Source organism: Papio anubis, chromosome 9 (assembly GCF_008728515.1).
Source record: "Papio anubis isolate 15944 chromosome 9, Panubis1.0, whole genome shotgun sequence".
In the NCBI taxonomy this organism is placed as follows: Eukaryota; Metazoa; Chordata; class Mammalia; order Primates; family Cercopithecidae; genus Papio; species Papio anubis.
The window spans coordinates 52,406,331-52,478,419 of NC_044984.1; the positions used below are offsets into that span (position 1 = coordinate 52,406,331).

Here is a 72,089-nt window from a genome sequence, read left to right on the forward strand (position 1 = left end):
AAATGGCAGATGAACTGGGCATGGAGGAAATCGCCAGCTTTCATAAGGTCAAGCTGAGGAAAATGGGGATGCAGAACACCCTGCCAACCAACTCAAGAGACTGCTGAGCAGGAGAAGCGGTGAGAGACTTCCTAAGAGCCTGGAGGATTCCCTACCCCATCATCTTCCAGACTTCGTCTGTCATGTGGAGGAAGCTGATTATACGAGGATTTTTTTTTTTTGCCATGCCATGAAGTGTGTTTTATTTTCAATAATCATACAAATAATTTTCTATAATGAAAAATCATACAAAATAATTTTCTATAATGAAAATCATACAAATAATGTTCTGTAATGAAAATTAATACAAATAATTTTGTATTAATCATACAAATAATTTTCATTAAAGAACATTATTTGTACGATTACTGAAAATAAAAAACACCTCATGACATGGCAAAAAGAACCCAAAAACCCTCCTATAATCAGCTTTGATATAAACAGTTTTCTTTTAACTGAGGAGAAACAGCACCAGTATACAAAGAAGAAAAGCAGGGTATGCACTTTTTTCTTCTGGGGTCTACAAAATGAAAATAGTCATGAGCCTCCCTGGATAGCTTTTCTTGCTGAATGCAAACACCAGATACCCCAAGTGCAGTCTTTTCATTCAATCTGGATGTGCGTCTTGGTTTTTCACGGAAATTTCTTCCTTGTGGTAAAAGATGACCACCCATATTTAATGGGAGGACCCAAAAGCATTGAAAGATAATCTAAATTCCAGAGGTCTATCCAGAACTAACATGAAAAGCCCCTGTCTTGAATTCACTGCCCTTCAAGGCAAAACATCTTCCTTGAAGCACGTTTGAAGGATTTGCTTCCTCATCTCGCCTCCTCTCTGCACCTGCCAGTCCCCAAGGGCTTGGGTGACAGTACTTGGCCTACACACTTTTCTAGGCACAGCAAAACTGTCCCCTACACGGTTTTTATTTTGTTCACCAACACCTCTCCTCTCATTTTGGTTGTTTGAGCCATGGTGAGAATGCTGGGCTTACAGGAATATAATTTGATGATCAAGGGATTCACCCTCTGCCCAGGACTTTTTTTTTTTTTTGAGTTGAAGTCTTGCTTTGTTGCTCAGGCTGGAGTGCAGTGGCACGATCTTGGCTCACTGCAAAGTCCGCTTCCCTGGTTCAAGCGATTCTCCGGCCTCAGCCTCCTGAGTAGCTGGGATTATAGGCGCCCACCACCACGCCCAGCTAATTTTTTTTTTTTTTATTTTTAGTAAAGATGGTGTTTCACCATGTTGACCAGGCTGGTTTCGAACTCCTGACCTCAAGTGATCTACCCGCCTTGGACTTCCAGGGTAGGGGTTACAGGCGTGAGCCACCGCGCCCGGCCTGTCCAGGACTTTTTGAAGGGCTTTTGTTTGTTTTGCTTTTAGGTATGTATATTTGTTATTTTCTTAATAAAAACACCACTAGCGGCCAGGCGCGGTGGGTAACGCCTGCACTGCAGCCTGGGTGACAGAGACCCTGTCACAAAAAAAAAAAAAAAAAAAGCTGTCAGTGTTGCTCCTCTCTCTTCCTACATTTCCTCTTCCTAAGCAAAGTAACATGACAACTCTAGACAATTGGCAGGTATTTGTGTGTTCACTGGTGGGAGAGATTTCACTTTTCCGGGAGCGGGAATAAAGGAAAACGCTTGTCGAGTGCACCTGATTTAAATTAAGTCCTGGCCTCCATTAAAGTGGTGTTGGGAACCATCTGGTGGCCAGAAAGATTTTAACACAGGCCAGGGCTCCCTGCTGTCCTCTCGTGGCAAGAGGTGGTATGACGCCCTAGGTAGGAATCCTTTGCCCTGCCTTGTTCAGGATTACAGAAAAGATACAGATCAGGAAGGAAGGCAGTTAACAGTTAACGTTTACTTAATGCCCTAAAGCAGATGGGGCTCCGGGAGGAGCCAGGACAGCACCGACGCTGGCGTGGTATCTGCTGCCTGCTGCCCACAGGAGATTTACAAAAACCCCAAATATGACAATCCCAATTCATAATTTTGGGTGGAGTGGGGTGGTGGAGTTTTATGACATATTCTCAATTAAAAAAATCTTTATCCTGTTTTTGAATCATAGAATTTTAGAGCTGGAAAGGATCTTAGAAATGAGTCAATACGATTTTATTGAGTTTTTACTGTGTGCCTCTGTACTACGTGCTGTTAGGGACTTAAGGCTGAATTAGATATGAATAAGCCCTGTCCTCAAAGAGTTAAAAGTGTAGCGGAAAAGTCAGACAATAAAGCAAGGAAATGCCATGTAATGTGATAGGTGCAATAGCAATGGAAGAGCATACCATACTGTGAGGACAGAAGTCAGAATGGGCCCCTCTATCTGAGGTCAGTGAAGGCTTAAAAGAGAGGAGTTAGCACCTGACTTGTGTCTCAGAGAATAAGGAGTTTTCCAGATAGGTGGGTGAGGGTGGGGATCAGAGAGGGAGGCCCAGGCAGTTGGGAAGCACACGCAGACAGGTGGGACATTGCATTGGGCTGTAGCATATGGTGTGAGGTAGGTAGCAGATGCTGCATAAATCCTTGCTGAATGAATGCATCTATGAATGGTGACCGTGGGAATGGTGAGAGAGGAGGATGAAGAGCTTATGGGGGGCGGGGTGCAGGTCATAACACTAAGGAATTTGAACGTCATGCTAGAAGAGGTGAGAGAGGGTGTGAGTGGGAGTGCCTTTGAAGGGTTTAAGCAGAGGTGTGACAATGATCATATTTATGTTTTAAAAACGATTTTGGCATCAGTGAGAAGGAGGCAGAGAACTAATTAGTAGCCTACTGAAATAACCCAGTGAGTGATGACAAAGTCCTAAGTCAGTAAAATGGGAACATTGAGGAAAGAATGGATTTGAGTACTGTTGGGAATACAGAAATCAGTAGAGACAATGTAAGAGAGAGAAGGGTCTAGGATGGATGCCACCCAGAGTTTTGGCGTGGGGCCTGCCTGGAGCAGATTTTGAAGGGAAGGCAAAGAACATAGTGGTGGTGTTTGTGGCACCTCCAGGTCGATGTCAAGAGGGCATCTGAATACATGGGTCTGGGTTTAGGATCACAAAACTGAATGAAAGAAACCCGGAGAGTGTGTGGAGTGTGTGACCAGTGGGGAGAGCAGAGGATGAACTCTGGTGACCAAAGAATGGGTGGGGAGGGGCAGAAGAGGAGCTAGGAGAGGAGGAGAACCAAAGGGGAAACTGGCCGAGGCAGGTGTCCTTAAAGGGCTAGTCAACTCTGGGCTAGAGTCTGCCTAACAGGATCAGAAGCCTGGTCCAGACAGAATTGCTCTTGTGTTTTCTGCACCATGCGTTTGCTTATTTATTTGTTCAATGCTTGTCTTCACATTTTGTAAAAGGTTTTTCTTGTAAGAGCACCCCTCTCTGCCCTAAGGTTCTGCTGCATAGACAGGAGCTGGCCACAGTTAGAGTTAGAGTGGGCTCCTTCCCCCTGGGCCTTTCCCTTGCAACCTCTCTCCCGCTGTGATCTCACCAGCTTGGCTCACGAGTAGTTCTGTTCACTTTACCCCATCACAATCGTTCATTCTCCCTTTCTTAGTCTCCTTCTCCCAGGGATCCCCACTGCCTACAGAGTAGCTCTCAAGCCCGGCATTCAGCCCCTAAAATCTGATCCCAACTTCTTCTTGCAGCTTTAGCTCAGAATTCCTCCACTCACTTCCACCCAGCCAGAACCTCAGGCACACTGGAGCTCACTTCCCCTACCTCTGTGTCATCACCCAAATTCCTTCCATCCTTTAAGGTCAAGATCGAATAGTCCTTTCAACCTTCCCGGATTCTTTTAGCCCAAACCATTTAAAAAAATCACTTTTCTGAACTTCTACCGCACTTAACATATTCCCTATACTTTTGTAGTAATTTAGAATCCATTTTATTTCCTCTAACCCTCTTCAGGTAAAAGGGTCTTGTATTATGTTCCTTGTTTTCTCTCAAGAGCCTAACAAAATGTCCAGCACATATACAGGTACTCAATGAATATTAAAAAACAATTGGGTCAGGTGCAGTGGCTCACCTGTAATGTCAGCAGTTTGGGAGGCCAAGTGGGAGGATCCTTGAGGCCAGGAGTTTGAGACCAGCCTGGACAATATAGGGAGACCTGGTCTCCACAAAAGTTTAAAAAATTAGCTGGGTATAATGGCACGTGCCTGTAGTCCCAGCTACTCTGAAGGCTGAGGTGGGCGGATTACTTGAGCCCAGGAGGTTGACGTTGCTGTGAACTATAATTATTTCACTGGACTCTAGCCTGGGTAACAGAGCAAGACCCTGTCTCAAAAAATAAAAAAAAATTTGATTACTGAGAAATCCTTAGGAAATAATATAAATGGGGGAAGCAGCAATTAATGTTTTTCTAAACTAGAAATAAAGGGTTGAAGCAGAAACATAATATGAAGAGGCACTGGGAGGAATCGGGAAGTAGGAGGCAGAGTCTGAGGCAGAATTTGGGTACCTGCAGAACTGCAGAAAAGGACTAAGAGGTAGATTCTGCAGCTACCAAAGGGTGAGACACCCAGGATTGGGTCTGAAGATGGTTAATACGTGGGTCAAACCTAAAGCAACCCTCTGTTAAGAGCATGATGATATATAAGTTGTGGTAAGCAAATGTTAAGTACTTAACTATTTATGGAATTTACCTAGTTTGAGTGTAGTCTGTGTTCCCCATCTCCATCCACCCTAGTAATTGAAAGCCTTAGGTTATATAAATTTAACACCTACATGTCAAGCGTGATGATGGGTACTTCTCATCCATTCTTTCTGAACCTTAATCTTTCAAGATGGGTACTGTTATTATTCAGTTTCTACAGGTGGGAATATGAAGTTCAGTGAGCTTCGATATCTCACCCAGGGCCACAGAGCTAATAAGTGATAAAGTATTTCAACTGACTTCTCCCCCTTGTGGCTCCCACAGCTGAGGCAGGCTGGATGGGGATGGGGCTAGGAATGAAGTATGAGTGGGTTGACACCTGCGGATGCTGTGGGGAACTGTGATGAGGTGAGCAGGGGCTGATCCAGGCTTCGTGGGGCTGAAGCTTTTACAACTTGACGGGAGGGTGCTTTAATAAAAAACATGCTAAATTTGGTGCAAAAGTACCTATTTAGGTACTTATTTAGGATGAGACAATAAATCACAGAAAAATTATTGATGCTTTGGGGAACCAGAATCCTTTTCCTAATAGCCTTTCAGGCAATTTACCAAAATTGCTCATGCAGAAATGCTTTGTGATTGCAGCATGGCTTCCCCTCTCCACCTAGACCCCTTCACAACTCCCAGCAACTCTCAACACTTGTAGGGGCCTTGAAAGTGAGGGGCCCTGAAGCTGAAGTTTCATTAGCTTCACTGTGAGTCCACCCTTGGAGGTGACTGAGGAATGGGGCAGAGATCAGAGATGGGAGAGAAGGGTTGAGAGGAGGACGTGCATTGCACACACCACCTGATGATGAACAATGAAAGGGCTGTGGAGAGAGAGGGAGAAAAGAAGTGATGTCGGTTTTCAGACCTTATTAAAAAATGGCCCCACATCAAAACAGCCGCATGACAATGTAATGTTCCCCTTTCCACTGTGGCAAGCATCAGTAGGTGAGCAAGTATTGTGCTGAAGAGGCCTGCCATTTGTCTGTGGTGTCAGGGAGGCGTTGGCTTAATGTTAGGCACACCTGAAACTTTGAGTTTTAAAAATGAAACAGTCTATCAGCAACAAATTTTTTTATTTATTGTGACCACGCATAGCAGAAATAGTTGCATGTGTGTGCATGTGTGTGTGTGTGTGTGTGTGTGTGAGAGAGAGAGAGAGAGAAAGAGAGATCATCTCTACTGGTGAATATAAGTATTCTCAATATCTTTTTACATTTGACTATTTTTGTAAAAAATTAGGATACTTTAAGGAATTAGCTAGGAAGTCTATAAAAATTTCCTTTATAAAGAAGACAGTTAAAGAATGTCTAGGCCAAGAAGCTTGGGCCGTCTTCCTGTAATGCAACCTCCTTCCTTGATTGTCTGTGAGCTTCATCACAGGCAGCCCTGCAATGCTCTCCTGGAGACCTGTGTGTGGAACCAGGGGCTGTGGGTCTGGCACAGAAGGTGAGTCTCCTAGGAGCAAAAGGGATGAACGATAGTCCCCAGGATAAAAGAAGTAAGTGGGGTCAATTGCTGCTGCTAAGAAGAAAAAAAGAGGATGGAGGTAAGTAGAAGTATTTAATTAGCATTGGACACAGTTTAATTGCAATTCACAGAAATTTAGTAACAAATTTCTTTTGCACTTTAATACATTTTACGATTTTCTTTTTTGCACTAAGATTATTATGGAAGGGTTACTGCTAAACAGTTACAAGCAATTTAGAGTAAATTGTTCTTTAGATCCCTACCAGGCAGTCACTGAGGAACTTTATTTTTAACTAGGAGGAAAGGTGGAGAGATGGTGGTCACAGCCTGGCCTGAGGGGCAGGAGGAGTGGGTGTGACTGGGGCCCAAGTGCATTGAATCTTTAGGTGAGAGGCTTGGATGATAGTTCAATAATGAGTAATTAAAAGAAGACTTAGGAAGCTTTTGAGGACAAACACTGCCTCACGATGTTTGCTGAGGGATTCCCTGCATGGGGGCTAGTGATCGGCCTCACCCACCCTGTGCTTGGAAGAGAGCAAATGGCACAAACATGGGTAGAAAGATGTGATAGGCAGAAGAGTGGTCCCTTCCAAAGACGTCCAGCCCTAATCCCTGGAATCTGTGAATATGTTAAATCACATAGTAAAAGAGACTTTGCTGGCCGGGCATAGTGGCTCACGCCTGTAATCCCAGCACTTTGGAAGGCTGAGATCACTTGAGGTCAAATGTTTGAGATAAGCCTGGCCAACATGGTGAAACCCTGTCTCTACAAAAAATACAAAAATTAGCCGGGCGTGATGGTGCACATCTCTAATCCCAGCTACTCAGGAAATTGAAGCAGGAGAATCGCTTGAACGCGGGAGGCAGAGGTTGCAGTGAACTGAGATCACGTCACTGCACTCCAGCTTGGGTGACAGAGACAGACTCGGTCTCAAAAAAAAAAAAAAAAAAAAAAAAAAGAAAGACTTTGCAGAGGGATTTAAGATCATGAACTGAAAATAGGGAGATTATCCTAGATTATCCAGATGGTCGTAATGTGAATCATAAGAGCCTTTAAAAGTGGAGAGAAAGGCAGAAGAATGAGTTAGGGAGGTGAGACAGAAGACGAGGCAGGAGAGACTCGAAGTGTGAGAAGTACTTACAGTCTGGCTTTGAAGATGGAGGAAGGGGCCAGGGGCCAGCAACGTGGCAGCCTCGAGAAGCTAGGGACAGCCGACTACAGTGAGCAAGGACATGGGACCTCAGTCTGACAACCACGAGGAGGTGAATTCTGCCGGAAACCAGAAGGAGCAGGGAAGCGGATTCTCCCTTAGAACCTCAGGAAGGAAAAGCCACCCTGCTGACACCTTAAATTTAGCCTGATGAGACCATGAGACCACGTCAGACTTCTGACCTATAGAACTGTAAGATAATACATTTGTTTCAAGTTGCTAAATTTGTGGTACTTTGTGCAGCAATAGAAAACTAATACAAAAGGTAGAGCACTACTTAATTCCTTACATCCATGGTCCTTCACTCTTTGAGTGTCATAGGCCCCTTTGAGAACCTGGTGAAAGCCGGGGATCTTCTATCTAGAAAAATTCACATGCACACAAAACTTTGAATACAGCTTTGAGAGGTTCATGAATTCACCAGAGCACACCTCATGGACCCAGGGTAAAAATGTTTGCAGATGTTAAAAAGGCAAAAGGTATGTTCAGAAGAGACAAGCGGGTGAAATGAGGCTTCCTAGGGATAGCATTGTTCTCTCCCACCAAAGACTCTCATAGTACCCAGGAGAACACTTAGCTGGGTTGCAATGAACAGATTCAATTTTAATAAAATGAATTTCTAGACACTGAAGCTGAAAAGCAACCATCTCAGCCTGATCTTTTCCTGATGGACTCCTTGGAATGAGACCACACTGTTGAGTAGAACAGCCAGTCTTTATGAGATAGCTACTGATATCTACTGATTTGAGAATCACTCTGAAAAATTAAAATGTAAAAATTACTAAGAAGGGTATTGATTTTATTCCCCTGAAGAGTATGCAGAGAAAAAGAAATCATACATAGTATTCTTTAGTAAATTAAATTTACTATAAGTTTGTGACAAGAACTGTTTTGGGGATTATTGATGTTATATAGATTTCCTATTTGTTTAGAGCAGTGCTGTCCAGTAGAAATATAAAGTGAACCCCTTAGGTAATTCTAGTAACCACGTTAAGAAAAGTAAAAATAAGCAAGAGAAATTTGTTTGTTTTTTTTTTTTTTTTGAGACGGAGTCTCGCTCTGTAGCCCAGGCTGGAGTGCAGTGGCCGGTTCTCAGCTCACTGCAAGCTCCGCCTCCCGGGTTTACGCCATTCTCCTGCCTCAGCCTCCCGAGTAGCTGGGACTACAAGCGCCCGCCACCGCGCCCGGCTAGTTTTTTGTATTTTTTAGTAGAGACGGGGTTTCACCGTGTTCGCCAGGATGGTCTCGATCTCCTGACCTCGTGATCCGCCCATCTCGGCCTCCCAAAGTGCTGGGATTACAGGCTTGAGCCACCGCGCCCGGCGAGAAATTTGTTTATTTATTTTTTTGAGATGGAGTCTCACTCTTGTCACCCAGGCTGGAGTGCAGTGGCATGATCTTGGCTCACTGCAACCTCCACCTCCTGGGTTCAAGTGATTCTTGTGCCTCAGCCTCCCCAGTAGCTGGGATTACAGGCGTGTGCCACCATGCCCAGCTAATTTTTGTATTTTAGTAGAGATGGGGTTTTATCATGTTGGCCAGGCTGGTCAGTGAAGTAGATTCCATTTTTTCAAAGTAAATATTTGGTATCTAGTGCGTAATCTGCACTTACAGCACATTTCAGTTATGATTATTCATATTTTATGAGCTTAGTAGATTTTTGTTTTTTTTCTTTCTTCACACACTATTGCCACTAGTGTCACTGTGTATGTGATCAAAGGGAGCAGCAAATGACAAGCGTTCCTCTACATAAGTACTTTGGCCCCTGAGGCTATTTTCATATATATATATATATGTATATATGTGAGTGTGTATTATATACACATATGTATGTGTATATAATATATACATATATATGAAAATAGCCTCAGAGTGGTAACTTAGTGATGATTTCTGAGATTGTAGTGAGACTAGTGGCAATAGTGTGTGAAGAAAGAAAAAACCAAAAATCTAAAGATTATTTTTTAGCAGATTTTAACTTAAGCAGGTTGACCTAAAGCAATGTATTTGAATTTCTTTGTACATAATAGGCCTTTAATATGGATGTTTATTTTTTGACATTAAAAACAGAATTCTAGTATCGGAAAGGCTTTACAAATCATTTATTTTTTTAAGTAAGGAAGTACAGAATAGAAGATGGAAAAAAAAAGAAAGTATAAAGTTACCTTTCAGCCTTCCTTGTGTGGTGTTTTTTTGCATAGGAACCTGAAGTTCCTTCTCTCCTTCCATGACCACTACCACTACCAGTTACTGCTTACTGAGCTAATGATATCGACAGGAGACAGGAAATACTGGGTAGAAGAGGGCAGTTCCCTGGCAAAGGTCCCACCCTCAAGCCCAGATACCTGTCACCCTAAATGTGAGAACAGGCATTCCGTTTTTTTGTTTGTTTGCTTTAGAGCTTTGAGGCGGAGTCTCGCTCTGTCACCCAGGCTGGAGGCGGTGGCCAGATCTCGGCTCACTGCAAGCTCCGCCTCCCGGTTCACTTATTCTTCCTGCCTCAGCCTCTCCCGAGTAGCTGGGACTACAGGCCTCACCACCTCACCCGGCTAGTTTTTGTAATTTTTTTTTTTTTTGAGACGGAGTCTCGCTGTACCCAGGCTGGAGTGTGGCACGATCTCGCTCACTGCAAAGCTCACCCCAGGTTCAGGCCATTCTCCTGCCTCAGCCTCCGAGTAGTTGGGACTACAGGCTCGCCGCCCACGCCTCGGGCTAGTTTTTTGTATTTTTAGAGACGGGTTTCACCATGTTAGCCAGGATGGTCTCATCTCCTGGACCTCAGGATCCACCTCACCGCCTCCCTCCCAAAGTGCTGGGATTACAGGCTTGAGCCACCGCCTTTTGTAATTTTAGTAGAGATGGGGTTTCTCACCATGTTAGCCAGGATGGTCTCGGGATCTCCTGACCTCGTGATCCGGCCCCTGTCTCTCGCCTCCCAAAGTGCTGGGATTACAGGCTTGAGCCACTGCCTCGCCGCATTCTCCTGTTTTGCACTCCAAAAAATTTGCCTTTTGGCCTGCCATCCTCCTATCCTGGGGTAGACCTGGAGCCCCAAACCCCAGGCTCCAGAAGCTGACAAGGAGATAAGCAGATGAATGATGGAGAAGGAGAGAAGAGAAGGAGCATCTGAACGCCAAGAGGAGTTCGGCTGGGGACGAATGGAGAGGAGACTGACTGTTGGATGGCCAAACTCCGGGGGAAGATCATCTTCCCAGTCCATCCCCCTTTCAGTTCTCCATCCATCCCTCTGAGTGCCATCTCCACCATTCAATAAAACCCCTGCATTCATCCTTCAAGTCCATATGTGATCTGATACTTCCGGGATACTGGATAAGAGCTCAGGATACAGAAAGCAGCCACACTGGCCCTCTGCCCTTGCAAAAAGGCAGAGAGTCCACTGAGCTGGTTAACACTAGCAAGGCTAAAAGTGCACACTGAAACACATGCCCGTTGGGCTCAAAGAGTCACAGGCTCCCAACCCTGGATGCTGCCATGGGGCCTGAGCCCAGCACCCCGGCTCCTTAACCTGTGCATCTATGTGCTTCCCATCCTGTAAGGGGTTTGAGCAGCGGCAGCATCCGAACAGATGAGTCACACCCCTGTCACATGTCCTGCAAGGTGGGTCAGGGAACTGTCCTGTTTCACTACTAATATGTCAGACACTAAAACCATCTTTATTAATCCTGCAACAACTCTGCAAGGAAGATCTTTTAAATTTTTTAAATTTTTATTTCAATTGTTTTTGGGGTACAGATGGTTTTCGGTTATATGGGTAAGTTCTTTAGTGGTGATATCTGAGATTTTAGTGTACCCATCACTTGAGCAGTTGTACACCATACCCAATGTATAGTCTTTTATCTCTCACCCCTCCCAATCTCCCATAAGTCCCCAAAGTCTTCCCAGGAATTTTCTTTTCTTTTTTTTTTTTTTGAGACGGAGTCTCTCTGTGTCACCCAGGCTGGAATGCAGTGGCGTGATCTTAGATCACTGCAAGCTCCGCCTCGCGGGTTCATGCCATTCTCCTGCCTCAGCCTCCCAAGTAGCTGGGACTACAGGCACCCGCCACCTTGCCCAACTAATTTTTTTGTATTTTTAGTAGAGACGGGGTTTCACTGTGTTAGCCAAGATGGTCTCGATCTCCTGACCTTGTGATCCGCCCACCTCAGCTTCCCAAAGTGCTGGGATTACAAGCGTGAGCCACCGCACCCAGTCACCCATGAATTTTCTTATGCCTTTGCATCTTCACAGCCTAGCTCCTGCTTATGAGAACCTATGATATTAGGGTGTCCATTCCTGAGTTACTTCACTTAGAATAATGACCTCTAGCTCCATTCAAGTTGTGCGAAATACATTATTTCATTCCTGCAAGGTAAATCTTATTACCCCTATTTAACAGATGAAGACACAGACTTAGAGGGGCTATATAACATGACCAAGCTCATAAAACTCATCAAAGAAAACTCATCAAAGCAGAGCCAAAAGTCAAACTTACTGTTTTTATCCAAAGCCTCTGCTATTTCCAGTATACTATGCAGCCTCCATCAGGCTGGGGGAAGGAGAGGACCCAGATGGGCTTATTGAAGTACCAACGGGGTAATTGGTGAAGTGACCAAGAGTAGGAGAAGTGCAGGGTAAGAAAGAAAGAGCAAGGAAAGGAAGTCGAGGTGAGGCATAAGCAGGGAAAGCTGTTGGATGCAGGGTTGTAGTTAGTGGGGGTGGTTTCCTCCACCCTCCACAGGTTGATGGCTTGAAGGCCAGCTAGGCAGGCGGACTTTGAGGAAGAAGACATGAGTGAGGTGCTTGACTCCCTTAAAGAGGAGTTGTGGCTCCAGGCTGATTCTACAATATTGCACATTGACAGATGGGCCTTTTCCTGTGTGGGATTCTGAGGATGGTAAGAACAAAATGAGGGTTAAAGGCATGTGCCCACTCCAGCCACTCAAGAGCTTTGAGCTTCTTGAGATTTGCAATGTGCATTCAATCAGATCCAAGCAACCTTTGATGTTAGCTGTCTTCTCCTGGCACATAGTTCTTGATAATGTTTAGTTTCACATCCATAATGTTTAGTTTCACATCCATTTTTCTCTGTTCCTTGGTGCCAGAGTTTCAAAACAGTGAAATTTTTTTTTTACATGATGAAAATATGTGAATAAAACAGACACATTTTGCAAGAAAGACAAACACAACGCAATACCAGTCTCAAGACACTGACAAGCATAAGGGGTTTGTGGGTATCTATTTGGGTGGTTATCCCCAGGGCATAATATTTTCACTATATCCTGCTGCTGGGATGGCAGCCAGACTGACTACATGATAGGGGCCGGGTGCTTGCCTTCTTCTAGGTCCCATACTGTTTCAAAGTATAGCTGGAAAAAAAAAATCCAAATAGAGAATCAACATGGTTCTAAAGCCACGTAATGTAGACTCATGGATGCAAGCTGCTCATGATTCCACAGACTTTTACCTAGAATTCTTTTGGAAAATGCATCAATTTTAGGATACACAGATAGACATGATGATTCCAGTTGTATTTTTTTTTTTTAAATGAGTGTTACCAGTAGTTTAAAAAACACTGTGACCAGGCACAGTGGTGTGTGCCTGTAATCCCAGCAATTTGGGAAGCCGACGCGGGCAGATCACAAGAGGTTGGGAGTTTGAGACCAGCCTGGCTAATATGGCAAAACCCCGTCTCTAGTAAAAATACAAAAATTAGCTGGGTGTGGTGGCCGGTGCCTGTAACCCCAGCTACTCTGGAGGCTGAAGCAAGAGAATCGCTTGAACCCGGGAGGCGGAGGTTGCAGTGAGCTGAGATTGCGCCACTGCACTCCAGCCTGGGTGACAGAGTGAGACTCTGTCTCAAAAAAGAAACAAACAAACAAAGAAACAACAAAAAAACTCACTGTGGGCCGGGTGCAGTGTCTCACGCTTTGGGAGGCTGAGGCACACGGATTGCTTGAGCCAGCAGTTTGAGACCAGCCAGCAACATAGTAAGACACTGTATCTACAAATTTCTTTTTTTTAAAATCATTCAGGTGTGGTAGCTTATACCTGTAGTCCCACCTACTTGGGGGTGCTGAGATGGGAGGATCACTTGAGACATGGAGGTTGACATTGCAGCAAGCTATAATTGCACCACTGCACTCCAGCTTGGGCAACAGAGCAAGACCCTGTCTCAAAACAAACAAACAAACAAATCAAAAGTACAACACTGTGACCTTTGTCAGGTAGGCTGTGGAAAAGCAGGCATTCTCATAGATTGCTGGTATTGAATGCAAAATGACATAATCCCCATAGTTTGGCAACATCTATGAAAACTACATGTAAGTTTACCATTTGATCCAGTCATCTTCTTGTTTTATGGTTGCTTTTTGAGATGGAGTCTTACTCTGTTGCCCAGGCTGGAGTGCAGTGGTGTGATCTCAGCTCACTGTAACCTCTGCCTCCAGGGTTCAAGCCATTCTCCTGCCTCAGCCTCCTGAGTAGCTGGGATTACAGTCATGCGCCACCATGGCTGGTTAATTTTTGTATTTTCAGTAGGACCAAGTTTCATCATGTTGGCCAGGCTGGTCTCGAACTCCTGAACTCAAGTGATCTGCTTGCTTCAGCCTCCCAACGTGCTGGGAATTCAGGCATGAGCCACTGTGCTCAGCCTTAATTATCTCACTTCTAAGAATTTAACCTGAGGAAACATCTTCAACAATATAAAATGACACATGTGTAAGATTTTATATGCAGTATTATTTGTAATTGCGAAATGGAAATAACCTAAACGTGTATACACAAGGATACAGAGTGAATAAATTATATTACATTACATACACATAATAGCATATTAGGCAGCTTTTAAGGAGTGATTTTCAGGCTTTGCTGCTAAGTGAAAAAAGCAAAGAGCAAAAGAGAATAATAGTATGCCACTACCATAGAAAAGGAATAAGGGGAGAGAATGCACATGTATCTGCTTCCTTTTAACAAAAAGACATATTAGAAGGACAAAGCAGAAAGGACTGAAATTTGTTACTTGCAGGGGGAGAGTGGGAACAGAATGGGAGGAATATATAGAGAGAATGACACATCTCCATATCCACTAGTGTATTATTTTGACTTTTGGAATCATGTTAATGCTTTACGTGTTTATAAAATAATCAACAATTTTGGGGAAGAAGTCCTAAAATTGGATACAAATAGAAACAAAGAAACTGAATGTACATAAAAATGGAGAATCACACAGAAGGAAAAAGAAACCCAACCTACTCAAGTAACATTTGACAAAGTATCTTGACTATATATCCTGAGTTTAAAAACAAAAGAGCTGTGAGAAACTTTGAGCTCTACTTGACAGCTCTATTGTTGGTGGTGGCACAGGTGTAGCAATTCTGAAACTATTTTTTGTATATTATAGTATTGAGCAAATAATTGCATTGATAATTGTTGGGAGCCAGAGTTCTTGCTTTGAGGAGGGAGATTCAATATGGAATGGGGAAAGGTAAGGAAGAACCTTGTGGTGGTGCTGGATTGGCATACACTCATGTTTTTTTTTCTCCCTCTTTTTAAAACAAACAAAACAACATCCTAGCTATGTTTGCTGAAAGAGCAAGTTTCAATGAAGAGATTTGGTTTCCAAATCTTGTTTTCAAAAAATGACTGTCTGCTACAAGGAACCAGAGCTTCTTGAAGATGGGACTGTTTTCATGGCTAGAGGAGGGAAAATGTAACATGGGCCTGAAAAATTTGCTAGGCCAGAAAGTAAAGAAGTGCTAAAAATGCATGAAATTATGTCAAAATGACACAGAAGCCAGCTGATGGGCTTTCCCTGGCCAAACCTGGGATAATTTGAGCATAAAAATAAGTAGTGACATTAATGGATTACATCCCACTGAATAAAATAGAATCCATGAATTCATACTGACAGTAAAAAACAAGCAAGCAAGCAAATACAGATAGGGAAGGGAGAAGGAGGGCTCTTTACAGTAGGGTGTCAACTAATGTAGAAGTAATGATGAGTTAGAAAGTCACCATTTATGCAATTACTGTGGAGTACTGATAAGTAGCAAAAGCAAGGAAGGGGCCCCAGGTGGGGAAGAACAGTGAACAATTGTTCTGAGAGATGGCTAATCAAACAACCCAAGGGCACAACGACCTTGTGGCACAATGACCTGTTCGGCAAGTAGGCCCCTCCAGCATGGCCCTACAAAACTTCCTTCCAGCCCTTGCCTCTTTGCAGGAGCTTTGCACACGAGCTCCTTCTCTGCTGTGCTGCCTGTTGCATCCTTGCAACGCATTGTCATGTCTTAATCTGACTTTCTTTACCTACAACTGTCTTGGTAAATTCCTTTACAGCCTGCGCCACTAGCCCTAGAAAGTCACACCTGCAACAATTACCATAGTAATAATTTATTCAGGAAAGAATTGTCAGTGGATGCTGGAAGTTGGTAGAAAATTTATTGGAGAAGAGGATATTTACACAGTACCAAAGTATATTCCTACAGATTATTTATTAAATACAAGGAGAAAAAAGGAGGACAAATCTAGTGGAAACCACTTTAATCAAGTAATCAAGGTCAACAACATCCTCCCAAATAATACAAACTGACTGTAGGTGGGTCCTGATGTGATAAACATAAATTGCTTACGTAGTGTCTCTGCCAAAAATGTATAATTTTAATTGAATCACAGGGAAACAATGGGGATAAAACAATGGGCCTGTATTCTTCAAAAACATCACTGTCATGAAAGACAAAGCAAGGCCAAGAACTGTTCCAGATTAAAAGAGACTGAAGAGGCCGGGCGCGGTGGCTCATGCCTGTAATCCCAGCACTTTGGGAGGTCGAGGTGGGTGGATCACGAGGTCAGGAGATCAAGACCATCCTGGCTAACACGGTGAAACCCTGTCTCTACTAAAAAAAATACAAAAAATTAGCCAGGCGTGGTGGTGGGCGCCTGTAGTCCCAGCTACTCAGGAGGTTGAGGCAGGAGAATGGCGTGAACCTGGGAGGCAGAGCTTGCAGTGAGCCAAGATCTCACCACCGCACTCCAGCCTGAGCGACAGAGCGAGACTCTGTCTCAAAAAAAAAAAAAAGAGACTGAAGAGACATGACAACTACATGAAATATGTGATTCTAGATTGTAAAAAAACATTTCTATAAAGGATAATATTGGTATTTTATTATCAATATTTCAATATTGATAATATTGAAATTTGAAGATGGAATGTATATTAAACAACTTCCAAAGTTGTTTAAGCATTTATTATCATATGTAACAATAATCTAGAGATAAGGCATATCCTCAGTGACCTCATTACCTGGGGGTCCAGGTGTCTCCCATCTTTCTTCTGTGCCATCCTCAGCAGGTTGGCTTTTCCACTGAGGCTGGTTTCTCATATTCTCCTAAGTACATACATGCAGATGTGCTTAGGAGAGAAGAGTCATAATCTCTGTAATAAGCCTCAAAAGGTTCAGCAAAAACAAACTAAAATAAATACCTATAATTCACATATGTACTAAAATATCTTCCTGAAAAGTATATAAAACATAGTATATAAAATATACTATAAAATTTTCTGTGAAGTTTTTAGGCCAGATTCCATATTTGCCCGTCAAATGGACTGTCTTTAGTTCCTTAATTTGTAATAGGGGTAGCTGAAAAAGCAAAATGCAGCATAATGCATCTATTATGTCTTGTAGGCTAAAGGTGACAAGCTTCATCTCTCTTTTAAAGAAATCAGGTTATTTCCCGAGGTACTAACTTTTCCAGATTGCTCTAATCAAACTCATTTGGTTATAAGCCACTCAAGCTAGTTCAAACAAAAGGTGATAATTGCACTAAGGGGGACCAATTTTCCTGGCACTCGACAAATAGGAGACATACTGGGATTAGGCATCAACAGACGAGAGCTGGAGAGTGGCTCTGGATTTAAGCAGAAATGTGTGGGCCTCAGCTCCATGCTTTGGCATTAGTGTGAATGATGACACCTTGCATATTTCTGTGTCCAACTGGCAGGCCTAGGGATTGGCTGCCCTTGAGTTAGGTATCTGATTTGATCAGTTGTGATGCTCTTGGCTAAAAGTAACAAAAAGCCCAATCCGAAGTTGTTTAAGCATTTATTATCATATATAACAGTAATCTAGAGATAGGGCATGTGCTCAGTGACCTCATTACCTGCGGGCCCAGGTGTCTCCCATCTTTCTGCTCTGCCATCCTCAACAGGTTGGCTTTTCCACTGAGGCTGGTGTCTCTCATGATTCCAAGTTGGTTGTTATAGCTTCAGGCATTACAGGGGTTCACAACACTGGGACACAGAAAATGAACTGTCCTTCTCATGTGTTCCATTTTTTAAAAAATTTCTCAAAAAAACAAAAACAAAAAGAAACACAAAAAACGGGATACATCGGCAGAATGTGCAAGTTTGTTACATAGGTATACATACGTGTGCCATGGTGGTTTGCTGCACCTATTGACCCATTTTCTAAGTTCCCTCCCCTCACCGCTCACCCTGCAACAGGCCCTGGTGTGTGTTGTTCCCCTCTCTGTGTCCATGTGTTCTCAATGTTCAACTCCCACTTATGAGTGAGAACATACGGTGCTTGGTTTTCTGTTCCTATGTGTTCCATTTTTAGGGCAGGGAAAAATGTTCCCAGAAGGCCTCCAACAAACTTCCCCTTACATCTCATTGGCAGATTAAGCAAGGTAAATGACAACTATTGTGGCTGACTTGGACTAATCAAGGTTCATCCTCTTAGGCTGAGAAGGTGCTCAGCCTGTCATAATACATTTGGCTAAGATAAAGGAATTTTTCTATTAGGATGGAAAAGGAAAATGAGAGAATGGTATTGAATGCAGTGTTGCACTCCCTGGCCTGATCAGTCATGGTGATGATAAGTGGTTATTTGGTCTAGTAAATTATCTTTTTTTTTTTGAGACAGGGTCTGCTCTGTTGCCTAGGCTGGGGTGCGGTGGCATGATCTCAGCTCACTGTAACCTCTGCTTCCTGGGCTCAAGCGATTCTTCAGCCTCAGCCTCCTGCGTATTTGGGACTAAAGACGTGAACCACCATGCCCTGCTGTTTTTTGTAGTATTTGTAGAGATGGGGTTTCACCAGTTGCCCAGGCTAGTCTCGAACTCCTGAGCAGCTCAAAGTGATTCGCCTGTCAAAGTGCTGGAATTACAGGTCTGAGCCACCACATTTGTCTAAATTATCCTTTAGGGAAAGAAAATCTGTGCACAAAACAAGTTCTTTTAGAAGATGTGGGCAGGCAGGCAATTATTGGCATCTCAAATATACTAATATTTGCCACATCATAAAATGTAATGAAAGTAATTATCTGATGGGCATATTATTTTATCTATTTCAAAATACATAATAGCTTCTTGTTAAATTACACAAATATACAATCCTTTTGAAAAACTTAAGCTATAAACAAATAAAATAATTGCAGTTGTAAAGAGAAGTGAGAAGTATATTTACTACTATGGTATGATCTTTAGGTCTAGAAAAACCAAGGAGATCAAGATAATGAGAAGACAAGCCACATACTGGAAGAAAATATTTGCAAAAGACATATCTGAAAATGGACTATTATCCAAAGTAAACAAAGAACTCTTAAAATTCAATAATAAGAAAACAATTTGATTAAAAAATTTTTCTGAACAGACACTTGAACCTGAACAGACACCTCACTAAAGAAGATATACAGATGGCAAATAAATGGGTATAAAGATGGCCAACATCATATGTCATCGGGGAATTGCTAATTAAAACAATGAGATATCACTACACACTACACCAGCAGGATAGAGACAGCAAGGAAGTGCCACACTTATTAGAATGGGCAAAATCTAAAACATTGAAAATACCAAATGTGGGTGAGGATGTGGAGCAAGAAAAACTCTCATTTTTTGCTGGTGGGAATGCAAAATGGTGTAGTCACTTTGGAAGACAGTTGGGCAGTTTCTTACAAAACTAAACATATTCTTACTAACAATCCAGCAATCATGCTCCTTGGTATTTACCCAAATGAGCTGAAAACTTACATCTACACACAAATCTGGACATGGATATTTATAGCAGCATTATTTATAATTGCCAAAACTTGGAAGCAACCAAGATGCCCTTCAGTAGGTGAATGAATAATTAAACTGTGGTAGATCCAGACAGTGGAATGTATTCAGTGCTAAAAAGAAATGAGCTATCAAGATGTGAAAAGACACAGAGTAGGCTGGGTTCAGTGGCTCACGCCTATAATCCCAGGACTTTGGGAGGCTGAGATGGTAGAATTGCTTGAGCCTAGGAGTTCGAGACCAGCCTGGGCAACACAGTGAGATCCATGTCCACAAAAAAGAAAAAAAAAAAAAAAGAAAAGACATGGAGTAAACTTAAATGTGGCTGAGCATGGTGGCTCATGCCAGTAATCCCAGCACTTTGGGAGGCCAAGGTGAGAGGATGGCTTCAGTCCAGGATGTTGAGACCAGCTGGGCAACGTAATGAGACCTTGTCTCTACAAGAAAATAAAGTTAGCCATGGTGGTGGGTGCCTGTAGTCCCAGCTTCTCGGGAGGCCAAGGTGGGAGGATCCCTTGAGCCTAGCAGTTTGAGGCAGCAGTGAGCTACGATAGCGCTACTGCACCCCGGCCTGGGTAACAGAGTGAGGCCCTGTCCCAAACAAAAAAACAAATCAACCAACCAACTAACAACAACAACAGAAACTTGAATGCACATTACTAGGTAGAGGAAGTTAGCTGAAAAGGATGTATGCTGTGTAATTCCAACTATATGACATTCTGGTAAAGAAAAAACCATGACTATGAAATGAGCAGTGTTTGCCAGTAGTTATTGGGGAGGGAGGGATGAATAGGCAGCACAGAGGATTTTTATGACAGTGAAACTATCCTTTTTATTTATTTGTTTTGAGACAGAGTCTTGCTCTATCGTCCAGGCTGAAGTGCATTGGTGTGACCTCAGCTCACTGCAAATTCCACCTCCCGGGTTTAAGTGATTCTCATGCTTCAGCCTCCCTAGTAGCTGGGACTACAGGTGCCACCATGCCTGGCTAATGTTTTTGTATTTTTAGTAGAGACGGGGTTTTGCCATGTTGATCAAGCTGGTCTTGGACTCTTGGCCTCAGGTGATCCATCCACCTTGGCCTCCCAAAGTGCTAGGATTACAGGTATGAGCCACCAAGCCTGGCCTAGGACAGTGAAACTATTCTGTGTGATACTGTAATGATGGGCATGCTATTATACATTTGTCAAAACCCAAAGGATGTGCAACCCCAAGAGTGAACCCTAACGCAAATGATGGATAATGATATGTAGGTTCATCAATTGTAAAAAATGTACTTACCACTCTGGTGTGGGATGTTGATAGTGGAGGAGGCTATGCATGTGTGGGGACAGGAGGCAGATGGGAATTCTCTTTACTTTTCTGCTCAGTTTTGCTGTGAACCTAAAACTGCTCTAAAAAATAAAACCTATTAAAAAACAGAATAAGAAACAAAAACAAAACAAGACAAAAAATGAAGGAGAAATCTGAAAATGGCTTGAAGAAAACAATTCCATTTATATTAGCAGCACAAAAAGAAATAGGAATAAATTTAACAAAAGTAGTACAAAACTTGTACTCTGAAAACTAAAAAAGGAATTAAAAGATTATTGTTAAAAGAAATTAATGAAGACATAAATAAATGGCAAGACATCTAACATTCATGGATTGGAATGTTTAATGTTGCAAACACGGCAATACTCTCCAAATTGACTCACAGATTAAACACAATCTCTATAAAAACTATTATATTTGTTTTTATATTATATTAAACTATTATATTTATGGCTAATTGTTTTTTTAAATAATGGTGCCAACCCAATTAAATCAGAGAAAAAAGGAAATAGTCTTTTCAACAAATGGTGCTAGGACAACTGAATATCACAAAAGAATAAAGTTAGATCCCTACCTCATGCCATAGACAAAAATTAACTCATAATGATGGATCATAGACTTAAATGTAGAAATAGTACTATGAAAATCTTAGAATAAAATGTGGGAGTAAATCATTGTGATGCTGGGTTAGGCAAAGCCTTCTTAGACATCATGCCAGCACCACAAGTGACAAATGAACAAGCAGATAAATTGGACTTGATCAAAATTAAAACAAACTAACTAAAAACCTTTTGTGCTTCAAAGGACACCATCAAGAAAAGACGATAGGGGCCGGGCGCAGTGGCTCACGCCTGTAATCCTAGCACTTTGGGAGGCCGAGGTGGGTGGATCACGAGGTCAGGAGATCGAGACCATCCTGGCTAACACGGCAAAACCCTGTCTCTACTAAAAATACAAAAAAAAAAAATTAGCCAGGAGTGGTGGTGGGCACCTATAGTCCCAGCTACTCGGGAGGCTGAGGCAGGAGAATGGCGTGAACCCGGGAGGCAGAGATTGCAGTGAGCCGAGATTGTGCCACTGCACTCCAGCCTGGACAACAGAGTGAGATTCCATCTCATGAAAAAAAAAAAAAAAAGAAAAAGAAAAAAAGAAAAGACAATAGAATGGAAGAAAATATTTGCAAATTAAATATTGATGACACTTACGTCCAAAAAAAATAAATAACTCTTAAAACAACAAAAAGATAAATAACTCAATTGATAAATGGGTGAAGGATCTGAACAGACATTTCTTCAAAGAGAAGATATACAAATGGCCAAAACGCACATGAAAGATGCTCCATATTTGTACTAGTCCGTTTTCACAGTGCTATAAGGAAACTACCTGAGACTGGGTAGTTTATAAAGAAAAAGGTTTAATTGACTCACAGTTTTGCATGGCTGGGGAGGCCTCAGGAAACTCACAATCATGGTAGAAGGTGAATGGAGAAGCAAGCACCTTCTTCATATGGCAGCAGGAGAGAGACAGCAAGGAAGTGCTACACTTTAAAACCATCAGCTCTTGTGACAACTCACTCACTCTCAAGAGAAGAGCATTGGGGAAACCCCCGCCCATGATCCAAACACCTCCCACCAGGTGCCTCCCTTGACATGTGGGGATTATAATTTGAGATGAGATTTGGGTGGGGACACAGAGCCAAACCATATCAATATTATAGGCCATTAGGGAAATGCAAACTAAACCACAATGAGATCCCACTTCATTTCCACTAAGATGGCTATAATAAAGAAAATGGACAGTAATAAATGGTGGCAAGGATTCAGAGAAATTGGAAACCACCCAGCTGGTGGGAATATCTTTTTAGGGTAATGAAAATGTTTGAAAATTGATTGTTGCAGTGGTTGCATAGCTTAGTGAATATACTAAAAACCATTGAATTGTATAATTTAAATGAGTGAATTGAGTGCAGTCTGTTGCCATTTTAAAATTAATTAATTATTTAATTAATTTATTTTTGGGATGGAGTCTAGCACTGTCAGCCGGGCTGGAGTGCAATGGCACAATCTCAGCTCACTGCAACCTCCGCCTCCCGGGTTCAAGTGATTCTCCTGCCTTAGCCTCCTGAGTAACTGGAATTACAGGTGCCCACCACCAAGTCCGACTAATTTTTTGTATTTTCAGTAGAGACGGGGTTTCACTATTTTGGCCAGGCTGGTCTCGAACTCCTGACCTCGTGATCTGCCTGCCTTGGCCTCCCAAAGTGTTGGGATTACAGGCATGAGCTACCGCACCCGGTGCCATTTATATTTAAAGAGAGGATGGACATATATACATATATCTGAAATATTGCTTATACTTTAAAAAATGGAAGGACAAGCCATAAAAATAAATGGCCATTTATATAATAAGGAATGAGGGAGCATTTATGGAATGAAGTGGAAGCTAGATTTTTCTCAAATAGACCTTGTTTTATAGACTTTAGAACCACACAAATAATTTATATAATTATAAAACAAAATTAAAACAAAAAATGCAACCCCTAAAAATTGAAATAAAAATTAAGCACATCAGCCTGTGTACTGAGCTAGTGGCATAACCACACATGAGAAACTTTTCCAAGTAACATTATTATCATTATTAATTTTTTTTTTTTTGAGATGGAGTTTCGCTCTGTCACCCAGACTGGAGTGCAGTGGTGCAATCTTGGCTCACTGAAACCTCTGCCTCCTGGATTCAAGCAATTCTCTTGCTTCAGCCTCCCCAGTAGCTGGGATTACAGGTGTGTGCCACTATGCCCGGCTAAGTTTTGTATTTTTAGTAGAGATGGGGTTTCAGCATGTTGAACAAGCTGGTCTTGAACTCCTGACGTCAACTGATCCGCCCAGTTTGGCCTCCCAAAGTGCGGGGATTATAGGTGTGAGCCACTGCAACCGTCCTCCAAGTGACTTTAAAACATAGTAATTGACTATACATCTCTATTGGAATATACCCTAATCAGAAAAAGAATTGCAAAAAAGTCCCCCCAAAACAACAACAAAAAACCCAAACTATGTTCAGTGATCATATTGTGGTGGTGCTGTGGACTGTTATTCTGAGACTATTCATGATGGGAAAAAGTAAATAGGTAATTACGGTGGAATTTTAGGCACAGGGGAAAAGGAGATACAGATATGAGGTTGATGAAGATAGTACTGGTTTTTTTTTTTGAGACGAGTCTCACTGTGTCTCCCAGGCTGGAGTGCAGTGGCGCCGATCTCGGCTCACTGCAAGCTCCTCCGCTCGGTTCACGCCATTCTCCCCAGCCTCCCAAGTAGCTGGGATTACAGGCTGGCCACCACTGCTAGTTTTGCATTTTAGTAGAGACGGGTTTCACCATGTTAGCCAGGATAGTCTCGATCTCCTGACCTTGTGATCCACCCGCCTCGGCCTCCCAAAGTGCTGGGATTACAGGCTTGAGCCACCGCGCCCGGCCGATAGTACTGGTTTTGAATTGGATACAGCAATAAAACTCATGATGTTTTATATCTTTAAAACAACAACATTTCCTAGTTCCACCCACTGCAAAAGTCTAGAAACAATGAACCGGTCAAGAATGACCCTGTAGGAATAAGCACCCATTCTAGATAGTGGCCTCTAAAATACCATTTCCCACTGAGAAGAATTAGGGCTCCTTGGAGACGTGCTGATTCCACATCTGAGGCAGGAAATGTTGAAGATGAGTCTGGAACATCTTGTTATTTAGAAGGTAAGGAAGCTATCAAAGGCTTTTATAGTCATGTCAAAGAACTCAGAAGTTACTTGGAGAAGATTCCCATTGGCTAAAGGTGGGACAATTTCAACATCAATGACAATGAGAATTGAAATGAATTAAACACATCAAATATACAGGCTGAGTATCCCTTATCCAAAATGCTTGGGACTAGAAAAGTTTTGGATTTTGTATTTTTTTTGGATTTTGGAATATTTGCATATATATAATGAGATATCTTAGGGATAGGACCCAAATCTAAACACAAAATTCATGTATGTTTCATATACAGCTATATACACAGTCTGAAGGTAATTTTACACAATATTTTAAGTAATTTTGTGCATGAAACAAAGTTTGTGTAGACTGAACTATCAGAAAGCAAAGGTGTCACTATCTCAGTCACCCATCTGGACAATCTGTGGTTGTTTGACATCACCATTATTCCTGACTCTGAATTTATATGCTACTGATAAGCAAACATTTTCTTACACTTGTCACACATAAGTGCCTAACAATAAAAAATGTGACCCACCATTATTAATCCAGTGAAAAACTAATGTGTTCAGGGTAACTAAATGGCACAGTAGCATCACCAGAACACCTGTGTCAGCTGGTAAACAACAGTGACAGCCAACATGGCTGCTTTCAGTCTCCACTGTGTCCTGTCACATGTGGTCAGGTGTTGAATTTTCCACTTGTGGAATCATGTTGGTGCTCAAAAAGTTTCAGATTTTGGAATCTGGATTTTTGGATTAGGAATGCTCAACCACCATTGAAAATATTTTTTTTTGAGACAGGGTTTTGCTCCACTGAATGCAGTGGCACAGTCTTGACCTCCTGGGCTCAAACAATCCCCACACCTCAGACTCCAGAGTATCTGAGACTACAGGCGTGCATCACCATGCCTGGCTAATTTTGATATTTTTTTGTGGAAATGGGTTTTCGCTATGTTGTTCAGGCTGGCCTTGAACTCCTGAGCTCAAGCAATCTGCCCGCCTTGGCCTCTCAAAGTGCAGGGACTATAGGCGTAAGCTACCATGCCCGGCCTGTATTTAAATTCTTAAATTCTTTAAAACCCTCACAACTCTCACTCGTAATCTTTGATGGATATGAGGGAACCAACTCATTATTTTGAAAATTGTTAAATAAAGGGAAAGAATTAAGCATGAATCCTGCCTTTCCCATATAAACTGTATTTTAGGGAAACCAAATATATGTTGAAGGGAAGTTTCTTTTTATAAAAGCATTTCAGCAAATATATGGATGACAGAATTAGAATATCACCATTTTGTAAACCTTAATTAATATATGTAAGTAATGATAATCAATAACTGCTAACAGCACATACACCACTTGCACATACACATATACACACACACACAACAACCCCAAATAAAAAAGACCACCAACACTAAATTTTGATGGAATGTGGAGCACCTAGGACTTTCATACATTGCTGTTGGAAATGAAAAATGATACAACCACTTTGAACTGTTTGACAGTCTCTTTTGAAGTTAAATAATAATTTTCATTTCCAAGTACTTACTGAGAAGAAATTAAAATGCCCACAAAAGGGTGTGCATAAGAATGTTCAGGGCTGGGCATAGTGGCTCACACCTATAATACCAGTGCTTTGGGAGGCCAAGGTGGGAGGATCACTTGAAGAGAAGTTTCAGACCAGCTTGGACAATATAGAGAGACCCCTTCTCTACAAAAGTACTAAAAAATTCCAGCCTGGGCAACATAGTGAGATCCTGTCTGTACAAAAAAATTAAAAAATTTAGCCATGTGGGGCGTTTTGCACCTGTAGTCCCAGTTACTCTGGAGGCTGAGGTGGGAGAATCACTTGAGCCCAGGATGTCGAGGCTCAGTGAGTCAGGATGGCACCACTGCACTCTAGCCTGGGCAACAGAGTGAGACCTTGTCTCTAAAACAGAAAAACGAAAAGTGCACAGCAGCTTTATTCCCAAACTATTATTCCCAAACAGTTCCAAACTGGAAACACCCTAAATGTCTATGAAAAGGAGAATGGATAAACAAATTATGGTATATTCACATAATGGAATATTACTTAGCAATAAAAAAGGATGAACTAGTGCATTCATATATGCAACAACATGGAGATACATTTAAAAAACATTTTGTTAAGTTAAAGAAACTGGACATAAAATACTACATACTGTATTATTTCATTCATAGGAAGTCCAAGAATAGGCAAAACTATCTGCTATGGTTTTTTTTTTTTTTTTTTTTTTTTGAGTCAGAGTCTTACTCTGTTGCCCAGGCTGGAGTGCAGGGGGGTGCAATCTCAGCTCACTGCAACCTCTGCCTCCTGGGTTCAAGTGATTCCTGTGCCTCAGCCTCCTGAGTAGCTGGGACTAATGGTGTGTGCCACCATGCCTGGCTAATTTTTGTATTTTTATAGAGGCGGGGTTTCCTCATGTTGGCCAGGCTGGTCTTGAACTCCTGACCTCAAGTGATCCACTCTCTTTGGCCTCCCAGAGTGCTGGAATTACAGGCATGAGCCACCGTGCCTGGCCTGCTATGGTTTAAATGCCTATGTGTCTCTAAAATTTGTGTTGAAATTTAATCTCCATTGTGGTGTTATTAAGAGGTGGGGCCATTTGGTAAGTGGGTAAGTGCTCTGCCCTTGTGAATGGGATTAGTGCCCTTATAAAAGAGGCTTCAGGGAGCTGCCTGGTCCTTCTGTCTCTTCTGCCATGTGGGAACACAGTGCCTCTTCCACTATGTGAGGTTGCAGCAACAAAGCACTACTCTTGGAAGCAGAGACAAGCCCTTAGCAGATAGTGAATCTGCTGGTGCTTTGATCTTGGACTTCCCAGCCTTTGGAACTGTGATAAATACGTTTCTATTATTTATAAATTACCCAGTCTAGGGTATTATGTGATAGTGGCATAAAATAACTAAGACACTATCTGTGGTGATGGAAATGAGAAAATAGTTGGCTCTGGGGCTGGACAGGAACTGACTATAAAGACCCATGAGAGAACTTTCCAGAATGAAGGAAATATTCTGTGTCTTGTTTTTGGAGGAAGCTACATGGGTGAACACAATTGTGAAAACAAATTGAGCTGTTACTATCTGTGTATTTTAATTATAACTCAATTAAAAAGTGATAGATTTTATGTGCCTCCTGATGGGTGCACACAAAGTCACTTATGAAATACTACCAAGATTTTTGAATCTGAATCTGATCAAGCTCCTAGATCTAAACATCAATTTACAGGAAATAGAGGGAATAAAAAAAAACCTTATTTAATGACACCTTGGGGATGCGATCTGCAAAACTCAGACTGTGGGAATTATATTGTAGTACTTACGACAAGGTAGGGGCCCCTGTTCTGACCCTCCTCTGGCTGGACCCCTCTACTTAATATAGAATTAAACATTAATTTTAACCCCAAAGAAAAACACCATCAATACTTTTTTGTTTGTATCAACATATATTAATCATTAAAAAAGGAATCCTATTATGCATATTATTTTACAACTTGTTTTTTAAAAACAGTGCATCTTGGGGCATCCTCTTTTGTCAACATACAAGTCTACCTCATTCTTTTTAACATGGTATCAAATTGTATACGACAGTTTTTCTCAGCCTTTTAGACTTTTTTTCTTTTTTCTTTTTTGAGATGGAGTCTCACTTTGTTGCTCAGGCTGGAGTGCAATGGCATGATCTTGGCTCACTGCAACCTCCACCTCCCAGGTTCAAGCGATTCTCCTGCCTTAGCCTCTTGAGTAGCTGGGATTACAGGTGCCTGCCAGCATGCCCGGCTAATTTTTGTATTTTTAGTACAGATGGGGTTTCACCATCTTGGCCAGGCTGGTCTTGAACTCATGACCTCATGATCCACCCACCTCGGCCTTTCAAAGTGTTGGGATTACAGGTGTGAGCCACTGCACCCAGCATAGACATTTTTTCTTAATTATTACTGTCCCATGAAGTTTTAATACCACATATATACTATATATCTGTTTATATGCTTTACACATATCTATGATTTAGAAAAAAAAATTTCCCTCAAAAATCAATTTTCACCTCCTGGTTGCGATATTGCCCCTCTGTGAATGCATGATATAGGTATTCATATCCTATTTCATAAGTATAGTACTTTTGATATTCCAATACTGCATCACCCATATTTATGCATATATTTTGTTTCTGTAGGATATATTTCTAGAATTGAAAGGCTGTATTGAAAGTTATTAATATTTAATTGATATTGCTAAAGATTGTGCCAATTATATGCCAATCAACATATATTGAGAATCTGGCTTCAGTTTTTACACTTAAGTCACAAATCCATGTGAAATTTATTCTGGGAATAAGGTAAAGATCTAATTATCTTTCTCCTCTAAATCTAGTTCAATGTACTTATATACTTCACTGGATTCATCATTTTTTGATTTACCACATATTAAATTTGGTAAGTGCTCTTAGATACATTCAGGCTTTGAATTCTGTTCCACGACTGTTTGTTTATTCCATTACCATGCTATGTTTTATTATTCTTGTTTTACACTTTATTATAATACAATTCCCCTTTATGAATTCTATTTTCTTGTTTGTTTTTTTTCATGTTTTCTCTCAATGAATTTTGGAGTAATTCTGTTTAGTCCCAAACAAGCAAACAAACAACAAAAACAGGCTCTTAAAATACTTTTGGGATTAATATTGGAATTTTACCAAATTTGTGGATTAACTTAGTGAGGCTGTAGAATGCTTTTAGAGTACATTACAGAGTTACATTTAAAATAAGACAGAGAAAAAAAGAAATAATGTTGATTTAATGATGTATACTTCTATATTAGAATACTTTGAGCTGTAAATGACAAAAATCCAGGTAAAACCCAAGGTTAAGTATAAAAGAGAGTTTATTGGCTCATTTAACAGATAAGTCCAGTGGTAAAACTAATTTTCAGGCATGTCCGGATCTCTGGGTTCAAACAATGTCATCAGGATTTGGTCTCTCTGTCTTCCAGCTCAGCTTCTTTAGCCTCAATATTAGACAAACCTCCATGTGGTAGCAAAGGTGGCCTGTCTGCTCTGTGTCTGTATGGTCTTTAGCACCTGCAGTATAACATCAAAGGGAAAGAAGCTTTTTTTTTTAAAATAGTGTCAGCGGGCCGGGTGCGGTGGCTCACGCCTGTAATCCCAGCACTTTGGGAGGCTGAGATGGGTGGATCACCTGAGGTCGGGAGTTCCAGACCAGCCTGACCAACATGGATTAACCCCGTCTTTACTAAAAATAAAAAATTAGCCGGGTGTGGTGGCACATGCCTATAATCTCAGCTACTTGGGAGGCTGAGGCAGGAGAATCACTTGAACCTGGGAGGCGGAGGTTGTGGTGACCTGAGATTGTGGTGAGCTGAGATTGCGCCATTGCACTCCAACCTCGGCAACAAGAGCGAAACTCCGTCTCAAACAAAACAAAACAAAAATTAAATAAATAGTGCCAGCAAAAGTACCAATGATGGTTCTCATTGGTCAGGTCTGAATCAAGTGTAGGAATGGGGGCAGGGTGGGTAGTTGGGAATCAGTCCCACTTGAACCAGCTAAGGCTGGTGAGTGGTGGTTTCCTGAAAGGGACATGGAGCAACCAAAAAATCAGCAATTATACACCATAATACCTATTTATTTATTTATTATACATCATAATACCTATTTATTTATTTATTAGATGGAGTCTCGCTCTGTCGCCCAGGCTGGAGTACAGAGGTGCGATCTTGGCTTACTGCAACCTCTGCATCCTGGGTTCAAGCAATTCTCCTGCCTCAGCCTCCCGAGTAGCTGAGATTACAGGCGCCCATCATCACACTCAGCTAATTTTTGTATTTTTAGTAGAGACAGGGTTTTACCATGTTGGCCAGGCTGGTCTTGAACTCCTGACCTAAGCTGATCTGCCTGCCTTGGCCTCCCAAAGTGCTGGGATTACAGGTGTTAGCCACCATGCCCTGCTGATAATACCTGTTTAGAAAAAGAGGATTTAAAAGCAACATTAGGAAATATTACTAAGTTGAAGTTCTAATACTATTATTTAGATTATGAATTTATTTTAGGGCTAAAGGTGAAAAGAAACCAGGCCACTGGGCAGGAAAACATGATGATAGACATTAAAAAGTTACTTGTAATTGAACAATATTTGTTAGAATTATAATGCTTATTCTTGATGTTACTCTTTCTTCATTTCTTGATCTCATTACTACTTAGATTCTCCAAAACCTTGCTTCATAAATTTGTCCTGTTTTGCAGCTTAATCTTGCCTTCTATTTTTTCCCCCTGCTCCTAAGGAACCCCATTCCCTACCTCCCTAAACAAATCAACAAGCCTCTCAATTCTACTGCTTTTTAAAGCTCCTCTTCTTATATTCATTGGCCAGTTGTTTAAAGTCATCAATGATTTCCTTAATCATCAAATCCAATGGCCTTTACCCTCCTTGATGGCTTGCTGTCTCTGTAGGATTTGACAATATTGACTGAACTTTCCTTCTTGAAACCTGGAATCTTAGTTCCTGTGAAACCCACTCTCCTGATGTTTCTCTTAGCTTTCTGATGACTTTTTCTCTGTTTACTTTGTTGGTTTTTCTTCCTCACCTGCTTTATATGTGGGTGATTCTCAAGGTTCTGGCTTCAAACTGTTTCACTATTCACTCTTTTTTTTTTTTGGCAGTTTCAAATACTTACTTTCAAAAGAAGGGTATACATCTTCTTCTTCTTCTTTTTTTTTTTTTTTTTTAGATGGAGTCTTACTCTGCCCCCCAGGCTGGAGGGCAGTGGCTGCTTCCCCTGCTCAAGTGATTCTCTTGCCTCAGCCTCCCATATAGCTGGGATTACAGGTGTGCACCACCACACCCGGCTAATTTTTGTATTTTTGGTACAGACGGAGTTTTGTCATGTTGGCCAGGCTGGTCTCGAATTCCTGACCTCAAGTGATCCATGTACCTCAGCCTCCCAAAGTGCTGGGATTACAGGTGTGAGCCACCGCACCTGGCCTACATCTTCTATTTAACTGCTTCTGACCAGTTCCTCTCCTAACACCTGTGTGATCTAATCTTAACTTGCCACTATCTAGAAAGATGGAGCTTAACTTCTTAACTTCCTCTAAAAGGATCTTTCCCTTCTGAATCCCATGGTACTTTTTTGTTTTTAAATGGCACTACTTTAAAACTTGCATTAGCTGCTTATGTGTAAGACTTGTCTTACTTTCTGACCTATAAACTCGCTTTTTCTTTTTTTTTTTTTAAGGAGATGGGGCCCCTGCTCTATAAACTTCTTTAAGAAGATTTTCTTCTTTTAAAACTTTTATTTTAGGTTTGGGGGTACGCATGAAGGTTTGTTGTAAAGATTATTTCATCACCCACGTATTAAGCCTAGTACCCCATATTTTTTCTGCTCCTCTCCATGCTCCCACCCTCCACCCTCAAGTAGACCCCAGTGTTTCTTGTTCCCTTAAGATTTTCTAATTCAACTCTGCATCTCCTATACTGTAAAGCACTGTGTTTTGTATTTTTTCATTTGTTTATTCAACATACATAAGCACTGACTCTGTATTGTGCTAGGAGCTGGGTAAGTGGTAAAAAAAAACCGTGGTTTCTGCCCTCAGACAGTTTAGAGTCTCATGAAAATACATATTGTGATATATAATTAATAAAACTTTATTGAAAGAATGAATCTTACATCTTAAACTCCTTTTTCATCTTCTTTCCCCAAACTCCTGACCTACATTCCTGCACCCTTTTCCCTGATAAATCCCATAGATTTCTCAAACCCAACAGCTGAACTGGATTCATGTGCTATGGATACATATGAATAAGTTTGCCCCATGTTCAAGAAACTCACAATCAAGCACCTTCTCTCCCCAAACCTTCTGCTGATTTTAGTATCAATGTTACTACCTCCTCCTTATTACCAAGGGGAAATCTTGGTATTCTTTTTGACTTCTTCCTCTTTTTTCATACTTAATTCTTTAATTCAAACAATTATCCCTCTTGTTGAGGTCCTTTCACCTATAGCAGAGGTTGAAAATTAGTGACTCATGAATTGTATCTAGCCAGTAGAGGTGTTTTGTTTTGTATAATATTATCGCAAATATGATTTTTCTGTTTCTCCTGAAAAATCAGAATATCTGGCAACACTGAATCCTTATTCTTGCAAGAACTGGCTGGAGTTTTAGATGGGACAGCTCAATCAAGTCTACCATTCTAATCTCTATCACTCCTTGTTTTTGTCACATTCAGTCCATTTCCTCACTTATGAAACTTTCTTAGTCCCTAATTTAGGCATTTGAGTTTGCCATCTCTGGCCTGTGTGATCATAGACTGTCAGTGGTGGAAGAGATATTAAAAGATCAACTCGTCTAACGGTCTTCTTCTTCCTCTCCCCACTCTTTAAGAGATGGAGAAAAGAGGTCTAAAGAGCTTACATTACCCAATCAATTTCATACAGCTAATGTGTAACAGGATTCTATAATATGCCATTAGACCCCCCCATATGGATCATGTGAAAGTTATAACTATATTTTCCCTTTGGTTTAGTTGCTAGGAACCTCAGAGCCCAATCTGTGGCACCCCTCTAGTAATTACATGGACCTTTTGGTATGAAGTTTTGGGGTATTAACATACTCCTGGCTTTATTTTGTTTTCCATTTACCTTTGCCTCAGTTTCTCTTCCAATCATTTTCTCCTATGATAGTGTGTAGTTTTTCCCCAAGCATACTCAATCTTTTGTGAAAAAGGTGGGACATCAATACAGGTGTAAACTGTCCGGCTGTATTGTCTGGCTCCCAATTTCTTTCTTTCGCCTGTCATTCTCCTTCGGCTACTCACATTCTCTATTTTCCTTGACAGCCAAACTTCTTGAAAGAATTGTCTTCACATGCTGTGTCCACTTCATCCTGTCTTCTCAATTCACTGTAAACAGATTTAAAGTCTTCAATGCCTTCTTTGTTGCTATGATATTGATACCAAAATTATATTGTATTCGCTCATATATGCAGGACACAAAATGGTTTCCCTAAATTATCTCAACTATGAAAAAATATGCAGAAAAAAATTAATAGGTAATGCATGAAAATTTTGTTACTTCTGATGACTGGTGAGATTTATTTTCTTTTAAAAAGTTTTCCACAATTTTAAAAACAAGCGCATTAGAACACATCTCGATGTAAATTAGAAATTCTCAACTTACATTTTCTAAAAGGAGGCAGAAAACTAGAGAAGCGACAATGAGGAGCCACTGGGCCACACTTCATTTCACCTTAAGACAGACTCAGAGAAAAACAAGAGGGTGCGACTCAGATCCCCGGGGCCAGCAGCTGGGCCAAGGGGCACGACTGGATAACCTATTGTAAGGAAAATCTTAAGAGAGCCCTCACGACCCTTTAGCACATCCTAAAAGACCTCTGAACTTCTCTGCCTCTCCCGCTAACGGCTGCAAACCGCAGATAACGGTCAATCGCCTCCGGTTGTCCTGGTAACAGCCAGCAACAACAATCCCGCCTCCCTAACTCCTCCCAGAATACTGTGCGTCTTCTGCTTCACTTCCAGGTTCGGAGGACCGACTTCTTCCGGAAGTATCTGCCTGCCAGTCACCTGGCGTGTTCTGGCTGGGTGGCTTTGGTAGACAGAGTGTGGCGTATCGTTGGGCAGGGTCCTGGGGACCCTTTTGTTCTTTTCGCCGTTTAACGGGACTGGAAAGCTAAGCAAAGGCTTTACTCTCAGGGAATTTATTGTTGGTCGTTGATAGATGAATTGGACGTTAGTTTTTAAAATGTTTTGGTGGGGTTGGCAAATTTTGATTGCTGAGTGACAGTGGTGGGTAAAATTCATCTTAGAATTGTAGCAGGCTGTCTTAGTAGCCTTTAGATTAAATTGGTTTTAAGTGTTAGCAGGCAGTTTCAGCAGCCAGGCCTGTAGAGAATTATATTTTTCAAGTGATATTTGTGACCTGAATGTTTTCTTCCTCTGGCCTCTCCACTTTTTAATAGGTATGACAAAAATGGCCCGATTTATATGATCAACTTTCACAGCTGAAAGGTGGTAAACTCTTTACAATTATATGTAATTTATTTTTTACTGTGATAGATTTATAAAATTGTAAATAATTTAGTTCCCATGAAAAAGCAATTATTTTTGCTTTAGAAAATGAAGGCTGAAAAAACCCCCAAAACACAAAACCTCCAAATCCTACCCATTTAAAGACAACCAGTGTGAATACTTTGTAGGAATCTTCCAGACCCTTTCTATGAATTATAGTAAGTACAAATTCAAAATGGAATCATACTGTATATGCTACTTTGGAACTTAAAAAACTTTTTTTTTTTTCCAGACAAAGTTTCACTGTGTTGCCCAGGCTGGAGTGTAGTGGCCTGATCTTGGCTTACAGCAGCCTCTCCGCCTCCTGGGCTCAAGCAATTCTCCTGCCTCACTCTCCTGAGTAGCTGGGATTATAGGCGGTGCCACCACACTCAGCTAATTTTTCTATTTTTAGTAGAGATGAGGTTTCACCATGTTGGTCAGGCTAGTCTCAAACTCCTGATCCCAAGTGATCTGCCCGCCTCAGTCTCCCAAAGTGCTGGGATTACAGGCATGAGCCACCTGTGCCCGGCCTGAAATTTTTTTTTTTTTTTTCCCGAGCTGCTGTCTCGCTCTGTCGCCCAGGCTGGAGTGCAGTGGCACAATCCCAGCTCACTGAGGCAGGAGAATCACTTGAACCTGGGAGGCGGAGGTTGCAGTGAGCCGGGATGGCGCCACTGCACTCCAGCCTGGGCAACAGAGCAAGACTCTGGCTCCAAAAAACCCAAAAAATTTTAATGAACATATTTTGTTTAAAAGAGACACTTAACGTGGTCATATATGTTCCATTATACCTCTTGTTGGATATTTAAACAATTGATGTCGTCCCCCACTCCTTTTTTTTTTTTTTTTTTTTTTTTGAGGAGGAGGTGTCTTGCTGTATCACACAGGCTGGTCTTGAACTTCTGGGCTCAGGCAGTCCTCCTGCCTCAGCCTCCCAAATAGCTATGATTACATGCCACTGGCCTGGCCATTTTTGCTCTCAATTAGTGCTACAATGGAGAAATGAAAATCCTTATAGCTAAATCTTTGCCCTTGCTCTAATTTCTTTGTGGTAATTCTTTTTCTTTTTAAAACTCATTTGTATTTGCACTTCATTATCTCTTCCTTAATGCCTTTTTATTCCATACTTTATACTGTATACAGATGAAGTTACACATGACATCCAAAGCCCACTTTATTTTTTAAAGTTGATTTTTCTGATTATAAAGGTAATATATGCTTATTGAGGAACATTAGAAAATTTCAGAAGAATGTAACAAGAAAATTCCAATACCTAGACCGCCATTGATACTGTGATATGATTTCTTTCCCTCTGTTTCTTCAACAATCAGTATTGAAAGAGTGTTAGCTGGTTTAGTAAGGAAATGTTGCAGCTTTTGGTTTGTACTTTTTTACTTATTCCTGTAGCTGAAGGGTGTTGCAAATAGTATCCAGAAATAAAGCCACATACCTACAACCAACTGATCTTAGACAATGACAACAAAAATAAATAATGAGAAAAAGACACTCTGTTTAATAAATGGTGCTAGACAAAGTGGATAGACATGCAGAGGAAGAAATTGGACCGCTTTCTTTCACCATATACCAAACTTAACTCAAAATGGATTAGAGTTAAATTTAAGACCTGAAACAATAAAAACCCTAGAAGAAAACCTAGGAAAAAGTCTTGTGGACACTGACCTAGGCAAAGAATTTATGAGCAAGTCTTCAAAAGCAAATGCAACAAAAACAAAAACAGACAAATGAGTTTCATTGTGCTAAAAAGCTTCTGCATAGTAAGATAAATAAATAATCAAATAACCTACAGAATGGACGAACATATTTACAAACTATGTATTCAACAAAGGACTAATATCCAGAATCTACAAGGAACTCAACCAGAAAAAACCAAATAATCCTATTCAAAAGTAGGCAAAGAACAGGAATAGACATTTCTCAAAAGAAGACATACAAGTGGCTAATAAACATGATAAAATTCTCAGCATCACTAATCATCAGAGAAATGCAGATTAAAACCACGGTGAGATACCATCTTGCACCAGTCGGAATGACTATTATTAAAAAGTCAAAAAAACCTGATATTGATGAGAATTCAGAAAAAAGGGATTGCTTATACACTGTTGGTGGGAATGTAAATTAGTACAACCTCTGTGGAAACTCGTATGGAGATTTCTCAACTAAAAATAGAACTACCATTTGACCCACCCAGCAATCTCACTACTGACTACCCAAGGGAAAACAAATTGTCACTGGGTGTGGTGGCTCGTGCTTGTAATCCTAGAGCTTTGGGAGGCTGAGGCAGGAGGATCACTTGATGACAGGAGTTTGAGACCAGCCTGAGCAATATAGCAAAAAACCTCCATCTCTGCAAAAAATTAAAAAGTTAACCAGACATGATGGTGCATGCCAGTGGTTCTAGCTACTCGAGAGACTGAGGTGGTAGGGTTGCTTGAGCCCAAGAGTTCAAGGCTGTGGTGAGCTATGATTACACCACTGCACACCAGCCTGGGTGACAGAGCAAGAACCTGTCTCTGAAAAAGAAAAAAAAAAAAAAAGAAATTATGTGACAAAAAGACAAAGACATAGAACCAACCATCAACCTAAGTGTCCACCAACAGATGGTTAAATAAAATGTGGTATGCATACACCGTGGAATACTATGCAGCCATAAAAATAATGAAATGTATTTTGCAGCAACATGGATGGAGCTGGGGGCCATTATCCTAAGTGAAATAACTCAGAAGCAGAAAATCAAATACCACATGTTCTCACTTATAAGTGGAAGCTAAAGATTGGGTGCATGTGGACATACAGAGGGGAATAATAGACACTGGGGATTCCAAAAGTGGGGAGAGTGGGAGGGAAAGGGTGAGGGTTGAAAAATTAACTATTGGTTACAATGTTGACTGTTTGGGTGATGGGTACACTAGAAGCCCAGACCTCACCACTACATAATATATCTGAATAATAAACCTACACATAAACCACCTGAATCTATGTATAAAAAAAGAAACCATGAAAAAAAATCCAAATAGTATTTCAAATGTGTGTAGGCTATGGTCCTTTTCTAGGCATATCTAGCCTTCCTTCAGTATTCCACACTAATCACACTGAATTGTAATGGCTTAGTTTTCCATATGTATATGTTTTAGTTCTATAACTGGATTGAAAGCTAGTTGTGTGGTCCTAGATAAATTATTGAATTTTGCTGAGCCCACTTTCTTTATCTGCAAATTAGAGATAATACTTTGCAGGGTTGTAGTGAGGATTAGAAATAATGTATCCAAGGTGAGTTTAATTAAAACGTAGTTACTTTGTTTTTGACTTCTGGCTTTAGCAGTCTATGTACACAGGAGGTGTTTGTATTTTTATAATATTCCAAATGAATGACTATACTAGCATCCCACCCAGTTTAGATATTTATTGAGCATATATGACACATAAAGCATAACCGTAAAGGCCTGGTGAGCCTATATTATTCAGATATGTTTCTTACATAAACCACATGCTGCTTTTCATCTTTAGCAATTTTCTTAGTCATCTGTTTCCTCAGTCTCTTAACACTTTGCCTGACCCATTAGTAGGTGCTGAATAAATGTGTGAGCTGAGTGGAATAATTTAGTAGGAAAAGAGAAACACAAATTGGATAAAACCTGGCAGGCCACGATGAAAATGATTAACAGGTATAAAGTACTTTGTACATTGGGAGATCAGGAGACATTGATTTTGATTAAGGTATCTGGGAATGCCCTGTGGAGTAGGCAGATTTGACCTGGGCCCCAATAATAGGGGCTGAGGCAAGGAGCTTAAAGATGGAAATAACAATGTGAGTTAAGGCTGAGAGGTAGACGTAAACACGGTGCGCTTTGTTATCAGGGAGTTATTGGTCGGCGGGAGTGCAGAAGAGTAGGGTAAGTGAATGGGTACAGATGGGAAGAAAAATGTCGTTGATCCTACATTTTGAGGATTTTGATGTGACTCGTTACTCTTTATAGTTTAAAAATGTTTCTGAAAAATACTGCTTTCAATATGGCCTGAGGCATCCTTGGGCTGAGTGGATCTGAGGGATGGCAGGGGTCGGGAAAGTGGCGGGCCAGCGATGACAACTAGCCTGTCCCTGAAGAAAGCCGGGAGTGGCAGGATGGCCGAGACCTTCCGCGGCACAAGAGCACTTAGTGGCCAATATTTGCCCCGAGGTGAGGAAGGAGTGTCTGCGAGGAGGCGGGACACCCTTAGCAGCTCCGCAGGCAGCAGGAAGCGGCAGAACAACGCTTGTAAAGGCCTGTCACCCACACTGGGTGGGCAGCGGCGAAGTCCTCGGCAGCCCGGGTGTTGCCTTTGAGGGAAGTCGCAAGACCCAGCTCCGCCCAACAGCATCTGGCCCTGCGCCCCTCTCCCCGCCCCTCTCCCCACCCCTCTCCCCGCCCCTCGCCCCCTCTCCTCTCTCCCCTCTCCCCGCCCCTCGCCCCTCTCCCCGCCCCTCGCCACTCGCCCTGTGCCCCGTGCTCCCGGTCTGGTTCAAAGCTCCTTCCCGCCTAACGTCTTCAGCCCAGCCTGGCTGCCCTTCTTCCCTGCGGAGGGAGGGCCTGGGCGGTCGGGTTGGCGGGAGGAAGGTTACCTTTCCCGGTCTCGCTCCGGCCGCCCGAGCCGGAGAGAAGCAGCGGCGAGGTCTGCGGGCAGCATGGCGGGAGCTCCGTACGAGCGCGGGAGGGGCCCCGCGGCAGGGGAGCAGCTGCAGCAGCAACACGTCTCTTGCCAGGTCTTCCCCGAGCGTGTGGCCCAGGGGAATCCCCAGCAAGGGTTCTTCTCCAGCTTCTTCACCAGCAACCAGAAGTGCCAGCTTAGGCTCCTGAAGACGCTGGAGACAAGTAGGAGCCATGACCTGGAGGCTGGGGTTCGGCCGAATGGGTCTGAGACCGGGTGGGCGAGGAAGGGCCTGGGCAACACCTGGCCAGCGGCTGCAGTTTCAGCCTCGGGGCTGAGTGAACCAGGTTCAGCACAGAGTGTAGGCAGATAGGGCATCATGGGGGCTTGGTTGGGCGCCTGGGGCTCAGTTTTCCCACCAGAGGAGGCGCTGAGACCCTTTTCGTCGCTGTTTTTGGCTTGGGGAATGAGTTTGTCTGCCCTTTTTTGTCATTCACTGTTGTGACACATCCTCCGATTTCTTACATAAGTTATGCAGCCACATTGTGACTTCAGGGTAAGGGTGAGGCCGAGTTTTAAAGAGCCAGCGAGGTTAATTAAGGCATACAAAGTCTGTAAAAATGTAATTAAAGCATACAGAGACTGTAAAAATGTAAAAACAGTTTTGCAAACCTGTCCTTCCTTGGAAGGGGTTCTTAGCCTTCATGCATGAATGGGCTTCAGAGCGTAGAAATCCCTGAAATGGTCTGTGAAATCGTGCGTGTGTGTGTGTGTGTATGTGCCTAAGTGCATTTCTTTTTCTTTTTTTTCTTTTTTGAGACGGAGTCTTGCTCTGTCGCCCAGGCTGGAGTGCAGTGGCGCGATCTCGGCTCACTGCAAGCTCCGCCTCCCAGGTTCACGCCATTCTCCTGCCTCAGCCTCCTGAGTAGCTGGGACTACAGGAGCTCGCCACCACGCCCTGCTAATTTTTTGTATTTTTAGTAGAGCCGGGGTTTCACCGTGTTAGCCAAGATGATCTCGATCTCCTGACCTCGTGATCCATCCGCCTTGGCCTCCCAAAGTGCGGGATTACAGGCGTGAGTCACTGCGCCCGGCCCTAAGTATATTTTTTTTTGTGGGAGAGAGAGTTAATAGCTTCATTATATTCTCAAAGAGGCCAACGACCCCACAAAGGTTAAGAACTGCTGTGGGTTAAACAGGAACACAACTGCCCATTGACAAATTTCTCTCCAGTAGCAGAGACATTGCACTAGAGAAGATTTCTTTTTTTTTTTTGAGACGGAGTCTCGCCTACGCTTCAGGCTGGAGTGCAGGTCGGATCTCAGCTCACTGCAAGCCCGGCCCTGGCTTACTGCCTCCTGCCTCAGCTCCCCGAAAGTAGCTGGGACTACAGGCTACTCGGCCCACCTCCCCAGCTAAGTTTTTGTATTTTTTAGTAGAGACGGGGTTTCACCGTGTCAGCCAGGATGGTCTCGATCTCCTGACCTCGTGATCCGCCCGTCTCGGCCTCCCAAAGTGCTGGGATTACAGGCTTGAGCCACCGCGCCCGGCCTGAGAAGATTTCTTAATTCCTTTACATTGACATAGACTTAGTGTACATTCAGATACATTTGGAAAATTAGTCTTAAACGTACTTGTCCCAAAGCAAGGTTACTATTTTATAGTTGGTCAGTCACAGTTCAAAAGTCAACCACGGAAAGATTTTCCAACCTTCTTGGGATTACCTGCTTGTAGAGACTCAGGGAAGTAGGAGGGGGAAGGGGAGGCGAGGGTAAAAGGGGAGAGAATGATGATATTGTATTTACTATACAAATATGTATTGAGTGCCTCCCAGGTTTTGGTGGGGGAAGTAGAAAGATAGCACCCTGCCTGGAAGGTGCTTTAAAGTGGAATAGAGTGGAAAGAGTGTGGGTTGCAGAGTTAGATGTGGGTTCAAATGCGGATCCCTTTCCTCAGGTGTGGAAGAGTGACTTAACTTCTCTGATCCTCACTATTCTTATTGTAAAAAAAGAGAAGGGGAAAAATACCTCTTTTAGGGTTGTTGTGAAAAATAGATTTTATGGGGCTGGGTACGGTGGCTCATGCCTGTAATCTCAGCACTTTGGGGAGCCAAGGCAGGGGGATCGCTTGAACTCAGATGTTTAAGACCAGCCTGGGCAATATAGGGAGACCCTGTCTCTACAACAAATAAAAAAATTAGCTGATGTGGTGGCTCGTGCCTGTAGTCCCAACTATTTAGGAGGCTGAGGCAGGAGATTTGCTTGAACCCAGGAGGCTGAGGCTGCAGTGAGCTATGATTGCATCACTGCACTCCAACCTGGGCAACAGAGCAAGACCCTGTCTAAAAAAAAAAAGTATTGATTTTATGAATGTAAAGTACCAGCATATCAGGAGCTGAGCTGAATAAATGGTAGCTGTTTTTATAGTGGAAGGGCCACACAGTGGAGGAAGAGTAGAAATAGATAGGATGTGAGGAAGGTGGGGTGCTGAACATGAGCCCCAGTAGGAATCAATGGACCTCAATCTTCCAAGGGCAGGGTGGCTGGGAGGGCCTGTTGGTGGTATTAAAGTGTCAACCTGCAGCTTTAAAATCCTGTCCCTGTGTGGGGCGTGGTGGCGGAAACCAGTCCTCATGGGAGACTTTTTTTTTTTTTTTTCACCAAAACAATTTTATTCTAAATATTGCTGCAGGTCCTTTTTGAAGTACTAAACCAAGGTGCTGCCTGCATTTGTTTTTTTTTTTTTTTAAGTATGAGGACTACAGACTTTTGAAACTGTTTTAACTTTGTAAAATTCTCCTAGTTGCATGAATAATAATGTGCTTAATATGGTACCTGCTACCTGGTATTCACTGAATTAATAATACTTATTGTTAACAATAATTATTCTACTGTGAACACTCTTGCAAGGGGCAGGTTGGTAAAGCAGTAACCTATACCTGACTTTCTCATCTCACATTTCTTTCGCCTATTTTTGTCTTCAACCTTTTTTTTAAACATTAGTTTCTTTTTCACTTTTTTTTGGGTTACGTCATATAATTGGCTGTGCATTTATACTCTCAGACAAGATGCCTATGGGAAAAGTTAATATCAGAGGCATTTGGGTTCCTTGTACTTTCCTGTAGTAGTCACGAGCCCATAGAGTCTTAGATGTGGAAGGGCCCTGAGGAATCGTCTAGGCCTCCTTGTAATTGTCCCCTTACAAGGAAACCTCTGTGCCATTGCTGGCCAGATACTCCACAGACCTCTACTGGAACACAGTTACCTGTTCCCTGAGGCTCTTTCAATCTACTGTCTATTGTTTCACCAGCTTTAATTGTTGGAGAAAAATCCTTTCTCTTACTGAGCTGAAATCTGCTGCGTGTAACTTCCATACTTTGGTCCTTGTTCTGCCCTTTGAAGAAATATTAACTGAATCTAGTCCCACATGGCACCCCTTCAATACTTGAAGCTACTGTGGTCCTAGTTAAGTCTTCTGTCTCCTTTCCAACCCCCTAAATCCTTTCTTGCTTCTTACTGGGAAGTAGTCCTGTAGTACCCTAGTCACTATCCCCTGTGGAAGAGCTTCAGTGGCAGGTCCCGTTTAGAACGTGGTAGTACTCAGCATGGGACATGGTGTTGCCAGTATGGTCTGACCAGGACAGAACAGTGTGGCTACTGGCTTCCCCAAATCTAGGTACTGTGCTGTTATTCACTTTTTTTTTTTTTTTTTTTGAGACGGAGTCTTGCTCTGTCGCCCAGGCTGGAGTGCAGTGGTGTGATCTGGGCTCACCGCAAGCTCCGTCTCCCGGGTTCACACCATTCTTCTGCCTCAGCCTCCTGAGTAGCTGGGACTACAGGCGCCCGCCACCACGCCCGGCTAATTTTTTGTATTTTGGTAGAGACGGGGTTTCACTGTGTTAGCCAGGATGGTCTCAATCTCCTGACCTCGTGATCCGCCTGCCTCGGCCTTGCAAAGTGCTGGGATTACAGGTGTGAGCCACCGCGCCCAGCACTGTTGTTCACTTCTAAGGAATGTGGCCGTAGATTCCCTCAGTCTTTTGGTATATATCGTAATACAACGTGTTTGATCATTTAACTAAACATGAACTTTAAAAGCATAGTTGATACTGTCTAAGATGCTTAGTAGTACCATCTTTGTATTTGTGTTAGTGTTTTTTTTCAGTACAAACTTGCTTTGATGTTAATTTAAACTTGGCCTCTCATGTCAATTTTTACCAATTTTAAGATAAGATTACTTTTTTTTTGAGACAGTCACTCTATCTTCCAGGCTGGAGTGCAGTGGTGTGATCTCAGCTCACTGTAACGTCTGTCTCCCTGGTTCAAGCGATTCTCATGCCTCAGCTTCCCAAGTAGCTGAGACTACAGGCATGTGCCACCATGCCCAGCTAATTTTTGTATTTTTAGTAGAGATGGGGTTTTGCCATGTTGGTCAAGCTGGGCTTGAACTCCTGGCCTCAAATGATCCACCTGCCTCAACCTCCTAAAGTGCTGGGATTACAGGCATGAGCCACTGCATCTGGCCTGTGAGTTACTTTTTGATAATATCTTACACTGCTATTTGGGTAGTTTAATTGGTGCTACTTTTCCAATTAGCTTACTTAATTAAATCAATATCTTTTTTAGATCCGTATGTCAAACTTCTGCTTGATGCTATGAAACACTCAGGTTGGTAAGTAACTCTTTTTGAACTGCTGCTCTGAGATCTGGCTGCTGAAAACAAAAACCAAGTTCTCTTCTTAAGAGAACTGCTTAGGATTTCTCTGAGGTCACGAAGTCTTTTCCATAGGGTAAATAGAGGTAATTGGCTGCATTGTTTCCAGGCAGGCCTTGTTCTCTTTGGACATCTTCTGCCCTAACTAAAGTTCTTTTTTTTTTTTTTTGAGACAGAGTCTCGCTCTTGTTGTCCAGGCGGGAGTGGGCAGTGGCGCTGTCTTGGCTCACTGCAACCTCCCTCTCCCAGGTTCAAGCAATTCTTCTGCCTCAGCCTCCCGAGTAGCTGGGTTTACAGGCGCACATCACCATGCCCGGCTAATTTTTGTATTTTTAGTAGAAATGGGGTCTCACCACATTGACCAGACTGGTCTCAAGCTCCTGTCCGCAAGTGATCCACCCACCTTGGCCTCCCAAAGTGCTGGGATTACAAGCGTGAGCCACTGCTCCAGCCCAGCTCATTTTCTAGCTCTTACCATTCACCTTGGGTGATTAGTAAAGACAGTACTCAAATTTTTCTTGTAAGTAATTACCAATCCTGGCCTTTCTGCTACACCAGCCTGAGCATTGTTTTTAATGGAAAAGAACTCTCAGCTTGTTATGTAGGAACCTTGCAGATGTTGTATAACTTTGAGGGGTTTAAAGGAAGTGACTTCTGACATCTAGTTCTTAACATTCTGGCCCAAGGGCAGGAACTCCAGCATACTTGCAATATGGCCATAATCAGTTGAACAAATGTTTTATGGAATCATATCTATAGAATTTGAACTAGGATGCATTTTGCGTACAACCTCCTTATTTTACAGGTGAGATAACTGAGTCCTGAAGATGTTAAGTTTCTTTCCCAAGGTTTCCTATGTGTTAGTAGTAGAGGGTATTTACTGTATGGTGGAGGGTCTCCTGAGTCCTGGCCCAGAGCTGTTTGCCATATACACACTGTTTCTGGACATTGTCTCTTTAATCTATTCTTGCCTTTTAGTGCTGTTAACAAAGATAGACACTTTTCTTGCGAAGACTGTAATGGAAATGTCAGTGGAGGTTTTGATGCTTCAACATCTCAGGTAGGCATTATTGCCAAATTGTTTCCTTCCCTTTAATCCTCTCTCTTGATATTTTTTGAGCATCTTCCACATGCTTGGCATTCTGTTTGATAGACTTTGTGTAGGACTAAAAAAGTGAATTAGTTATCCTTACTCTAAGGAGTTTACTCTTAAAATCTCTTAAGGAGTTTATAACCTTACAGGAAAGATAAGACATGAACACAGATAATTATAAAATGAGGCAGGCTAAACCATTTTAGATGGGCTTGGTTACCACAGTGGGACAGTGATGTGATTGATTGAAAGATGCCAACAGATTCAACTAGAGGATATAAACACCTCCTTAGGGGCAGAGCAGGGGCAGCATGAGCAAAAGTGCATGCTAGGAAACTGCATGACATGGGTAGGGAATGGCATATTGTCTAGTTTATCTCGAGGGGAGGAACACGTGGGGAATAAGGGAAAATAGGATTGGAAAGAAATGTAAGCCATATGTTGGGAGGCCTTGAATGCTAAACGAAAGGGTTTTACCTTTACATAGTGAGAAGTGATACTGCCTGTGAAAATCTTTCATTAGGGGAGTTTTCTTATCTGTACAATATGGACAATGATTTTATGAAATGATTATTTTATGGAATGATTATGAGAATTAAATGAGATATTTCTTACAGAGTTGCTTATCTTAGTGCCTGGCCCATAGTAAGCATGCAATAAATTTTATTATTAGTTTTAAGTTATCAGAGGGTTTCGACAGAGTCTTGAAGGTGGTAGATAATGTCATGTGATGAGGGTAAATGATGGTGTTATAAGTAACTGTTTCCCACCTGAATGTATAATTCATATTTAACTACACTTAACTGTTTCCTGCTGGATAATTCTATATGTATTTAGATTATTTATAGCATTTTTACAGTAATCATGGGAAGTGGCAATATAGAGCAAGGGTAAGAAGTTTAGATTTTGGAGTCAGACTTGAGTTCAAATCTTAGTTTCCCTGCTTATTATCCGTGGGGCTTGGGCAAGTATTTTTCTTCTTCTCAGTTTCCTCATTTGTAAACTGGTAGTCACAATACCTATAGCTCTCAAAATGGCTCTGGATAAGTTCACCCCCTTCCCGGTCCCCCCAGGGTTAAATAGAGTGCACATCTTGAACTTTCATCCTAATTCTCAGCAGTGTTGAACACAGTTGGGAACCCTCTCCTTTTATTTTATTATTATTATTTTTAATTATTATTATTTTTGAGACAGAGTCTCACTCTGTCGCCCAGGCTGGAATGCAGTGGCGCAATATGGGCTCACTGCAACCTCTGCCTCCTGGGTTCAAGTGATTCTCCTGCCTCAGCCTCCTGAGTAGTTGGGATTGCAGGCATGTGCCACCACGCCCAGCTAATTTTTATATTTTTAGTAGAGACAGGGTTTTGCCATATTGGCCAGGCTGGTCTTGAACCCCTAACCTCAGGTGATTCCCCCACCTTGGCCTCCCAAACTGCTAGGATTATAGGTGTGAGCCACCATGCCTGGCCTATTTTTTTAAGTGAAAATTTTTATTATGAAGTATTCATACAGAAGAGTAAAAAACCTGTGTGTCCGCTTTCAGTAATAATAAAGTGCACACCTATGTAACCACCACCCAGACTAGAGAAAAAGAACATTACTAGGACTTCAGAAACCTGTGTGGTCCTCTTGAATCAGGTCCTTTTCCCTTCCTTAACCTGATTTTTGTGGTAACCATTCCCTGCTTTTCTGAATGACTTTACCATCTACATATACAGTCCAACAGTGTGTTATTTAGTTGACTGCTTTTGAGCTTCATACATGATATACTTTGAGTTTTATGTAGTATTTTGTAGTATTATGAAATTGTGTAGTAGATAGTCTCCAACTTACTTCCCACGTTCAACATTAGTGAGATTCTTTCTTGTCATTGTGTGTACCTCTCTGGTTTATTCAGTTTCCCTGTTATATAGTATTTATTCTGTTGTGTATTTGTACTACAGTTTACTTTAATATTGATTGTTTCCAACTTTACTATTATGAACAATGCTGCTATAAATATTCTTGACCTTCACTAGTGGTACACATTGCAAGAATTTCTCTAAGTATATGCTCAAGAGCAGAATTACTGGGTCGTATAGTTTGTGTACACTTGACTTCAGCTGTTAATGCCAAACACTTTCTTTGGTTTCTAGTATGCAGCATTCTTCTGGTTGCTCCTTTGCTAGTTTACTTTCCTCTGCCAGCATTTAAATGTTGAAGTCCCTCAATCCTTGGTCATAGAGACCCTTCTTTTCTTACTCTGTACTCTGCCAAGGAGGTCTCATCAGTTTTCTGGGGTCAAAGCTCATTTTTAAGAACTCCACATTCCATATATCCAAGTGCCCATTTAACATCTCTACTTGAGCATCTTTTTATTTATTTATTTATTTATTTTTATTTTTAGTGAAAATAAATTTTTTTGGGGACAGGGTCTTGCTCTGTTGCCTAGGCTGGAGTGCAGTGGTGCAATCATGGCTTACTACAGCCTTGAACTCCTGGGCTCAAGCGATCCTCCCATCTCAGCCTCCTGAGTAGTTGGGACTACAGGTATGCATCACTGGATCCAGCTAACTTTTAAAATTTTTTGTAGAGATGAGGCCTCATTATGTTGCCCAGGCTGGTCTTAAACTCCTGGCCTCAAATGATCCTTCCGCCTTAGCCTCCCAAAGTGCTGGGATTACAAGCGAGAGCCACGGTTCCCCGCCTACTTAAGTGTCTTGAAGACACTTTAGACTTGAAATGTGTGAGTCCAAATTAATGATTCCCCAGTGAGGATGGTGCATGAATACATCCTTAATCTACGTACTGCTATAGTCCAGAGAGAAGAGAAGGGAGAAGTTAGTCACTGGGCGAGGCAATTGGAGCATGTACACTTCGGACTGGGACTTGTCCCATGGGTAGATGTGCGGCCAGTGGAGAAGAGTGGGTAGAGATATTCCAGGCAGGTGAGCTTGTCGGGGAGAGGTGAGGTCATGTGGGAGAGAAGATCGAGTCTATGAAAGGAAATTTTAGAAATCACTGAACTTCTTTTATTTTGGTGTCTCCTAGATAGTTTTGTGCCAGAATAACATCCATAATCAGGCCCATATGAACAGAGTGGTCACCCACGAGCTCATTCATGCATTTGATCATTGTCGTGCTCATGTCGACTGGTTCACCAACATCAGACATTTGGCGTGCTCAGAGGTGAGTTTTATTGTATTTTTCTCCAGAACACTCTATGCTTGAATATTTTATTCAAGTGTAATTTATTTAAATGTATTCCTTTTCCTACTGTCATAGCTCTACCTTAGTCTTGAATTTCTGTTTTTAACTAACATTGAATACCATTTTTGATATACAGCTAGAGAAATTTAAAGTATATTTTTAGAAGTCTGTTAACTATATCCTGTAAGTCCTAATAATAGTGATGACTGACTTTAATAAGCTATTAGTTTTTTCCTATGGGATACATTTTATAATGTGAAAAAATAATAATTAACATTTACTGAGGGCTATATTCCAAACACTGTTCTGTTTGCACAGATTCTTATTTAATCTTCACAATAACCCACTGAGGTAGATATACTATTATTGTCCCTGTTTTATGTATGTGGAAAGTGAGACAGTTGTTTAGATTCCAAAGTTAGTAAGTGGCAGAGGCAGGATTACAACCAGTATTTTTAACTAGCTTGCCCAGCTGCCTTCCATAGAGTTCCTTGCTTGCCCTAGAGTAAAACATGCTCGTTTCAAAAATACAACATGAAAAGATATTTATTACTAAGCACATTGGATTGCTCGGAATATGCTCCTAGAGAGAGCATATTCTGCATATGCATATACTTGGATGTCATTAATTGAAGAGTTAATTAAAATAATCTAAAGCTCAAGCCTATACTTCATAACTTAGATTATTTTCCCTTTCTCTTGAAATTAATATGTAGCCCCCCTGCATCTAATTAGAATTCCAATTATTTGGAGAATAGACTGAAACCTGAGTTTTTAAATAGGTCTCTCTCTTGGGTGCTGTGAGAATTAATGCCTTGTAGCTAAAGTGTGTTAAGTACTTTGAGCTCCTCAGAGGAATGAGGCCATAATATTGTAGAAGGAACACAAAGTGGACCATTCTGTTAGCAATGAATTAGCAAAAATGTGGTCAGGCTGCCTGTAGAATCTATGTGGGTTGTTCTAAGACTTTTTTATTCATTAAAGTATAGTAAATCTGAAAATATGTCCTAATTTCAGGCTGTCATGCTCATAGCATGACCGGTTTGGAATGTTCTTGATTCTTTGTGTTTTGTATGGCTTCATTTTTCATAGGACAATCAAGTCCCTAGAGGAAGGTCCTGAACTTAGACAGGTTTGAGGGAAGCTGCAAGAGAGATTCGGGCTAGGGTTGGGAGGGTCATATCCTCATAGTGTCTCAGATATTAATGCATTCCGTTTTAAGCTCACTTTGAAACTCAATTTATTTCAAGAATGCTTTCTTGAAGTACTTTTTAGTAATTTCTACAAGTATTTGTATCTTGTAGAGTGTGTAATTTAACTCTGAGGTCTAGCTCTCTGACCTTTGGTTCCAAAAAGAAATTAGTTCTGTCAGTAAAGCTACAGCATAAAGTTTAGAAAATTTCCTTTGGTAGGCGACTGAACTTTTCCCCATCTCTCCAGTGTATTTGGCATTGTCTAGCATAGCTCATAGATACTTGCTTTTGTCGTCAATAGAGTTTAAAAAGTCCTTTAAGAAGAAGTAGTACAAATACTCTTTTCTCAGACAAAGATGCTAATTTTATATTCTTTTCTAATTTTAAAAAATTGGTTGATATCATAAAGATATACAGAGCATGAACGTTTATTTTCTTTTTGTCTGTCTTCTGTGTGATAGGTTCGAGCTGCTAACCTTAGTGGAGACTGCTCACTTGTCAATGAAATATTCAGGTTACATTTTGGATTGAAACAACACCACCAGGTAAAAGCTAACATGCAATCACTTCCCCTCCAGAGTGTTATGAGTGGAAATAATGAATAAAGAAATGAAAAGTACATTCAGTATTTGAAATTTGAAAGAACTTCCTATGTGAAAAGAATACAAAGTATGTACCATTTAAACAAAGTAGATGGAATTTAGTTCTACTTTATAATTATGGGCAAGCTATGTGACTCAATGAGTGTGTGAGATATTTTAATAATGAAAGGAGGCCTGGCACAGTGGCTTGTGCCTCCCAGCACTTTGGGAGGCTGAGGCGGGCGGATCACAAGGTCAGGAGATCAAGACCAGAGTGGCCAACATGGTGAAACCCTGTGTCTACTAAACATACAAAAAAATTAGCTGGGCGTGGTGGCGCATGCCTATAGTCCCAGCTACTCTGGAGGCTGAGGCAGGAGAATCGCTGGAACCTGGGAGATGGAAGTTGCAGTGAGCCGAGGTCGTGCCACTGCACTCCAGCCTGGGCCACAGAGTGAGACTCCTTCTGAAAAAAAGAAAGAAAGGAGCTAAGATCTTGCACCTGGGATACTTTTCGATGAGGGTGGATAAGGAATGGAAGTGAAATCACAGCATGTCTTACTGTTATTCTAACAATTCTTGACTTCTGTTTTGAATCTACCATAGCATTCTGGAAACAAAAAATGTAATCCCTTTCAGAACAGAGAGTGTGTTGCTCCACAAGTTATGGCTATGTCTCAGTGTACCTGTAAAGGCTGTATAATGTGATAGAAAACCTTTGGCTTAGCACAGACTTGAGTATGATGAGCTTAGCTGAGAGGGATTTGTGTTAACAAAACAAAAACAAAAAACAAAAGAGATAGCTATAAGGCAAGATTATCCTGCTGGAAAGACTTTGAGATCTGTATTAGATGGATGTGGGGAAAGGAAGTATAGAACTCATGGATTGATAATGAATGTGAGCAGTTCTGCTCACAGCCACCCCGGGCCTCTGTCCACATTTAGGAGAAAGGGTGGTCAGTCATTTTCTACAGTAAGAGCCTGCTGAGCCAGTTTGTGAAGTATGTGAGCATCAGGATATCAGTTCCAACTAGATGAAAAAAGATACGCTAAGGACAACAGGAAGGCCCTTGGTTTTCTGGAGAAGAGAGTAACTCAGCTCTGGGGTGGAGGGTGGAGTCACAGTGAGCTACTCAGAGAAACTGTGAACTGAGTGAATCGGAGCGAGAAGAAAAGCCTGCTGCCTGGAAAGGGTGATTACTCTGGACAGTGAGGTGTTCAGCCTGTGCCAGGTCAGCTTATTGATATGCCACTGACTTGTCTTGTGCTGCATGTTTTCTGTGCCCTTGAGTCCCTGCTTCTCTGGTGAATTCTGTGTGTTCTGACTGTCAGTGGAGAGGGGTGGAAGCAGGGTCCACATCAGCACACCCCTAGAGAAGAGGATAATGTGATTAAAGCATGTGCTGGCATAGCTCATGGATATCTGCTCTTGTCAATAGAGTTTGAAAAATTCCTTAAAAAAAAAACTGTTACATATACTCTGTTTTTAGAAAAATATGCTAATTTTATATTCTTTTCCAATTAAAAAAATAAGTTGATATAATAAAGGAGTAGAGCGTGATTTTTTTTTTTTTTTATTCACCTTATATCTTTGTGATAAGTTTGTGATGCACTCAGTCTTTGAAAGAGAAGTTTTCCTCTTTTTACCACTGGGTAGCAGCAGCAGAAAACAAATAGAAATAGCAATAGGACAGAAAATATGTGGAGGTAGTAGGAATGTGGCTGAGGGAGAAGAGTCTTAGAGAATGGAGTTCCTGCTTTTGTACAGCATGTGCCCAGGGAATAGAAACAGCAAGTACAGTTGCTGATTGTAAAATTGCGTAGTCATACCTTTATTTTAACAGAAATTTATTATGTCTAAAAAGAAGTAAATCTGTGGTCTACACTTGTGTCTCCTAACCCTGTAGCTTCAGGAGACAAATTTTTATACTTTTTTTTCCCTGCAGGGGAGAAATTTCCTCTCTTTTTAGCAATTGTTGTTTTGGCTTCACATGGTTCTTTTCTTCTTCCTTTATGCCTGGGGTTTATTTTTTAAAATCAGTGTTTGGTAAAATTCAGGTTGAGAAACACTAGATTCCAATGTGAGTATCTCCAGCTTGAGCACACTGACCAGGCCAATGAAAAACTGGGAACATGCAGAGAAAACAGATGGTTGTCAGGATGCACAGCCATCCAAACCAGTGTTTGATTATTTTTAGGAAAAGGTCAAGTGCCATTCTTTTGAGTTTTAATTTGGGCCTGGGGAGAAATAAATGGATTAAAAGCTCTCCAAGAATTGGAATGGCAGGGTCTTATATTTCTTAAATATTTAAATTAGAGTATTGAGAAATTCTAGCCTATTACTATGAAACATTAGGTAAATTAGTATCTTAGAACTTTAATATCTGTGTAAAGAACAATCAGGAAAAAAAGTTGTTTAATTTCCACGCCCCTTAAAAAATTAAGGTACTTTCCAAGTTTGGGTGGATATGTGTATGGTTTTCTGTTGCCTCCAGAGAGGACTTACCCTTCTCAAAGGAAAAGTTATGTAGCATTGGTCAACTGAAAAGAAAGAGAGGTACAGAAGTGAAGTGTATTTTAAATTTAATTAAATTTTATAAAAAAGTCAATCAGGACCTTATAGACTTTTTTTTTTTTTGGCGATTTTGCAAATTGGGAGATACTGTTTGGTAGACACTGCGTAGAATTTCTGAGAATGACATCTGCTTATATTAGTGGGAAAGATGAGAAAATAGAGGTCTTACTTATGCCTAAATAATTTTAGGTTGAGCTAAAAATACTCCTTAAGTGTTATGTATCTTTGTTCATTTTGTTTTCTTCTTTGGAATGATAGAAATTAGTAAAATAATATGAGGAAATTAATTTTAATTAATTCAGACATTAGATAAAATGTATTATTTTATGATTGTTTATATAAAATTAGAGCCTCATACTTTTCCTTCTTTTTAGACTTGTGTGCGAGACAGAGCCACTCTTTCTATCCTGGCTGTTAGGAATATCAGCAAAGAAGTAGCTAAAAAGGCTGTCGATGAAGTTTTTGAATCTTGTTTCAATGACCATGAACCTTTTGGAAGGATCCCACATAACAAGACTTATGCAAAATATGCTCATAGAGACTTTCAAAACCGTGATCGGTATTATTCAAATATATGAGCACAATGACATTTTATATTACGGAGCTTCCATCATCATGCAGAAAAAAAAATTTGTTCTCAAGTGAACAAACATATAAAATGTAAACAATCCATTCAATCCAGATAAAACAGAAGATTGTGATTCTAGCATATTATCAGAAAAAGTAACTATGGCAAAAAATGAAACTGCTTTAAACTCCAAGGCAAAAATTGTATCTTTATAGCTAACCGTTTAGTAAATAAATAAATTACATTTTTGTATTTTAGTGATTTGTTTTTATTACATGTGATTATTTTAAAATTTGATTAAGAAACCTGTGAAGTGTGCCCTTCCATGATGTTGATAGGTGACCACTATTGGTATTTACGTTAAATGTAAAGAAATGTGTACTGATCTCATTGTAGGACTCTTACCGAGCTGTTGTTATGATGAAAATTGGAAATAATTCATTCAGTGGTCGATGCTATCCTTTCCCTATTCTTCTTTTATCATATATGTAGGACCCGTATGGCCTAATTTTCTGGGGACAGTCCTGGTTAGATCTTTTTCTTTTTAATAAAGGCAGTGGTCAAATTTTAGCTCCAGATCGACTGTAAGAACAAACCAGCAATACCAAGAGGACCCACAGACCCTCTGAAGGAAGCAACGGCTCCTGCAGTACCCAGGAGACACCTCAAATACTGTGAATGCCCCAATTGCAGAAGTGGGAAAGGGAGACCCTCCTCTCCCAAGCACACCCCCCCCAGTGGAGAAACTGAAGGTCTGTTTGTGGGAGAAGTTTCCAACCTTACCTGGAGCTGAGTTAATTTAGAGAGCCGAGCAAAATACAGGGGGTAGAGGAAGTAGCAGAAAGGCCCAGGGAGCTCGCTGGGTCCCCAAGCAGCCCATTCCTGCCTGTCACCACAGGAATCCATTGTGGGGGCAGCCAGAGAAGCAGAGGGTAAAACTCCACACAGAGAAGGAAATCTCTAGCTGGACTTTGTAACAATTTCAATGGGGCGAGAAGCCTCCTGGCCAGAACTTGGGAGAGGGCGCAAATCCCGTGTGCAGAATCCACAGAGGGTAAGAACCAAGCTCGTTTCTTTCACAGCTGGGAAGCAGGTAGCCTGGGGCAAGTTTTCAAGCCTGTCTCACCCACCACCTGGAAACAGACTTGGGGGCTGTGGTGGGGGGCATGGTGGGAGTGAGACTGGCCCTTCGGTTTGTGTGGGAGCTGGGTGATACTTGTGACTGCCAGCTTTCCCTCACTTCCCTGACAACCTGCATGACTCAGCAGAGGCAGCCATAATCCTCCTAGGTACATAACTCCAGTGACCTGGGAATCTCACCCTCATCCCCCACGACAGTCACAGCAAGACCTGCCCAAGAAGAGTCTGAGCTCAGACACATCTGTCCCTGCCCCGACCTGATGTTCCTTCCCTACCCACCCTGGTATCTGAACAAAAAGGGGATATAATCTTGGGAGTTCTAGGGCCCCGCTCACCACAAGTTCTTTTCCATACTACCACAACTGATGCTCTCTGGAAAGCTCCACCTCCTGGCAGGAGGCCAACCAGCAAAAAAATAGAGCATTCAACCACCAAAGCTAAGAAGCCTCACAGAGTCCATTGCACCCCCCTCCCACCTCCACTGCAACAGGTGCTGGTATCCACAGCCGAGAGACCCATAGACGGTTCACATCACAGGATTCTGTGCAGGCAACCCCCAGTACCAGATTGGAGCTGGGTAGACTCACTGGGTGGCTAGACCCAGAAGAGAGAAAACAATCACAGCAGTTTGGCTCACAGGAAGCCACATCCATAGGAAAAGGGGGAGGGTACTACCTCAAGGGAATACCCTGTGGGACAAAAGAATCTGAACAACGGCCTTCAGCCCTAGACCTTCCCTTTGACAGAGCCTACCCAAATGAGAAGGAACCAGAAAACTAACCCTAGTAATATGACAAAACAAAAGCTCTTTGACACCCACAAAAAAATCACACTAGTTCACCAGCAATGGATTCAAACCAAGAAGAAATCCCTGATTTACCTGAAAAAGAATTCAGGAGGTTAGTTATTAAGCTAATCAGGCAGGCACCAGGGAAAGGCAAAGCCCAATGCAAGGAAATCCAAAAAATGATACAAAAAGTGAAGGGAGAAATACTCGAGGAAATGGAGAGCTTAAAGAAAAAAGAAAAAAAAATCAAGAAATTTTGGACACACTTTAAGAAATACAAAATGCTCTGGAAAGTCTCAGCAATAGAATTGAACAAATAGAAGGAAGAAATTCAGAGCTTGAAGACAAGGTCTTCAAATTAACCCAATCTAATAAAGACAAAGAAAAAAGAATAAGAAAATATGAACAAAGCTTCCAAGAAGTCTGGGATTATGTTGTGACGAAACCTAAGAATAATCAGTGTTCCTGAGGAAGAAGAGAGTTCAAAAAGCTTGGAAGACATATTTGGGGAAATAATCATGGAAAACTTATCTGGCCTTGCGAGAGACCTAGACATCCGAATACAAGAAGCACAAAGAACACCTGGGAAATTCATCACAAAAAGATCATTGTTTAGGTACATTGTTGTTAGGTTATCCAAAGTTAAGATGAAGGAAAGAATCTTAAGAGCTGTGAGACAGAAGCACCAGGTAACCTATAAAGGAAAACCTATCAGATTAACAGCAGATTTCTCAGCAGAAACCCTACAAGCCAGAAGGGATTGGGGCCCTATCTTCAGCCTCCTCAGACAAAACAATTATCAGCCAAGGATTTCATATCCAGTGAAACTAAGCATCATATATGAAGGAAAGAGACAGTCTTTTTTCAGACAAACAAGTGCTGGGAGAATTCACCATTACCAAGCCACCACTACAAGAACGCTAAAAGGAGTTCTAAATCTTGAAACAAATCCTGGAAACACAACACATCAAAACAGAACGTCTTTAAAGCATAAATCACACAGGATCTATAAAATGAAAATACAAGTTAAAAAGCAAAAACAAAAACCAAAAAACCAAAATACACAGGCAACATAGAGCATGATGAATGCAACGATACCTCACATTTCAATTATAATGTTGAATGTAAATGGCCTAAATGCTCCACCTAAAAGATATACAACCACAGAATTGATAAGAACTCACCAACCATCTGCTGCCTTCAGGAGACTCACCTAACACGTAAAGACTCACATAAACTTAAAGTAAAGGGGTGGAAAAAAGCATTTCATGCAAATGGACACCAAAAGTGAGCAGGATGGCTATTCTTACAACAGACAAAACAAACTTTAAAACAACAGCAGTTAAAAGAGACAAAGAGGGACATTTTATAATGGTAAAAGGCCTTGTCCAACAGGAAAATATTACTATCCTAAATATATATGCACCTAACACTGGAGCTTCCAAATTTCTAAAACAATTACTAATAGACCTAAGAAATGAGAGACAGCAACACAGTAAGAGTGGGGGACTTCAGTACTCCACTGACAGCACTAGACAGGTCATCAAGACAGAAAGTCAACAAAGAAACAATGGATTTAAACTACAACTTGGAACAAATGGACTTAACAGATATGTACAGAACATTTCATGCAACAAACACAGAATACACATTCTATTCAACAGTTCATGGAACTTTCTCCAAGGTAGACCTTAGGATAGGCCATAAAATGAGCCTCAATAAATTTAAGAAAATCAAAATTATATCAAGCACTCTCTCAGACCACAGTGGAAAAAAATGGAAATAAACTCTCAAAGGAACCATCGAAACCATGCAAATATCTGGAAATTAAATAACTTGCTCCAATGAGCATTGGGTCAAAAACAAAATCAAGATGGAAATTAAAAAATTATATGAACTGAATGATAATAATGACACAACTTACCAAAACCTCTGGGATAAAGCAAAAATGGTGCTAGGAGGAAGGTTCATAGCCCTAAATGCTGACATCAAAAAGACTAAAAGAGCACAAACTGACATTCTAAGGTCACACCTCAAGGAACTAGAGAAACAAGAACAAACCAAGCCCAAACCCAGCAGAAGAGAGAAGTAACTAAGATCAGAGCAGAACCAAAGGAAATTGAAACAATAACAACAACAAAAATACAAAAGATAAATGAAACAAAAAGCTGGTTCTTTGATAAGGTAAGTAAAATTGATGGACCATTAGCAAGATTAACTGAGAAAATAAGAAAATCCAAATAATTTCACTAATAAAACAGGAGATATTACAACTGACCACTGAAATACAAAGGATCATTTAAAGCTACTATGAACACCTTTATGCACATAAACTGGAAAACCTAGAAGAGACGGATACATTCTTGACAAAACACAACCCTCGTAGCTTAAACCAGGAAGAATTAGATACCCTGAACAGTCCAATAACAAGCAGCGAGATTGAAATGGTAATTAAAAAATTACCAACAAAAAAAAGTCCAGGACCAGATGGATTCACAGCAGAATTCTACCAGACATTCAAAGAAGAATAGATACCAATCCTCTTGACACTATCCCACAAGATAGAGAAAGAAGGAACCCTCCCTAATTCATTCTATGAAGCCAGCATCACCCTAATACCAAAATCAGGGAAGGATATAACCATAAATGAAAACTACAGACCAATATCCTTGATGAACATAGATGCTAAAATCATTAATAAAATACTAGCTAACTGAATCCAACAACATATCAAAAGATAATCCACCATGATTAAGTGGGTTTCACACCAAGGATGCGGGGATGGTTTAACATACACAATTCAATAAATGTGATACACCACACAAACAGAATTAAAAACAGAAATCACGTGATCATCTCAATAGATGCAGAAAAAGCATTCAGCAATATCCAGCATTGCTTTATGATTAAAACTCTCAGCAAAATGGGCAGACAAGGGACATACTTCAATGTAATAAAAGCCATCTCTGACAGACCCACAGCTAACATAATACTGAGTAGGGAAAAGTTGAAAACATTCCCTCTGAGAACTGGAACAAGACAAGGATGCCCATTCTCACCACTCCTCTTCAACGTAGTACTGGAAGTCCTAGCCAGAGCAATCAGACAAGAGAAAGAAAGAAAGGGCATCCAAATTGGTAAAGAGAAAGTCAAACTGTCACTGTTTCCTGATGATATGATTGTTTACCTTGAAAACCCTAAAAACTCCTCCAGAAAGCTCTTAGAACTGATAAAAGAATTCAGCAAAGTTTCTGGATACAAGATTAATGTATACAAATCGGTAGCTATTGTATATACCAATAGCAACCAAGCAGAGAATGAAATAAAGAACTCACCCCCTTTTACAATAGCTGAAAAAAAAAAAAAAGAAATATACCTAAGCAAGGAGTCGAAATACCTCTACAGCAAAACTACAAAACACTGCTGAGAGAAATCGTAGATGACACAAACAAATGGAAACATCCCACGCTCACGAATGGGTAGAATCAATATTGTGAACATGACTGTACTGCCAAAAGCAATCTACAAATTCAATGCAGTCCCCATCAAAATACCACCATCATTCTTCACAGAATTAGAAAAAGCAATTGTAAAATTCATATGGAACCAAAAAAGAGCCCTCATAGCCAAAGCAAGACTATGCAAAAAGAACAAATCTGGAAGCATCACACTACCTGATTTCAAACTATACTATAAGGCCATAGTCACCAAAACAGCATGGTACTGGTATAAAAATAGGCACATAGATCAATAGAATGGAATAGAGAACCTAGAAATAAACCCAAATACTTACAGCCAACTGATCTTTGACAAAGCAAACAACATAAAGTGGGGGAAAGAACACCCTTTTCAACAAATGGTGCTGGGAGAATTGGATAGCCACATGTAGGAGAATGAAGCTGGATCCTCATCTCTCACCTTATACAAAAATCAAGTCAAGATGGATTAAGGACTTAAACCTAAGATCTGAAGCTTTTAAAATTCTAGAAGATAACATTGGAAAAATTCTAGACATTGGCTTAGGCAAGGATTTCATGACCAAGAAACCAAAAACAAATATGACAAAAACAAAGATAAATAGCTGGGACCTAATTAAACTAAAGAGCTTTTGCATGGCAAAAGGAACAGTTAGCAGACTAAACACAACCCACAGAGTAGGAGAAAATATTCACAATTTATACATCTGACAAAGTACTAATATCCATAATCTACAATGAACTCAAACAAATCAGTAAGAAAAAAACAATCGCATCAAAAAGTGGATTAAGGACATGAATAGAAAATTATCAAAAGAAGATATACAAATGGCCAACAAACACATGAAAAAATGCTTAACACCATTAATGATCAGGGAAATGCAAATCAAAACCACAATGCAGTACCACCATAGTCCTGCAAGAATGGCCATGATAAAAAAGTCAAATAACAGTAGATGTTGGCATGGATGTGGTGATCAGGGAACACTTCTACACTGCTGGTGGGAATGTAAAGTAGTATAGCCACTGTGGAAAACTGTGTGGATATTCCTTAAAGAACTAAAAGTAGAACTTCCATTTCATCCAGCAATCCCACTACTGGATATCTACCCAGAGGAAAAGAAGTCATTATTCAAAAAAGACACTTGCACACACATGTTTATAGGAGCACAATTCACAACTGCAAAATTGTGGAACCAACCCAAATGCCCATCAATCAACGAGTTGATAAAGAAACTGATACACACACACACACATATGATGGAATACTTCTCAGCCATAAAAAGGAATGAATTAACAGCATTTGCAGTGACCTGGATGAGACTGGAGACTATTATTCTAAGCAAAGTAACTCGGGAATGGAAAACCAAACATCATATGTTCTCACTGATATGTGGGAGCTAAGCTATGAGGACACAAAGGCATAAGAATGATTCAGTGGATTTTGGGGACTTAGGGGGAAGAAGAGGAGTGGGGCTGAGGAATAAAAGACTAAAAATATGGTGCAGTGTATACTGCTCAGGTGATGGGTGCACCAAAATCTCACAAATCACCACTAAAAAACTCACTTATGTAACCAGATACCACCTGTACCCCAATAACTTATGGAAAAAAAAATAAAATTAAGCAAACTGAAACCATAACAAAAAAGTAAAGGCAGTGCATTAAATTCATAATACAATCCAATTTAATTTTTATATATTTATAATATTTTTCATATAATCATTCTCAAATTTTTTTTTAGGCACCATATTTGAATTTTGGATCCAGAAAGCATGGTCATTGTATCTATACCCCTTAACACAGGCTTTATCTGCATCTTCCACCTGCTACCTGCTCCTAGCAGCTGCATCTTTAACCTGCTCCTAGCAAACATCATTTGGCCTATGTCTAGATTGATAGGTGATGATGCCTATGTGTAGAGATTTAAAGATCGAAGCTAGCAGGATTCATTCTTTTGAGTTAGAATTTTATTAAATATAAATTATAAAGTAAAACCTGAAGCCTTATCAAACATTTAAAACAAAATTTGAGGATTCTGGGAAGATAATGGAGAAGAAAACACCAGAAATCTGTCTCCCCACTTAGGTAAAAATTATAGTAGTAGAACCTCTCTGATATAACTATTTTGGAACTCTGGGTCTATTGAAGGCTTGCAACAGCCAGGGAAAAGCTTGGATAGTAAATTGTGGTTCATTTTGGTCAATTTTAGCTCTTAGTACAGTAGCAGCTACCCATCCCCCATCCCCTATCCCTCTGGCAGGTGGGTGTGCACATGTTCCTGGAGCAGCTTGCATGCAGGTTGTGGGAGCCAGGGTGAATAAAAAAAGACTGTGTCCTCCAAATAGTGGAGATCTGTGCTTTGATTGCTAATTGCTGCTTCTGATTACAGAGGTTCAGAGGTAGGTGGACATTGTGGTTGCACCTCCCTCCATTGTTGCAAGCCCCCCCCATCCCCCGGCTGAAGTGACTTCCGGGTTATTTAAAAGGCTGGTGCCTTTTTGTTTTTTTTGTGCCCTTCATTTTTCTCTTTTCCCCACTTTAGGAGCCAGACACTGAAGACTATGACGTTCAAAAGTAACCTCATATACAAGATGAATTAGAAAGTTACAGTGCATGTGTAGGGGAAGGTACAAGCTCTGAAAATACCCTAATTTTATACCTCAGACTGATCCTCAGCACAGGGACAGCTTACAACAAAAATAAAAACACAGAACAACAAAGCCTGGAGAGAGAGTATCTGACTTTTAGACTTACCAGATTATTAGATTAAAATGTCCAGTTTTCAACAAAAATCACAAGAGATAGAAAGAAACAGGAAATTATGGCCCATTCTATGGAAAAAAGCAAACAAACAGAAACTGTCCCTGAAAAAGACCTGTTGGCAGATTTACTAGACAAAAAGTTTAACACACTGTCTTAAAGATGCTCAAAGACCACATGATCCAGCAATCCTACTCCTAAGTATATACCCCAAAGAAAGGAAATTAGTATATGAAAGTGATATCTGCACTCTCACGTTTATTGTAGCAGTATTTACAATAGCCAAGATTTGGAAGCAACCTACACAATGGAGTACATTCAGCCATACAAAAGAATGAGATCCTGTCATTTGCAACAACATGGGTGAAACTGGAGGTCGTTATGTTAAGTGAAATAAGCCAAACTTTGCATGTTCTCACCCATGGGAGCTAAACATTAAAGCAATTGAACTCATGGAGATAGCAGAATGATAGTTACCAGAGGCTGGGAAGGGTAGTAGGGTGGGGGTGGGGGCATGGGGGTAAGGGAGGGGAAATTGGGTATGGCTAATGGGTACAAAAAAATAGAATGAACAAGACAGTATTTGCTAGCACGACAGGGTGACAGTAGTAAAAAGCAATTGTACATGTAAAAATAACTAAAAGTGTATAATTGGATTGTTCATATCACAAAGTGAGGGACTAAGTGGCTAAGTTGGCTGGAAATCCTGGGTCAATAGGGACATCCCTAAGGGGACTTTCCCCTAAGCCAAAATGAGTCACAGTTGCAAGCTAAGGGATTGAAACTTCAACCAATCATATAGGGAGTTTAAGCTCTAGCTGCAGCCTGATGTTTTTAACCAGTCAGGCCCACCAACCCACAAGTGGATTGAAAAATAAGCTAATTCTATAGGAATTAGGAAAAAAGAAAAGAGGATGGGGTTATAAGGGGATATAAGCATAAGACATGCAAGCCCAAAACGGCAACGCTTCCGGGTCCCATTCCACAGTGTGGAAGCTTTACTTTTGCTTTCACTTTACTTTCACTTTCGCTTTAATAAATCTTGTGGTGGCTCATGGTGTAATCCCAGCACTTTGGGAGGCCGAGGTGGGCGGATCACCTGAGGTCAGGAGTTCGAGACCAGCCTGACCAACATGGGGAAACCCCATCTCTACTAAAAATACAAAAATTAGCCAGGCATGGTGGCACATGCCTATAATCCCAGCTACTTGGGAAGCTGAGACAGGAGAATCACTTGAACCCGAGAGGCAGAGGTTGCAGTGAGTCAAGATTGCACCACTGCACTCCAGCTTGGGTGACAGATTGAGACTGTCTCAAAAAAAAAAAAAAAAAAATCTTGCTGCTGCACACGCTTTGGGTCTGTGCGTTTCTCTAATCGAGCTGTAACACTTGCTGCAGTGGTCCACGGCTTCATTCCTTGAAGCCCGTGAGACCATGAATGCTTCAATCGAGAAAAACCTGTATCAGAAGAAGACTTCTTATCTCAAAAGGATAAATGCTTGAGGTGGGGGATACCCCATTTGTGATTACTACAGATGTGATTACTATGCGTACCCCAGATGTGATTACTATGCATTGCATGCCTGTATCAAAATATCTCATGTATTCCATAAATACACCTAATGTGTTCCCACAAAAATTAAAAATAAAAATTTAATTAAAAAAGAACTAACTAAAGATGCTCAAAGAACTAAAGGAAGACATGGAAACAGTTAAGAAAACTATGTATAACAAAATAGGAATATTAAGAGAAAACCCAGGAAGGAAAAAGAAATTCTGAAGCTGAAAAGTTCAGTAATTGAAATAAGAAATTTATTAGAGGGATTCAAAGGCAGATTTGAGCAAGCAGAAGAAAATCAGCAAACTCAAAGATAGGACAATGGAAATTAGCAAGTCTGAGGAACAGAAAGGAAAAAGATTGAAGAAAAGTAAGCACAGCCTAGGAGTCCCATGGGACAATATCAAGCAGGCCAATATATACATTGTAGGAGTTCTAGCGGAAGAGAGAAAGGAGCAGAGAGAATATTTGGAAGAAACAATGGCTGAAAACTTTTCAAGTTTGATAAAATACATGAATATAAACATCCAAGGAGCTCAACAAACTCCAAGTATGATGAACTCAAAGATAGCCACATTGAGACATGTTATAATCAAACCGTCAAAAGACAAACACAGGCCTTTGTCTCTCACTGCAGCCAGAGCTCCCAGTCTTGTGTTCACTTCTCTGTTTCTTCTGCTTCTAGAGGCCCAGCCTCTGTTGCCCTGTGACCTGCAGGTATTGGGAGATCCACAGCTAAGACACCAGGACCCCCTGGAAACCTAGAAATGAGATCATTGACGTTTAGGGATGTGGCCATAGAATTATCTCTGGAGGAGTGGCAATGCGTGGACACTGCACAGCAGAATTTATGTAGGAATGTGATGTTAGGGAACTGCAGAAGCCTGGTCTTCCTGGGTATATTGCTGTCTCTAAGCCAGACTTGATCACCTGTCTGGAGGAAAAAAGAAAAAAAAAAAAAAAAGAAAAAAAAGCCCTGGATTATGAAGAGATAATCCAAACCAACTGGGGGTTGGTAGCCAAACCCCTGGTTATACGTTTTTATTTTGTCTAAGACCTTTGGCCAGAGTAGGACATGGAAGTTTTTTCCAAAAAGTTTTACTGAGAAGATATGGAAAATGTGAATATTAGAATTTACAGTTAAGAAAAGCTATAAAAGTTGGATGAGTGTGAGGTGCACAAAAAAGGTCATAATGAACTTAACCAGTGTTTGACAATTAACCAGAGCAAAATATTTAAATGTGATAAATGTGTGAAAGTTTTTTAAATAAAATTTCAAATTCAAATAGATATACTAGAAAGGAATTTTTCACATGTAAAGAGTGTGTCAAACATTTTGCCTGCTTTCACACCTAATTCAACATAAAATAATTTATACTAAAGACAATTCCTACAAATGTAAAGAATGTGGCAAAGCCTTTAACTGGTCCTCAGGCCTTACTAAACATAAGATAATTCATACTGGAGAGAAACCCTACAAATGTGAAGAATGTGGCAAAACTTTTTAACCAATCCTTGCACCTTACTATTCATAAGATAATTCACATACTGGAGAGAAACCCTACAAATGTGAAGAATGTGGCCAATTTTTTAACTGATCCTTACACCTTACTATACATAAGTAATTCGTATGGGAGAGAAACCCTACAAATGTGAAGAATATGGCAAAGCTCTTAACCAATTCTCAAACCTTACTAAACACAAGAAAATTTATACTAAAGAGTAACCCTCCAAGTGTGAAGAATGTGGCAAATCCTTCAGCAAATCCTTAATTCATAAGAGACACAAGATAATTCATACTGGAGAGAAATTCTACAAACCTGAAAGATGTGACAATGCTTTTGGCAACACTTCAAACTTTTCTAAACAAAATAAATCATACTGATGAGAAATTCTAGAAATGTGAAGAACGTGACAAGCCTTTAAATGGTTGTCACACTTGATTGTAGGTTGGATAATTCATAGTGGAGAAAACTATTACAAATGTGAAGAATGTGGCAAAACTTTTAACCAATCCTCACACCTTATTGCACAGAAAAGCATTTATACTTGAGAAAAATTTACAAACAAAAAGAATATAAAAAAAACCATTAATATCTGTTTACATCTTAATATCAGAGAGTTCATACTTAGTGAAAGCATTATAAGTGCAATTACTGTAAAAAATTTTTTTCAGAAAATATAAGCTTTTATTTTTTTATTTTTATTTTTATTTTTTGAGATGGAGTCTCGCTGTGTCGCCCAGGCTGGAGTGCAGTGGCGCGATCTCAGCTCACTGCAAGCTCCACCTCCCAGGTTCACGCCATTCTCCTGCCTCAGCCTCCCGAGTAGCTGGGACTACAGGCGGCCACCACCGCGCCTGGCTAATTTTTTGTATTTTTAGTAGAAACGGGGTTTCCCCGTGGTCTTGATCTCCTGACCTTGTGATCCGCCCGCCTCGGCCTCCCAAAGTGCTGGGATTACAGGTGTGAGCCACCACGCCTGGCCCAATATAAGCTTTTAAAGTGAAGAAAAGTATGTATTTTGAAGGCAAACATTATAGATATAAAGAAGGTTGTAGCACCTTTACTTGTATCACAGATCTTATTGTACATATTTTTACTACAGGAAAAGCCTAAAGCAGTTGCGTAAACTTTGTTCAACATCAAATAATTTATATTGAAGAAGAACCCCACAAATGTAATAAATTTGGAAAAACATTTTTTCAATAACTACAGCTAAAAAAATACCAGAGAGTTTACATTAAAATATAATTTTGCAGATGCCGTAAACTATGTAAATATTGGAGAATTCACAGTAGAAATAACTAAGGCACTGACAGTTCAGACATTACACTAAATCAGAGTACTGAGTAGAGAAAATAATCCAAAACTAAAGTTGGTAGACAAATTATTTGTATATAACTTAAAAAGGAGTAGAATATTTTTTGAAGAGTTATGATTACATTTAAAGTATACTTTTTTGAAAAATCTGCTATTTTTTAAAAAAATTGAATAATGATATAATTCAACTCTAAAATTACTTCATGCTGTTTCTTCATTCCTATTGTGTTTACATGTGAAAGCATGCGATAAATTGTTTCTGCATTAAAGATATGACAGATTCTTTTTTATTAGGTGGGCATTATTTATGACCTTTTCTATGGGGGAGTAATGACATTAAAATGTAAAATGCATGATGAATATCTTAAAAAGGCTCTTTGTGGTTATTTAGTGATACATTAGGTGGGTTTTCAGAGTAATATTCTTCTACATTATCATGAGAGAAAAACATTCTTAATTCTAGTTAAAATTATGTTAAAATTAATTAAATTAGTATATTATTTTACTAATTGTACTTTTATGTAATAAAATGCAGTACACACACAAATACAAAGAGAATTCTGAAAGCAGAAAGAGAAAGTTGACTTGTTGCATAAAAAGGCTAATCTTCAATAAGATTATTAGCATATTTCTCATCAGAAACTTTTGAGAACAGAACAGAATGGACTAATATATTTAAAGTGCTAAAAGGATAAAACTGGCAACCAAGAATCCTATATCTGGTAAAACTGCCCTTCAAAAGTGAGTAAGAAATTAAGACACTCCCAGATAAACAAAAGCAGAGGCAGTTCACTACCATTAGATCTGTCCTGCGAGAAATGCTAAAAGAGTCCTGCAGGTCGAAATCAGATGACTAGATAGTAACATGAAGCCATATGAAGTAATAAAGATTTCAGTTAAGGTAAATACATGGGCAATCATAAAAGCCACTATTATTGTAAAAATGATGTGTAATTTTACTTTTTGCTTTCTACATGATTTAAGAGACTAATACATTAAAAAAACAATGATTACTCTAAAAGTATTATTGTAATTTGGTTTGTAACTCCACATTTTGTTTCCTACATAATTTAAGAGATTTATTCATTAAAAATTTTTAATTTATGTTTTTGGGCCCACACTAATGAAGATGTAATTTTGCAACATCAACAATGGAAAGGGGGGCCGGGTGCGGTGGCTCAAGCCTGTAATCCCAGCACTTTGGGAGGCTGAGACGGGTGGATCATGAGGTCATGAGATCGAGACCATCCTGGCTAACACGGTGAAACCCCGTCTCTACTAAAAAATGCAAAAAACTAGCTGGGCGAGGTGGTGGGCGCCTGTAGTCCCAGCTACTCAGGAGGCTGAGGCCAGAGAATGGCGTGAACCCAGGAGGCAGAGCTTGCAGTGAGCTGAGATCCGGCCACTGCACTCCAGCCTGGGCGACAGAGCGAGACTCCGTCTCAAAAAAAAACCAAAAAACAAAAAAACAAAAAAACAATGGAAAGGGATGAGGATAGAGCTGTTACAGAAATAGAGTTTCTGTATGTTATTAAAGTTAATCTAGTATAAATGCAAATTAGAGTGTTATAACTTTATGACGTTAAATGTGATTTGCATGGTAACCACAGAAAAAATAGCTAAAGAATATACACAAAAGGAAATGAGAAAGGAATTTAAAGATTTCACTACAAAAATGAACTGAACAGAAAAGAAGATAGTAATGCATGAAATGCATAAAAAAGCTATAAGGCATATAGAAAGCAAATAGCAAATTGACAGAAGTCCCTTCTTATGAGCAATTACTTTAAATGTAAATGAATTAAACTCTTCAAGCCATAAGGATTTAACTATATACTGCTTACAAGAGACTCACCGTGGATCCAAAGACACAAAAAGATTGAAAGCAAAAGGACAGAAAAGGTTATTCCATGCAAATAGTAATTAAAAGAGAGCAGAGGTGGCTATACTAATATCAGACAAAATAGACTAAATAAAAAATGTTACTCGAGACAAGGACAGTGTATATCAATAAAAAGGTTCAATACAGCAAGAAGAGATAACAATGATAAGCATTTATACAACTAGTGACAAAGTATAAGAAGCAAAAATTGACAGACTCAAAGCGAGAAATAGTTCTACAATAATGGTTGGAAACGTCAATATTCCCCTTCTGAATAATAGATAGACCAGCCAGCCAAATGATAAGAGTGAGATAGATATACATATATATGGCACTGTACCTCAAAACAGGAGCATAAGCACTCTTCTCAAGGGACACTGGAAGGATAGACCATATGTTAGGCCACAAGTGAAGTCTCAGTAGGTTTAAAAAGATAGATGTCATACAAAGTGTCTTCTCTATCCATGATAGGGTAAAGCTAGAAAGCAACAACAGATGGAAAACTGGAAAATTTACAAATCTGTGGAAATTAAACAACCAATGGATCAAAGAAAAAATCACAAGGAAATTTGAAAATGCTCAGGGATGAATGAAAAAACACTATATACCGAAATCTTTGGGACACAGTAAAAACAGTGCTAAGGAGGAAAATTATAGTTGTAAATGCTTACAATAAAAAGCAAGGTAGGCCAGGTGTGGTGATTTATGCCTGTAATACAAAAATACTTTGGGAAGCTGAGGCAGGAGGGTTGCTTGAGGCCAGGAGTTTGAGACCAGCCTGGGCAACATAGCAAGAACCTATCTATACAAAAACAAAAACAAAACCATAAACCCCAAACCAAAAATTAGCCAGGTGTGGTCATCAATGCCAGTAGTCCTAGCTATCAGGAGGCTGAGATGGGAGAATCACTTGAGCCCAAGAGTTGGAGGCTGCAGTGAGCTTTGATCATGCCACTGCACTCCAGCCTAGGTGACAGACCCTGACTCAAAACAAAACAAACAAACAAAACAAAACAAACAAAAGAAAGCAAGGTAATCCTAAGTCAACAACCTAGCTTTACCATTTAAGGAACTAGGAAAAGAAAAACCAATTAAACCCAAAGTCAGTTGAAGGAAGGAAATAATAAAGATTAGAGCAGAGAAAAATGAAACAGAGAATAGAAAAATAATAGAAAAAGTAATAAAGTCAGGCTGGACATGGTGGCTCATGTCTGTAATTCCAGCACATTGGGAGGCCGAGGCAGGTGGATCATTTGGACCCAGGAGTTCAAGACCAGCCTGGTCAACATGGTGAAACCCCGTCTCTACAAAAAATACAAAAATTAGTCAGGCATGGTGTTGTGTGCCTTTAGTCCCAGCTACTCAGGGGGCTGAGGTGGGAGGATGGCTTGAGCCTGGGATGTGGAGGTTGCAGTGAGTCAAGATCATGCCACTGCACTCCAGCTTGGTTGACAGAGACAGACTCTGTATCAAAAAACATATATACATACACACACACACACACACACACACACACATATAATGAAATTAAAATCTGTTTCTTTGGAAAGATCAACAAAATTGATGAAACTTTACCTAGATGGACTAAGAAAAAAAGGAGTCAGATTACTAAAATCAGAAATGAAAGTGGGACATTACTACTGTTTCTACAGAAATAAAAATGATTATAAGAGAGTACTATGAACAATTGTATGCTAACAGATTTGATAACCTAGATGAAATGGACAAATTCCTAGAAACACCAAAACCTACCAAGACTAAACCACAAAAATACAGAAAACCTGAATAGACCTGAAACTAATAGATTGGTATGTAATAATCAGCCCCCCAACCAAGAAAAGGCCTGGACCTATGGCTTCCCCTGCAAATTTTACCAAAAATTTAAAGAAAAACTAATATCAGTCCTTCTCAAACCCTTTCAGAAAATTGAAGAGAAAGGAACACTTCCTTACTTATTCAGTGAGGTCAGAATTACCCTGATACAAAAGTCAAAGACTCCACAGGAAAAGAAACTGTAGACCAATGTTCCTTATGAACATTGATGCAAAAAACCTCAACAAAATACTAGCAAACTAAACCCAGCAGCATAATAAGTGGATTATACCATGACCAAGGGGGATACATTCTTGATATGCAAGGATGCCTTAACAGATGAAAATTCACCACTGTAATACATAACATTAACAGAATGAAGGAAAAGAAACACATGATCATTTCAATTATTACAGAAAAGGCATATGACAAAATTCAACACACTTTCATGATAAAAACACTCAACATGCTAGGAATAGAGAGAAACTACCTTAACATAATAGAAGCCATATGAAAACTCATACAGAACATCATAATCAATGGTAAAAGACTGAAAGTGTTTCCTCTAAGATCAAAAAGAAGGTATGGACGCCCACTTTTACTACTTCTATTCAACATAGTGCTGGAAGTTTTAGCAAGAGCAATTAGGTAAGACAAAGGCATCTAACGAAAGGCATCCTAATTAGAAAGGAATAATTAAAATTGTTTATGCTCACAAATGATGTTTATCTTCTATTATATTTCTGCCCACAGATAATATGAAAAACTTAAAGATTCTACAAGGAAACTATTAGAACAAATAAATAAATTAAGCAAAATAGTAGGATACAAAATTAATAAAAACCAGCTGCACTTCTACACATTAATAATAAACTGTCTGGGCTGGGCACTGTGGATCACACCTGTAATCTCAGCACTTTGGGAGGCTGAGGTAGGTGGATCACTTAATCTCAGGAGTTCAAGACCAGCCTCGGCAACATGGTGAAACCCTGTCTGTACAAAAAACTGCTAAAGTTAGCAGGGTGTTGTGGTGTGTGCCTGTAATCCCAACTACCCGGGAGGATGAGGTGGGAAGATTGGTTGGGCTGCAGTAAGCCGTGATCATGTCATTGCACTCCAGCCTGGAAAACAGAGTGGGACTCTGTCTCAAAGAACCCCAAAAACCAGTCTGAAAAGGAGATTAAGTAAGTAATTCCGTTTAAAATAGTATCAACAAGAATAGATTATTTAGGAATTAACCAAGAAGGTAAAAGACATGTGAAAAAAAAATGAAAACTAGAAAATATTTCTGAGAGAAATTAGAGAAGATGTAAACAAATGGAAAGACACCATGCTCATGGGTTGGCAGGCTTAATATCATTAAGATGTCAATACTGGCCCAAGTGTTCTATGTATTTAATGCAATCCCTGACAAAACTCCAATGAGTTTTTTTTGCAGAAATAGAAAAACCCATTCTAAAATTAATATGGCATGGTGGCTCATACCTGTAATCTCTACACTTTGGGAGGCTGAGACAGAAGGATCACTTCAGCTCACGAGGTTGAGGCTGCCGTGAGCCAAGATCGCATCACTGCACTGCAGCCTCTGCAACAGAGTCAGAGTTTGTCTAAAAAAAAAAAAAAAAAAAAAAATTAAAATAAAATGAACATGGAATATCAAGGGACCAAAATAGCCAAAACAACCCTGTAAAAGAGCAAAACTGGAGGATTCACACTTCCTGATTTTCAAAATTTGCCAGAAAGCTACACTAATCAAAACAGTGTAGTGGTGGCATACAGACATACATACAGACCAATGGGACAGACTAGGGAGTTCAGGAATATATCTTCACTTAAACGGTCAAATGATTTTCAACACTGGTGCTAAGACTCTTCAGTTGAGGCAAAGACAGTCTTTTCAACAAGTGGTATTGGGAAAACTGGATGTCCACATCCAAAAGAATAAAGCTGGATCCTTAGCTAACACCATATACAAAATTAACTCCAAATTGGGTCTGCTACCTAAATACAAGAGCTAAAATTATGAAACTCTTAAGAGGAAAACATATGGGAAACACTTCACAAAATTGGATTTGGCAATGATTGCTTGGATATGACAACAAAAGCATAAGGAAACGAGAAAAAACAGACAAATTGGACTTCATGAAAAAGACAACACACAGAATGGGAGAAAATATTTGCTAATCATGTATCTGATATGGGATTAATGGCCAGAATATATAGGCAACTCTTAAGACTCAAGAATAAATGCCAAACAACCTGATTCAAAAATGGGCAAAGGACTTGAATAGACATTTCTCCAAAGAAGATATACAAATGGCCAATAAGCACATGAAAAGATGCTCAACATCACTAATCATTGGGGAAATGCAAGCAAATTAAAACTATGAGATACCACCTCATACTTACTAGAATGGCTACTACCAAAATAGTAGTACAAACAGAAAATAAGTGTTGAAAAGGACATGGAGAAATTGGAGCCCTTGTGGATGGTTGGTGGGAATGTAAAATGATACAACTGCTATAGAAAACAGCATAGTGGTTTCCCAGAGTTAAAAATAGTTTTATCTGAAAGTCTTAATAAAGAAAAAAAGAGAAAGAAAAGTTAAAAGTAGAATTACCATAAGATCCTGAAATTCCACTTCTGGGTGTTACAAGAACTGAAAGTGGGATCTCAAAGACACATTTGTGCACCATATTCACAGCAGCACCATTCACAATAGCT

At 40.5% G+C, this 72,089-nt stretch overlaps 1 protein-coding gene and 1 long non-coding RNA gene across 5 annotated transcripts; one reads left to right on the forward strand and one right to left on the reverse strand.

Annotated features, from left to right (window-relative positions):
* Positions 1-29,349: 29,349 nt before the first annotated feature.
* On the reverse strand, positions 29,350-34,515 carry LOC103875792. 2 transcript variants are annotated; one of them, XR_634757.4, is made up of 3 exons: positions 33,679-34,515; positions 33,142-33,401; positions 29,350-29,563 (listed from the first exon to the last, which is right to left on the reverse strand). It is a non-coding gene; the product is annotated as an uncharacterized LOC103875792 (long non-coding RNA). The 2 variants fall into 2 exon arrangements; XR_001892717.3 differs by having other exon boundaries at positions 33,318-33,401; positions 33,679-34,509.
* Positions 34,516-39,056: 4,541 nt separating this feature from the next.
* ATP23 (ATP23 metallopeptidase and ATP synthase assembly factor homolog) lies at positions 39,057-53,381 on the forward strand. 3 transcript variants are annotated; one of them, XM_021922543.2, is made up of 7 exons: positions 39,148-39,236; positions 39,328-39,436; positions 43,838-43,883; positions 44,904-44,985; positions 48,049-48,186; positions 49,862-49,945; positions 52,931-53,381. In XM_021922543.2, the coding sequence occupies exons 3-7, from the start codon at positions 43,867-43,869 to the stop codon at positions 53,132-53,134; spliced, it is 525 nt and encodes a 174-aa protein (XP_021778235.1). In that variant the 5' UTR covers positions 39,148-39,236; positions 39,328-39,436; positions 43,838-43,866; the 3' UTR covers positions 53,135-53,381. The 3 variants fall into 3 exon arrangements, with proteins under 3 accessions (XP_009179365.1, XP_021778235.1, XP_017801469.1); XM_009181101.3 differs by having other exon boundaries at positions 39,057-39,436; XM_017945980.3 differs by lacking the exons at positions 39,148-39,236; positions 39,328-39,436 and adding an exon at positions 43,696-43,737.
* Positions 53,382-72,089: the final 18,708 nt, after the last annotated feature.

Excerpts from the sequence above, each read along its gene's own strand:
- ATP23 (XM_009181101.3), top strand. The coding sequence starts at position 39,250 with ATGGCGGGAGCTCCGTACGAGCGCGGGAGGGGCCCCGCGGCAGGGGAG. Across the intron at positions 43,884-44,903 it reads GCTATGAAACACTCAGGTTG|TGCTGTTAACAAAGATAGAC; the intron begins GTAAGTAACTCT and ends CTTGCCTTTTAG. Across the intron at positions 48,187-49,861 it reads GACATTTGGCGTGCTCAGAG|GTTCGAGCTGCTAACCTTAG; the intron begins GTGAGTTTTATT and ends TCTGTGTGATAG.